The sequence below is a fragment of the Squalius cephalus genome (genome assembly GCF_949319135.1).
Source record: "Squalius cephalus genome assembly, chromosome: 11".
NCBI classification, from domain to species: Eukaryota; Metazoa; Chordata; class Actinopteri; order Cypriniformes; family Leuciscidae; genus Squalius; species Squalius cephalus.
In genome coordinates this window covers 8,989,084-9,061,172 of record NC_137132.1, presented here as the reverse complement: position 1 = coordinate 9,061,172, position 72,089 = coordinate 8,989,084, and the positions used below count along the sequence as shown (strand labels likewise).

General features: G+C 35.6%; 5 protein-coding genes across 5 annotated transcripts; 1 reads left to right on the top strand and 4 right to left on the bottom strand.

Moving 5' to 3' along the window:
- Positions 1 to 22,787: 22,787 nt before the first annotated feature.
- Positions 22,788 to 27,215, bottom strand: fam181b (family with sequence similarity 181 member B). The gene has a single exon (XM_079885521.1). The coding sequence runs from the start codon at positions 27,066 to 27,068 to the stop codon at positions 26,103 to 26,105; it is 966 nt and encodes a 321-aa protein (XP_079741647.1). The 5' UTR covers positions 27,069 to 27,215; the 3' UTR covers positions 22,788 to 26,102.
- Positions 27,216 to 33,663: 6,448 nt separating this feature from the next.
- Positions 33,664 to 53,306, bottom strand: prcp (prolylcarboxypeptidase (angiotensinase C)). The gene is made up of 9 exons (XM_079885068.1): positions 52,718 to 53,306; positions 45,333 to 45,473; positions 44,372 to 44,473; positions 44,099 to 44,280; positions 43,303 to 43,454; positions 41,590 to 41,762; positions 37,907 to 38,074; positions 36,160 to 36,347; positions 33,664 to 34,991 (listed from the first exon to the last, which is right to left on the bottom strand). Exons 1-9 carry the CDS (start codon positions 52,877 to 52,879, stop codon positions 34,790 to 34,792), a joined length of 1,470 nt encoding a protein of 489 aa, XP_079741194.1. The 5' UTR covers positions 52,880 to 53,306; the 3' UTR covers positions 33,664 to 34,789.
- A 496-nt stretch (positions 53,307 to 53,802) lies between these two features.
- rab30 (RAB30, member RAS oncogene family) lies at positions 53,803 to 63,755 on the bottom strand. Its single transcript, XM_079885069.1, has 5 exons — positions 63,580 to 63,755; positions 61,998 to 62,096; positions 61,788 to 61,871; positions 60,619 to 60,802; positions 53,803 to 57,360 (listed from the first exon to the last, which is right to left on the bottom strand). The coding sequence occupies exons 2-5, from the start codon at positions 62,082 to 62,084 to the stop codon at positions 57,110 to 57,112; spliced, it is 606 nt and encodes a 201-aa protein (XP_079741195.1). The 5' UTR covers positions 62,085 to 62,096; positions 63,580 to 63,755; the 3' UTR covers positions 53,803 to 57,109.
- Positions 63,756 to 64,883: 1,128 nt separating this feature from the next.
- On the top strand, positions 64,884 to 66,481 carry ndufc2 (NADH:ubiquinone oxidoreductase subunit C2). The gene is made up of 3 exons (XM_079887067.1): positions 64,884 to 65,132; positions 66,044 to 66,187; positions 66,298 to 66,481. Exons 1-3 carry the CDS (start codon positions 64,994 to 64,996, stop codon positions 66,345 to 66,347), a joined length of 333 nt encoding a protein of 110 aa, XP_079743193.1. The 5' UTR covers positions 64,884 to 64,993; the 3' UTR covers positions 66,348 to 66,481.
- Positions 66,482 to 68,668: 2,187 nt separating this feature from the next.
- On the bottom strand, positions 68,669 to 69,387 carry thrsp (thyroid hormone responsive). The gene has a single exon (XM_079887011.1). The coding sequence runs from the start codon at positions 69,204 to 69,206 to the stop codon at positions 68,787 to 68,789; it is 420 nt and encodes a 139-aa protein (XP_079743137.1). The 5' UTR covers positions 69,207 to 69,387; the 3' UTR covers positions 68,669 to 68,786.
- Between the last annotated feature and the right edge of the window lie 2,702 nt (positions 69,388 to 72,089).

Below are 72,089 nucleotides of genomic sequence, written 5' to 3'. Positions count from 1 at the left end.
TGTGGCAAGCGCGCTCATAATGTAAGAGACGCTGGCGCGACCACAACATTGTCCGACATCAAATGGCAAACGTAATGCAAGCGGATGAAACTGAGCTACTCGTTATTGTGTGGTTGATGGACCGTTGTTTATCAGTTTGGACCAAAGCAGCGCGAGCCGATCTTGATCAAGAGATCCAGTAAATAAATCATTTGAATTCGCTACTTAAGTAATAACATCGCTGCGAGATCTAGTGAGAAACATTCACATTTCTCCATTATTAACGGATCAAACAGTGCGTAAGCCAGGAAGAAACATTGTGCCATGAATGAACTATCCAGTGTCCACAGATCTGCAACATTTACCATGGATTTATTGTAGTAAAACTAACTGCAACCATGGAAGTTTGGCAGGAATAGTAGGCTATAATGCTTTCAAGTAACATTACGTTGGTTTTATTTTGACATTATGAATAAAATTGCTGCCCTCAAATGTTAATCTGAACTAAAAATAGACCTTTGTTTATAACTACTACAATATTAGGCTACATTTCATTTTTTCCAAGGAGCTGTTTTGTTTTATATGCTCATCAAAGTAAAAAAATAAATAAAATAAATCATACTTTATTATGTTAGTTTTAATAAAAAAATAAAAAAATCTCTGACATTTCTTCACAAGTTCTTTTAAATGTCACTTTGTATTTAAGAAACCTTACTTTTTACCCAACCGTCCAATCACAGTGGAGGAAGGGCGGGACAAATACCACACTGACCAACCGCTACATCATGCTTGTATAACAATAAGCAGCACAACAATGGAACAATCATTTGAGCAAGAGCAAGAGCAAATACTTTACATTATATTGACATTGTTATATATTCAGGAGCAAACTATCTGCGATATCAGATACTACATTGGACATTTCAGTTTGAAAGAGTCACAAAACATGCAAGAAGCAGTGTAATATCATTTTGCAAAAACATCACCATAGACATGTTTTTCCAATGAGCCTGGGTTGTTTTTTTGGGGCATAATTCAGCTTTCCTTGTTTTCCCCAAAATGTCCTTGGACCAATTAGATGAACATATTTTATCAGGTGTTATCAGATGTCTTTAACATTGTTGGAAAATCTGTTTAACCGTTGAGTTATAAATTAACACCACAATTAAAAAAATAGCACAAACTCATTTCATCACCACCTCCACCCAAACCCTCAGTAGTCAAAAAGCCCGAATGCACATCCCTAATTAACAGCCGACACAACATCCTGCTACATCAAAATATCCTCGCCTAATAACAGAGATTCTGTTGAGTGTTTTGACATTTATCTAAGACAGTCGTGTCATGAAATGCTTCGGAAGAAGCCTTCCCACTGCTTTGTTGACAACAGATCAGAATTTGCGTTCCTTAGTTAGAGGTAACCAGTCATACTTCATTTGTACAATGAATATTGATAGCCAAGGAGTGCACCGCAAATGTTAAATTAATGTCAATTAAACATTTCGTATTAGCCTCCCTGATAATTTTACAGAATATTCCAGTCCTGTCTGATTGCATGTTTCTTATTGAATAACATGCAGCTTGTTTTATGTAGAGGAGGCCAGGGACTGTAAGACTTTGTATTTTTATATTCATAACTCAATATATATTTTTTAGCACTGTCTCTCAAACTTTAATAACATTTTCTTACATGTATCTATCTACTACAAAGTCGTTTCGAAATATACTGCCTATCTCTAAAATAATGTAAATTAGTGTAATGTACAAAGAGTGCTGTTGTTACACCCTACCCCACTCCAGGAGTGTTCCATTCAAATTTTGTTTCAAATTTCAAACTATTTTACTGAAAGCTATAAATACGCCAAGTAGTAATTTGAAGTAATGATTATTTTATTACTCCAACACAAGTTTTGCAAAATAATAAATATAATACAAAATCTAGACACATATTTATAAACAGATATAAATAGAAAAATATAGACAGTTAAGTACTATCAAAATAATGCAACTATCAAAATGGATTTAATTTTGCCGAACACGCCCACAAAATGTCTGTTTAAAAAAAAAAAAAATTTTTCAAAAACATAAATACTGACACCAAAATTTAAATCTATTAACTACAGTACGGACTAAGTATATTTAATCTTTATGTAAAGTATTTGAATGAAAGTTTAATATTTATTTTAATATCCTCTTATTAAAATTATTTTAATTTTAGTTTAAGTGCTATTGTCTTTTTGTAGTTTTTTCTATTTAGCCAAGTTAACTTTAAAGAACACAATGTAACTTTTGGTCCTCTAGCAGTTAAAAACAAAACTTTGAGGAAGAACATGGTTTAGGTTGTGCTTAGGTTCTGCGTGACTGTGCGGATGAATATGGTTATCCTATATTACTTATATTTTAAAAAATACCTGCATACATTTCTGTAATTACATCTGTATTACACTGTTGACCCTTCTCTTACCACTTAACATTATCATTAAATCATTAAGCTACATTTATTTCTTTGAATTTAATTTATTTAAATTCCATTTCCTTACACTGTTGCAAACTGTAGAGCAAAAGCATTCAGGAATGCACTGAATCTGTGTAATAGAAGCCAGAGAGTTGCGCATTTATAACACGAGACTCATTTCAGAGGAGTTCAGATCAATCTGCATGCTATGAGCATCCACTTGCCCCCTTAAATTCTGTATTAGGATGCATGTCATCGCAGCCGTGCAGTTAGACTGCATTAATCGGATCGGAAGCCTCTCCTTTGGGTAATAGCACAGACTCCATGCATGCTGAAACATTAATGCCGATTGGCACTTTGTACATGAGGCATCTTCCAAATTAAATCATACGCACTTCTAAGAAAACACAAATATCCACAATTTAATATTTCTGAAAGCGTTCCTTCACAGTTTTTAAGCATTGAACAAAATGTTAAAAATGACATGCATTATGTTGCAGGCTTGCTAGATTGTTGCTTTCCTATCTAGTGATTATCTCTTCATATTAGATGCATAAAACATCCATGAAATTGTTCAGCCATGCACACATGGTTGCTGAGGATAAAAACCTGTAATTTACTCTTCTTATTAGCTTGATTTTTTGCAATGGTTTTTTTTGAGCATATATGTTAATGGATGAATAGATGGCAAATTGACTGAATAAATGTACTTTGAGCAAACACTCTAAAAAGTAGAAATTAGATTATATGCACTAATTCAGGTTCAGGTTTGTGCAGACAAGACCTGTATAGCATGGCAAGTATTGATTAACATGGACAAACATGTGAGCGGACTACTTTTACACACTGAAAAAAGTATTCTTTCACTTGTAAGGAAACATTGCATATTTGTTTTAAGGGAATGTACCTGTAAGTGCACCTTTAAACTTTAGATTTAAAGCGGAAATTAATGTCATTGCAGTAAGACAAAATACACTTATTATTATACACATATTTTGTGCAGCGTTGTTTCTCTAGCATTTAATCAAGTAACAAAATTTCTGGACATGGTATGATACTAGTACTATAGCACAACTAGAATCAGTGTTACTTTTTGTTAGTGTATATGACTAAATAAAACCCTGACTTTGTTGTGACCTTTTCTCTTTCTTGCTCAAAAGAGCGGTTAGCGGGTATTTTGTGAATCTGCAGCTGTGATAAAATCTATTCTCAGTTCTCCCCGAGGTGGCGGAGGCTGCACAGTTCAACTTGGGTAAGATTTCCTTTGATCCTTGTAGATGTGATAAGGTCAGGTAATAAAGGTTTAGGGCATTCCCCAGTTTTATTGAGCAAAATTCAAATGCATCTCGCTGGCCTTGAAATTTGTACCATCATACTAGTATCCTTCCTCCATCCTCTCACACACAGCTGTTGCAGTTTAGGTGTTTGAGGAATCTTGAGAACTCCCGCTGAAATCAATTAAAAGGGTCAGAAGGAGGTTCTTGTGGAGTTTGGTGTAGCCTGACTGGAATAAAGTGTCTGCAAAGGTAAGTAAGAGGTCAAACCTTCGGCTGCTCTGCAGTGGAGCTATTAGCATAAATTAATGTATTTTAGGCCAGCGTCTACTTCAGCTCCACTGTTCCCGCACCAGTAATGTCCTTGCTGCTGACTTATTAGGATGCAGACTGTGAAAACAAGTGAGGGTAACAGTGAGTTCAGCCAGGGGTTTTGTACAAACTTTGCCCCGTGTTTGTACAATAAGTGTCAGCAATTTGGTATCAAAAGGTTTTGAGGTAATAATAAACACTCCACATGCTTGCCCTTGCGCCGATGACCTGTGAGTGCCATGGCCGTTTTTCTGCATAAAATGTAATTCAAAACAAGTTTTAGAAGCCTTGTATTTTTACTTTGATAACTGAGTCACTGCTTCATCATTGTCTTGCAATACATCATGGACATGTTTCTTAAAGGAATTATTACACTTTTAAAAAGTGCACTTTGAAATAATGTTAAATTAAAAGTTTTACATTTTAAATCATTGTTTTAATCATATTTTGTCATGCTTTGAAGAAGTCCACTTATTTGGATGAGTTGATTAACATACTAAAGCACATGTATGTACTTTTTTCATTTAAAATCATAATCATTTGAAGTGTGTTATTCATGAAACTTAACTGTGTTATTCATTCGTATTCATTACATACATATTTAAATACATGACAAGTTTCAACAGAAATGACAAATGCTTGTCAGTACATTTTAACCATATTTCAAAGACATCATTACATATAAAGATGCATGTATTTAAGTCCTACTACACTAAAGTATACTTTTTAAATTATGTTATTTTCGTAATAAGTACTCATTTTATAAGTATATGCTGAAATGTACTTCTTATTTTAAAAAAAGAAAAAATATTTATTTCTTCTGTGGAACACAAATGGAGATATTTTGTGATATATTCAAGCTGCTCTTGTAACCATGGACATCGATCTCCAAAAAAGGCATGTGAATGATGAAAAAATAAGAGCCATCAAGTGGAAATACATAATGACTGTTTTCAAACAGGTTTCCCCAGACTCTTCCCTCATCTGCTATTGGTCAGAGTAATAGACAGCCCCACCCCAAATTCACACCATTGGATGAATGCAAAAAAAAATAAAAAAATCTTAATTATTAAGTTCCTTCTACTAAATTGACTTAAATATTACTGGCAAACAAACAAAAAATTAAAAAAGTCTACAGGCTAACTAAAGCCGGGTGCCTGTGCAATTTTGGCCGCGATTTGGCCGTCTGAGACAAATTTTGCAAATCCTAAAATAATTCTCTGATCCTAGGCTAAAATCTGAAGTCTTTGATCGTTAGTTTGACATGTTCACCGACAGCCTCAGACTAAATTCTGGCAGTGTCAGAAGATTTGACTCACAGTCCTGCAGTGTGACTTCTCCTACGTCGACCGTCAAATTGTCTTCGTTTTTCAAGACAAGCCGTGACCAAAATTAATGTTAGAGATTTCATTGTAGCCACCATTTCAATCCCGCGTGTAATGCAGCTCACATCACCAAACGTGTCATTTTAATAGGCGCGTTTCCATTACAGATTTACGCAAAACTTTTGCGTTTTTTTCTAAATGTTGACTAAAAACTATTGCGAAATGACGGCGTTTCCATTAACCGATGATATGCGATTAAAACTTCATTTTTTCCTCTCGCGATAAGTAAAATCATTCCAAAAACCATGGCAACGGACGTTGGTAGGTTTATGTACTATATCCCAGCCACTGCACTAGCCATTATTATTAATCGAAGGAGCTGTATGTGTGTTTTCCAAGCATTAATGGTAAGGAACGACCATTATTATACTTGTGAGAGGCACATATGAGGTGTTTCAGGGTGTTTTCCCCTCATATCTGCTACGAGGTCTTGATTGTGGCATTTATTTGAGGTTTAGAATCCATTATTCCTGTAATTCTTATATGAATTTAATAAAGAGCTCCGTCTCGTATTCTGTCCAAATACCGCGTCATCTACGTCAAGTGACCTGTAAATGCGCAAAAACTGTTTCCATTGCAGTTTTGCGAAATATTTCTTTTTCGAATTGCCTGAAAAACCACCTCATGCGAGCGTAAAAACTTTTTTGCGATAAATGGGAGTTTCTGCGAAATTGACGTTTCCATTGGCCGTATTTTCAATTCGCAATTTCAATTTGCGCAATTTGAAGGGTAATGGAAATGCAGCTATTGATTGATGATGTAAAACTCCGGACAAGTTTTCTGGTGTGCGTCCGTTTTTAGCGCATCTTGACTGTCGTACAGTCTGACATTAATGACAACTGAGATCTTACAGTGTGACATGGCTTACAGCGAGGATCATGTTCATACAGTCTGACAAGCAACAATCGCAAAAGGACTATTATAAATCGCACAGTGTGCACCCGGTTTAAGTTATTAAAAAGTTTTTTGCATCATGTGTGTGCTTACACTTGGCAAAATCATGGGGTACATAGCCTACAATTGCTTACATACTACTTACTTCCTATATTTTAAGGTTGAAAAAAAGCACTGTAAACCTTTTTAACACTGTAAACCTCTTCAGTGATAATAATCCATGTGTAGTGGCAGTGCACAAGCTGGCCAGTGCATTCTCACCAATTGGTATGCCTGCCCCATGCATATTATGGCACATAAATTGTCAGTAAATAACTATGGCATGACATTCAAGAAGGCTTCCTGCTCACTGGCAGCGAGTCTTGTGACTCTTGACACAAAAGACGCTTCGAAGCTTGACATCTCACAGCCCAGTGACTCCAAGACTAAATGACCTGTCAACTCTCCAATATGTGGCACTGCAACATCTCAATTCCACCTTACGTTCAATACAGCTCAGTTGGGGGATTCACTGAGAATGGATTGCACTCGCTGATAGCACCGTTTATCTGCATGCACTGTCTACATTGTTTTAGTACCCGTTTCACTATACAGGAATTATGCAAATCAAACATGAAAGTCTTTGCTGAACACAATTTGTATGCCATAGTTTCAGATTTTGTGGGTCGGTTCTGAGTGCTATGTTGTGGAGGATGCAGCAGACTACTACATATTAACATACTTGAGCAAAAATAGACTGTATTCACAATTTATACAAATGAGGTAACTGCAAACAGACAAACAAAATGAAATTCACATGATTCAATTCCTGATTTAGCAGATGAGTGCTGAGTTGTGGAATATACAGCAGACTTACAATCTAACATATTTTACTGGATATTATATTATATTATATTATATTATATTATATTATATTATATTATATTATATTATATTATATTATATTATATTATTTATGAACAACTGCTGCAATAGTATCTGTAAACAAACAAAATTCAGTTTACCACCTGATTTTTTTAGTTTTGCATTTTAGGTAAAATCAACAATTAATAAGCCTAATTTGTTTAGAAATTTGATGTTTGTGGTGAAAAGAATGACAGTGACTTAAAGTGCCCATATTATGCTATTTTAAATGTTCCTAACTTTGTTTTGGGGGTCTCCTACAATAGGTTTACATGCATCCAAGGTCAAAAAAACGCCTACATTTTGTCATAATATACATCGCAGCATGACCTCTTTTCTCACAGTGTTTGAAATGGTTCGATAAAAGATTCATTTTCTCTAAACCCCTCCTTTCCAAGAACATACTCTGCTCCAATTGGTCAGATGACCCAGTCTATTCTGTTGCGATTGGTCGCCCTCTTACAGCACGTGTCGGAAATGAAGTGCTCATTACCATATCTGAATTTCAGCTCCGGAGGCTTCCTCAGCACTGTTCTCAGTGTCTGTTCTACGTATATCAATTTGTGCCCGAGTCCTCATTCTTTGGAAGTGGATTTGCTTTCACAGCACAGAAAACATCTTCTTGACTTGTCGGAAACACAAACCAAACTCTTCCAGGCCTCAGCTACAAATACAGTGTTTGAGGGCGGGGCAAAGTAGATGTTGTTCGCGAGGAGCCAATGAAACCATAGTATTGAGAAAATTTGTTTCAATATGTAGATTCAATCAGGAAGAAATTTTGGAATTACTGGTGACTAATTTCAGGCATTTCAGAATCAGTTAATTCTTTGGGAGACAATAACTCCATTTATCGTGCACCTTGATCTTTTAAACTTTGCAGACATTTTAGATTCACAAACAACTATATTACACACTACATGAAAGGTAATATCCAAAAAAACAAAACAATGGGGCACTTTAACTTTAAAGGTGAAGTGCTATTTAAGCACATTTAGTGCCTGATTAAACTGGATTGCAAGCAGTTAGTGCATAAGAACCAGGATTGTGTGCTAAAATTCAGTACACAGTGAATTCACAGGCTTTTTTTGGATAATTCTCAAAGAGAGACACTATAAGTATTTTGGTTAATTTTGCTACTGTGTCAAAACAAGAAAACCTTGTTATCCACTAATTTAAGTCTATTTGTAAAGGGCTACTGTTATGGAAACAATGCATCACATTGATTGTGTATGAGCTGTCGATAAATTAAATATATGCACATCCACAACTATGTGCCAGATTGTAGAGACAAAGTACTTGTTTGTTTCAGCTAATGGCACATTTAGTACAAGATTATTGATTCTACAGTATTCACTTCATTATAAATGTAAATATATGGGCATACCAAACAAAGCCGCCTTTTAGCAAAAGAAAAAGCTATAATAGTGCCAATCAATAATTCATCACACCACACACAGATCAGTTATTATGAACTATACATTTCATCATGTTCTACTAATCCCAGTCACAAAAATAGGATGAGACTGATATTATCAAGGGACACTTTTCACTTCAATAAATATTTCCCAGGGTGTGATTATTTATTAAAGTGAAAATCTCTATAGATCCATACCTTAAAGTCTTGGATGCAAAAAGCGAATGATCTTTTCCAACATTATTTCCCAGGAACAAAATAAGGTTCATTGAACGCCTACTGTTGTCACAATGAGAACCTATAGATTTGAGAAGAAGAAAAAAAAATAAAAATAAGAAGATCTATCTAAAAAGACTATCTAAAGTTTAAAAAAAAATTCCACAACATAGATTTGAGACTATTTAATGACTTTTCAAAAATGCAAACAGTAAAAAAAAATATGAGAAAATTCATGAAACAGCAAAAATAGAAAATGACACGACGATTACCCATGATATATTTATAGTACATTACTGTGTGTGATGTATATGTTATTGTTATTTTAATATCGACATTATTATCAGTATAAGTGCTGCAGAATCTGAAGCTTCTCGGATGAGTAGCATTACCTTGTCCAGGGATTCATTGAGCGATGAACTTAAGAAACCAGGCTTCTTTTTTCCAAGGGGTGGGACTGCGGTGGAGGAAACCAGCTGTTCGCCATTTGTCTTCATATGGTCAATGAACCAGTATTCAACACACAGCTGCTCCTGAGGATCACACTTATTAAGCACATCTGTTGTGCTGCAGAACATGGCGGGCAGAATTTTCATCTAAAAATGAAAAATTAAAACGTTTTAAAGACGGTTTCTTTCAAATAACTTGTGCATAGAAAAAAACTAATGTAATTACAAAGTAATTAATGTAATTACACAGTTATAATATCGTCGCTGTCAGGCGGAAACCTTGTAGTCCAAACCCGCTACTTTTCAGGAAAAAGAAAAAACACTGTATTTATTTTAACATAATTAAACACTGTGTTGTCAAAGTTGATATTGGGGTTTTATGGTCAGATATTTGCATGTGTCATTTTATTATTAACATTTTACCAAAATCAAGCTCAGATATAGTTTTTGACCAGCGAATTTCAGACATGCGTGTTTTGTCCGTCATTAGAACGGCCGCATCTGAGACAGTAAGTGCATCGCATTATGTTTTCATCAACTTACAGGTTATAAAGTTTACTGTAGCTATGTGGGTGCTCAGTTTTTCTCTCATTTGGCCAACATCTTATTTTATTAAAGGATGAAGTGCTACGCACAGGCTGTTTATGACAGTATTGGCTATGACTCTACGACAAATGCTAGACTAATACATAACACACTAGCCTTTATATATAGTGTTCCTTGAGAAAAGAAAACGCTGTATTTATTCAAACAAGCAGTGTTTTACCCTTGCATTGCAAACAAGCAGAGACGGTCCAAACTATGTGCGGCACTTCATTCAAGATTAGGGATGGCGAAAACTAAACATTTTCTTGACCGACCACCGAGTCTCATTAGCCAGTTGAAACCGGTTAACCGATTAGTTTAAAATATGCTACGCTATTTGACATAACAGCCATTTCGAGCCGCGCCTGCAATTTCGCAACTCTGTCGCATCTCTCTGCCGCTCTGCCTCCCGCTCACGTCACTTTTTTAAAGGTCCCGTTCTTCGTGATCCCATGTTTCAAACTTTAGTTAGTGTGTAATGTTGTTGTTAGAGTATAAATAATATCTGTAAAATTATAAAGCTCAAAGTTCAATGCCAAGCGAGATATTTTATTTAACAGAAGTCGACTACATCGAACGGCTCGTTTGGACTACATCCCTCTACTTCCTTCTTTAATGACGTCATTAAAACCGTTTTTTGACTAACCTCCGCCCACAGGAATGCTCCCTCAACTCTACTTACTGTGTTTACTCAGCTCTTACGGTGATTTTCTTAAGTAAAACTGACGCTTCATCTTTTGTGTGATGTACAATAAACTTTATTAAACTCATCAGTATATGTTTGATCATCATTCAGACAGCAGACTTGTAGGCTATTAATAAATAATGGATACATACAAGCAGATGACAAATACGTTATAATAACCGTAATTAAACTACTAAACTATACCTGTTTCATCTCTATACAGCACTCTGACTCTGTAGGCATTATTGTCCGACTCGAAATGAACACCGTTACTGAGAGTTTCTGATTAAATTGTCCTGAGAGACTGAGCGCGAGCTCATGAAGCTCCGCCCCCTGTGCCGTCCAGCAGCAGCTCATTTGCATTTAAAGGGCACACACTAAAACAGCGCGTTTTTCTGAGCCCCCAAAAATGACAATTTAAACATGCTGTAAAAAATGATCTGTTGGGTATTTTGAGCTGAAACTTTACATACACACTCTGGGGACATCAGAGACTTATTTTACATCTTGTGAAAAGGGGCATAATACGGGACCTTTAAAATCCCCTACAGCGCGAAACATGAGTCCCGCAAACGCGGTGCCGAGGAGCTTGTATGTAATCGGAGGACAAATGGCTCCTTAGTTTCGAAATGGTTTGGGTACAAGGTGATCGCGTTGAAAATAAAGGCTTTTGTCTAGCGTAGAAGCTCATTTGAAACATTGTCGTGGCTCATTTAAGAAAATGACAGCTCCGAAGAGACGCCGCTTTAATCTCGAGTGTTTTAGCCTGTAGCCTTTACTTTTCGCAAACCTTGTGAGCGCGCGAACCTAAACGCTGTGACCTCGCGCCAAATGTTTTTATTGGTTTATTAAGTACAAACAGGCGAGTTATGAAAAATTGAGTGTGAGGGATTTGTTCACTTCACACAAAAAAATCTTGGAATGAGATGGCTAACTGTAGTAGTGTTTTGTCCACTGTCTGTAATAGCCTAATTTAGAGATCACTTTTTTTTTATTTTTAACCAACGACCGACAACTTTGATCGGTTAACGTTGATACGGTCAACCATCGGTCAAACGGTCATCGGTTAACATCCCTATTCAAGATAGAGGCGGGCGGAGTTATGAGGTATGACTGACAGCTTGAGGATCCAATGGAGTTACGTCACAAGCTCTTTTTAATACTTTTCATTGGTTAAATATTTGCGAAAACCACAGACAGATGTAAAAGGTGACCAATAATGATTTGTGAAAAAAAGTCAAAATGACGAAATAAATCTGGTTTCCGCCAGACTGCGACGATACGTAATTATACCACTTACTCTGGTCGCTATATTACTGTATGACACTTTTTAATGTTAATGTATTTTTTGCCTGTTTTTTGCAAAAATAGTAATAAAAAAATGTGATTATGATCATTTAGAAAAGTAAATAACACTAACTCTCATCAATAAGCCACATGATTTGAGGTATCATACATGTCCATAGCAAAGTACAGGAACAGTAACAGTGGAACAAAGGCAAGTATTGCTATGAACTGCAAAAGCACTCAACAGAGTTTTCAAAATTGAGGACTGGTGCTCAGAACTCTTTTCTCTCCAGATACACTGTGACATATACATAATGAAGTGAATGGCGCTCACCTTCCCTTTGTCCTTGCTCCACTCTCGGCCACACTATGGGGTCCACAGAGCTCGAGCACTCCACTTGCTGTCCGTCTCCCATTGTGCCGGCTCTGAACGGATGGATTTATCTCTATTTGATTAATACGCTACCCTCTGCATTGTCAATATTGTTTCTCTCTGCATGTTATCTCTGGTCCAGAATGTGCATATCGCAAGGCATGGTGAATATGATGAAATACATTCAGAGGATTTGCTGTGTACTGGTGCATATTGGTTTGAGATTCTTTTGAGGGCAAATAGATTCAGCCTTGATTGATTTTACAAGCAAAACCATTCAGATGGTATGGTTGCCTTTGCTTTATGGAAAGTAAAAAGTTTCTGTCTTTATGAGCATTGCGAGGGTGTATTGTTTTGTTACAATAAAGGATGAACTTTAGTACAGACCTGATGCCACAAATGCAGAAAATGTTTGTTTTTCTGCTTTAGATATATAATTTATCATTGACATAAAATGTACCATTATGTGCGCGGGCATATCCTCAGAGATGAAGATGCAAATGTAGGAGGAATTTCCATAAAATTTGCATCTTTGCAAGGACATGAAAAGGTATTGTGTGTGTTCACCAACGCAATGTATTACAGTTCAATAACGTTAAGAGCAAAAATTACCCTCAGTGTGAGGCCAAATGTCTTTGAAAGTCTTTGAAAGTCTCTGTCTTTGCAATTTAAAAGTATTTAAATAAAAATACATGATAAATATAAAAATATGTTTTCTTTCAAATAACTTGTATATAGAAAAAGACAATGTAATTACAAAGTAATTAATGTAATTACACAGTTATAACATCATCTTTTCAGGAAAAAGAAAAACACTATTTATTTAACATAATTAAACACTGTGTTGTCAAAGTTGATATTGGGGCTTCATGGTCAGATACTTGCATGTGTCATTTTATTATTAACATTTTACCAAAATCAAGCTCAGATAGAGTTTTTGACCAGCGGATTTCAGACATGCATGTTTTGCCCGTCATTGGAACGGCCGCATCTGAGACAGTAAGTGCATCGCATTATGTTTTCAGTAATGAGATTTTGGCCAAATGAGAGAAAAACTAAGCACCCACATAGCTACAGTAAACTTTATAAGTTCTAAACACTTTTTTTATTCAAACAAGCAGTTTTTTATTTACCCCATTGCAAACAAGCAGAGACGGTCCAAAATATGTAATACGGCACTTTATTAAAGATAGAGAAAATGTTTAAATAAAAATATATGATAAACAAGATCTATCTATCTATCTATAAGAGCTTCCCCATGTAACAACTATAGCACCGGTGTCCTCTGTGTATGTAACAAATGTAATGATATACAATTTAAAGACAGATACTGATCAAGTTGTCAATGTTAAACTAGTTCCCATGCATGGCTCTTTGCAGCTGTGTCTTGTAACTGTCCTAAATAATAGAGTTTACAAGATGAGGTCACTTTGTTATAAAGTTTCACCACCGTCATTTACTCGCGGCTTTCGTTTACAAGCCTCTGTGGTGTCTAACCTGATTAGAATGAAATCTAAATGCCAATCTGAGATCATTTTCCACTTCAGTGTAGCTCTTCCCATGAGAATAAATCTCCCTTTAATGTCACTGCTTATTAAAATGGACTATTTATAATTTCCAATTTATTAAGAAATTGAGCACCTACAGTCAAGTGGATATACGCATCTTATATTTCTCAAGTTTGTTGCAGAGTACATATTCACAGAAAGCTTAACATTTTATTACAAGTCTTTATATGTTCAGATTTAGTACACAGAGCTTTGTAATTACTGTGTGTTATTTTGCATAATGAAATGTATTAATGCCTCTGTTCCCTAAGAAACAAGCAGCAAGTTCACAAGACTCTAGACTGATTATGCACATGAAGAGTCGAGCGTTTACTCATGCCGTCTAACTCACCTTCAGAGTAAAAAAAAAGTGGGCTTTTTCTTTTAAAAATTGGAAGTTTTGGTCTCAGAGGATATCTACTTCAGTCATGAAGTTCTAGAGGGTGCAGGCTAATAGGTCATTTACATGCAATCTGCAAGCAATCACATCATTACCATATAACACAAGCTGATTGGCCTCTGCAAATCCTGTAGCCAATGAGAATACTTGCTCAACATTTAAAAAGTCTGGTTCATTGTTTGCTGTAAGCTAGTTCCTCGGAAACCCTGCACCTATATGCAGCTTATCTTACATGCTCACATTTTCTACTAAATTTGATGAATAAAGTAATTTTATTGGTAACACTTTATTTTGATGGTCCCTTTTGAATATTCTGTTGACTATAAATATCTTTGCAACTACATGCCAACTAACTCTCATTAGAGTTTTTGTAGACTGTCTGCTTAATATCTGCTAACTCTTTATTGTGATGATCCTCCAACAGTCATTCTACTGACTATAAGTAACTTTGTAACTACGTGTCAACTTATTCTAAGCCTAGCAGTCTACTAATACTCTTAATACTCCACTGAGAGTTAGTAGACATGAAGATGCAACGTTACTTATAGCCAACCGAGTGTTAAATGGACCATCAAAATAAAGTGAAACCAATATTAGGTTTTAATATATTAAAAGTAGTTATATTTCGTATCTGTCCATACAATCACAAACATATTTCCAGTATGTTATATTTTGTAACATGTCTGATATTCGGCTACTAAATTAGCTTACTTTTCACCCAATCAGTCAAATCCTTGGTTCAGTTCATTCCAAAACATTTTACATTTTGCTCAGTTATCGATTCTGATTCAATAAGTCAGTAAGTTGCTGACTTGAGAACCACAGTGTAAAAAAAAAAAAGAAAGATTTTTCAAAGCTGTGAATAGAACAAAGATTATTGCAGCAAATTTGACAAGAAAATACTTTCATTTCATGTTATAATTCAACATGTTACTTGCTGTTTCTTTATAATTATTTGTAAAAATGTACTAGTAATTTCGGAGTAAAAAATGTTTCTACACCAATTATTTTTTCAGTGCAGATTCCAATTAATTGAAAATAGACAAATTAGACATCACTACTTTCTATTATTGTCAATGCCAGTAATCCGTTTCTGGCCAACTCACCCACCTAGTGACTAATCATTTGCAATGTCATGGTATAAAACCTTGTTATTCATAGGCATCTTTCCATATTTCATTAGAAAAAAGGCAAAGAAATGCATGTGCTAATGAGGACGGATTACACTATTCAGTATCAACGTCTTGGAAGAATTACCTTGAGCAGACAAAACGACATCCAGAGGTTGCACCCGGGGAAATTAATCTGTTTCAGACGATTGCACACATAAAGTGCCAGCGTATTATCAAAAAAATGAACTGGGAGCGAATTAAATGCCTCCCACTTTTTTGAATGTCATATTAGTTAGGCTACAAGGCAAATCCATTGCAGTCTGTAACATTCTTCCCTTCAAAATGAATACTGGCTAAATATCTGAGGTAGCTGATGACAGCCATATGATATGTGTCAGCCGTCGGGATGAGAGCCGAGAATCTGTGTCTTTGAATTAAGGAAGGCTCATACAGGTTTGGTTGAAAGGGATAGTTCACCCAAGAATAGAAAGTCTGTCATCTTTTTTCAACCTCATATCATTCCAAACATGTACGCAGTTTTTTTTCTTTTTTTTTTTCTCTCTCTCCCATAGAACACAAAAGTAGAATTCTGGAAGAATCTTCACACAGCCATATTTCACACAATAACAAGTTTATACTGACCAAGTCAGCTCCAAATTGGACAAAAAACATAAAAAAAACTGTAATAAATAAATAAATAAATAAAAATGCTGCCTTAAATTTTCAAGTACAATCAACTTGGACGTTTAAGTCATTTCACCTTAAATTACATTAAACTGACTTAAAAGTTGAATCTTGTATAACTTATAAGAAAAAAAGTTGAAAAATTGCTTAACTTGTTTTGATGAATTAACTATTTTACATTTTTTCATAACTTATTGATCATTTAATTTTTTTACAGTGTACGTCTTTATGTATTATACAATAAAATATCATCAAATGATTTAATTATAAAGCTAAATGAATAACACATTATTGAGATGCTAAGTCTACTTAAAGTCTTTATATCATGCATTATAAAGGTATTCAGTTTGATTTTTTATTTTATTATCCTGACAATTAGTTCTTATGTCAGGTTTTACAGGGTTAAAGTTAGGGGACCATAATGCCACTGTAGATTTTCTACTTCATAAAACAATCAGGAAATGGCTCCACAATATATCATAAACACAGGTGTCATTACCTGATCCAAACATTTAGTGAGGGAAAGCTGGCAACATCTCCAAGGGTTTTAAATATTTAGTTTAAAAAGTCATCAAAGATATCTGATTCATCCCACATATTTCATCTTGGTTTCAAGAGTCTCACTGTTTCTGTTTTATGTTCACGATTACAAGAAACCTGGAATGAAACAAAACAGGCAGCTTTCAGATTTCTCTGTCAGCTTTCGGCAAACATCAAAAGCAGTGTGCAACAAGGCGCACTAGGTAAACAATTCATTAAAAGTGGAGGCTGCCCCCAATCCACAAACATGGGCTGGTTCAATGCCTCCGACAGGAAATGCAGAAGTAGTGCCACAAACAGGCATCTAATAGCTACTATTCTTTTGAACATCAGTCAGATCAAGCTGAGTGACGTGAAAAATGCAGCAAATTTATGTTTTAAAGCTTGATATTCACAGAGTTTGCTCATAAACAATTAAAGCACAGCTATTACAGATGTATGGTGCAACAATAGAGAATAGAGAGAAATACACACTATAGCCATCTAGTGGTTAAAAAAAAAAGACTGTATTCATTTTGAGGAAGAACATGGTTTAGGTTGTGCGTGACTATGCGGATGAATATGGTTATCCTACTGCTCATAAAACAACCAGTTTAGATGGAAAAGATTTTAAGCTGACTAGCTGAAGACGTTACTGTAGCTATACCCATTAATAGACACGGTACTTCCTTAAAAATAAATTCCAGCACAACTACAACAACCATAATGAAATGATCTTCACAACAGATAATGCAATACAATCAACTCTGAGAGCTACATATGATACTTCACTGTATGTTCAATAAAATACCTTATACTCACCTGTTGAGTAATAAAAACGCATTGAAAAGTAATTTCAAATCCCTAAGTCCGCCATCTCTGAAAAGCCAAGCCAATGTTGATTCTTGTTTTATTACGAGCTCTGTCGCGTTCTCTTTTTGCCAGCAGACTCTCCTCTGTTTAGCTTTTTTTTTAAAACGGGTGATTCACCAGAAGATGGAGATTTAGATGCTCCATGTCAACCTTTCTCACTTGTTGTGAGAACTAACCTCTGCTACTCCCAAGTGACACAGACAAGTGACCAATCCTGAGTTGCCACATCACTAAACAGATTCTTCCAGCACGATTAGCCAACCATGCAGAGAATTCCGGGCTGAGAACGGTTTGTAATCGTGCCGTGCCAAACCAGGCTCAAGTGGAAATAAAACTGGAACTGGTCCTTACCGTTCTCAGAACTGTTCGATCCGACTCTGGAAAAGGGGCTATTTAAATTTGGTTCATTTTGGAAAAAAAAGTTACATAGTGCACCTTTAAAATAATAGATATTAAATCATACAACCTATTGATGCAATTACTTTTCTATGTGAAATTATGATTTTCACCTGATGCACAGTAAAACGGTTTTACAAAAATCCCATAGGATTGGATTGTAGAAGGACCTGCCTCGTTCAGTCCAAATGCGATTTTTGAGCATATCCGATTGAAATCCGATCCGATTTAGCATGTGTGAACGATCCACTTTGAGCTACATTCATATGGGATTTCACATTTATATTCAGATATCACATTTCTGGAAATCCCTTTCAGTCCCTTTCCCGCTCTGATTGGATTTCGTGTGATTTATGTTACTTTCTCACACCGAGTAAAACGAAACATGCTGAAAGTCGCTGCAGAAACAAGGTTGTGTTGTTGCAAAGTGCCGGACAGCAGAAAACGACAATATAACGGAGACATGTTTTGAAAGCAGCATGGTTGTGGACAGATTTGCATTCATAAAAACACTGAAAAACACTGATAAAAAAAAAAAATTCAATTAATAGTTAAATTTATTAATGGTAAAAAATCCAACTATTTCATAGACAATATTTCTTTCACACAAGTGTGTATCAGCATTTTACAACAGTTTTAATCAATTAGAATTACATATAAAGTTTTATGAAGCAACAGCGATAAGGATAAAAGAAACTATTTATGATAATAAACACAATAGACTATACTATACTTCCTCAAAGAAGGAATATATAAGAAATATATTTCATAGGCTACAGTCACACAATATCAGAATTCTAAATGGAAGCTGTTCTGACTCTGACTGAAATGATTAGTTTCTATTACAAGGCTCATACCAACAAAATAAATCCATTATTTGCTCACAAAATACTGAAGAATAAAGAATAAGTGCATTATAAAATGTGTTGAGTTCGTTATCCAATTGCCTTTAACCGTGGCGTTTGCTGCTGCCATTTTGGTTATTTTTACATGATGTCACAGCAGTCAAGTTTAGCGTATATTGATTATTTTACAATGATTTATGCAATTATGTTTTAGAGCTAGAAGCATATCTTTTTTTATAATTAATTATTAACTATGACCGTGAGAAGTAAGGGGTGAAGCAACTTACAAGTGCTTGACCACTGCTACTTTGCAAATTAGTCTACATCTTTTTATCAAGTTCACCTTTTAACCCTCTTCTTCAGTTCAGTCTTATGCAGTGGATACAGTTTGCTAAGATGGTCTGAATTAATCCAATTAGTCATTAAAGATTGTTAATACACACAGAATGACCATAAAACGTTTTTGTCCTTGGACTTCAAGCTGGACGTTAACTGGCCCACATCGAGGAGTGTTCAGAAGAGAGCGTCCTTCACCTTAGAGAAGGGGCAGATCTGGTAATTACGAAGGAGAGGTCTATGATGGGGAATGGGATTTTCTGCACTTTTATAAGATCTTATTCCTCTCTAAGGACTCTTCAGGGTTATTAAAGCCCCTTTTCCAGAGGAGATCAGGACATCGTTTGCAATTTTAGATTGGATCTCGCTTTCAGCGTGCACTGCTAGGAGGAGGTGGACAATTTGCGTCACAGAATCAAAGAAAAAAAAAAAACAACTACAAGTTATTTTAATTCTGTAATGTGACATTTTCAAGTGATACAGGACATTTATAGCTTTATTTTATCTATTGGGAATTGATTGGATGGTAAAAATTGATTCATTACCATAAAGTGAATGAACACTTTGTTAAAATGAGCATAATATTTATTACCATAAAAATTACAGTGAGGGGCTCTAGAAGTGAGAACAGAACAATCTGTAAACGTTAAAATACTCACTGTATGAATAGTATATCCACACAGTGTAAACAATATATGTGTTAACATGGTTTCAGTGTTGAAAAAATAGTTTATTAACCATTTCTTGGTGGTTTTATCCAATTTTACAACTTCATTGACATTACAACACAATGGCTTAAATGATTGTAAGACTGACAAGGACTTAACTGTTTAACTAATACACAAATTTCATAGAAGAATTAATGCGTGTTATATAAAATACAAAATTTCATAAAATAAGCTTCACATTTCTGCTTTTATATAATCCATAAATTAGCCTCTTCACTTCCGTTGTGAATGCCTCACTGTTTGTATTTATTTGTTGTAGATTTGTTTTGGGTAATCAATGATGATATACGATATAATGATATACGATCGTCTAACTTAACTAGCACTAAAATACTTCCTAACATTATTCCTACAGTGTTTCTATGGCAATGTGTCATGCAGTATATGATGATTTGAAGCACAAACTCTCTAATTAATAAACACACTGGAGAAACATGTTTCTCGTTTCTGCTGCTCTCAAATAATAATATCCTTGACATTTATCTTACACCATGACCTTCCAGCATCGGGGCAGAAATTCGGCATTCATTAAAGGTGTCATCTGAACCCACTGCCAGTCGTTAACAGCAAACAGGCAGCTTGTTACAATTACTTTCACTCCTCCGCAAATTAGACAGAAAGACAGATGCAGTGGATTGTTTATTTATCACTGTGCAACACTGCGGACAACTCAAAATACTATTGGGAGGCAATGCATTTAGGCATGGGTTTTTTACAGTCTTAACCTGATCCAAACACCATATTTTTATGTGAAATCTTACCTGTCCAGTGATGAATTAGAGGGCTCCAAATGGTGTGCATGCAGAAAACTATTTGACTACTGTAAGAGCAAATCGCTCACAGCGTTACGCATGGGTAAGAATGAAACCGAGTTTCCACTATCTATCTTCTCTTCAATTTTTATGCTTTAGGGTAAGAAAAGAAATCTGGCAGCTAGACAGGAAGAAGTATTTAGAGCAAGATTTATTAGCGTGATTTAGCCTGGAGGGTTGTGCCTGGCAGTTTAAAGGGGATTTGCCATTTCGCGTGTTTAGCAACATTTTCTTTTGATTGAGAAAAAATTGTGACAGCAATAAAGACTAAGATTGTTGCAAAATGTAAAAATGTCGATCAACACCATTTATACATGCAAATCACACCGGATAAGCCTGATTTGTGGTGGTCATCACTACTACTGTTGCTTGTTCTTAAATCATTTTAATTAAAAAGTATTAGTATTAAACTTTGGTGTGAACAGTGCTATTTGTCCACACATGAATGACCTCAAGCCATGTGGCTTTATGAAGAGATGTTACACATGACTTAAAACGGGCCAAAACAATATCACTGACATGGGATTAGACTTTCAAAACAGGCTTCATGAAGCTTCAAAATCTTTTTTTTTTCTCAAACCAGTGATCCAGAGTGCATATCAAACTGGCACAATCATGTGATTTCAGTAAACGAGGATTTGTTACATCATCGTTTTGAAACTATTCGAAATTTTAGTGGTTCACATGAACTAGTGTCTATATTTAATTTTTGCCTGCTCTAAGATCAATTTGATCAATTTGTAGACGTTTAATGGCACATTTGTATAGTCTCTTATTGGTCTGATTAATCAAGCGCTCCATAAAACAAACAAAACAAGCCTTACACATATTATAAAAACACTTCATAATGGTATTAGATGATTTGTTAATTGCATTTAATAGCCTAGATCACACCTTCCTATAAATAAAACATTTGTAATTGGTTTTTGTATGTTTGGGCTGAGTTTACATCGTTGTGACCAGCGTGTGGCCTTTCAAGCACTTTAAAACAGGGAATCATTTTGTGAAGCAAATGATTCAAAGTTTCTAAAAGCTTCATTTCTTCCATCAATGAGCAATTTTCAAGCAACCACACAGAACACTATAACAACTGCTAGCAACTAGCCTTTACTTTAAACCAACCACAAAACCCAAACAACCACTTAGTATCACTATCACCCATTGAAACCCAAAACACCGAGGCCTGGTTTCACAGATTTCACAGGATTAAGCCAAGATTAGGCCTAGTTCAATTAGGACATTAATGTAGCTTTTATAAACATGCCTTAAAAAGCATTACTGGTGTGCATCTTGAGACAAAACTATGGAACTGGCATATTTTAAGATATGTCAGTGCAAGTTTCTTTCAGTTAAAACAGCTCAAACATGCATTTTAGTCTGGGACTAGACAAGCCTTGTCTGTGAAACTGGAGTATAACAACCACAACAACAACATCCCAGCATTCAGCTAGAAAATCTTATTAATCATCCAAAATACCCTATAGCAACTGAACTGCAATATATAGATATCATCCAGACCAACCTAGCAAGAATTGTCTAGAAAAACTCTAGCAACAACAAAACAATATGCATTAGTAACCACTTAACAATGTTCTAGCAACTAGCTACAACACTTACAAACAGTACAGAACCCCTAAAGGGACATGATGGGGAAAATTGAGATGGAAGGAAAAAAAATATTTCAATGCTTTTGTATTACCCCGAGAAACTTTGCAAGTGTTCTCAAAACTGTTGTGATGTAAATAATATATGAATCAAAAATATTCAACAGCAGATTAATCATTAAAACATCCAAACAAACTTAATTAACATGTTTTGCTGTGTGTTCCAATATGCTAAAACATCACATTTATCGGAATAGAGAACTATGGGTAATCACATGAGAGCTGTTGACAAGAAGTGAATGAGGTTTGTGGAAGAAAAAACAGTGAATGTCATGCTGTAAGACATTGCAAACTACAAAATACAAGCAATGCGGGTCAACAGGAGGTGAAGTGTGAAAACTGTCACTACAATTATGTCACAAATGAATAGAGAGGCACTGATATCAGAATAGATCTTGGTGTTAAACAGCTCACCTGTGGATGTTTATGTGATTTTCTTTTCTCTCCAGGGAAATAAGTGAGGAGCAGAATCAAGTTTCTGTCAGATAAACATCTCCATGTGATGCAGACAGAAATGAATACTTGAGTGGATATCCATGAAAACTTGTAGAGGTTCTTCTTGTTAGATTTTTTAGTCAGTTATTTATTTATTTTTTTGTTGTTCTTGTTGTTGCTGAAACTTCCTCCACTGTAGCCCAAATTGTACATACTCAGAAAAGTACTGTTTATACCTATAACCTACCCTAAACGTTAGAATGCGATTCAATTCAAACTTCGTTTACACGTCACGTGCATTTCATTTATTACAGCGCATGCGCACTGCGTCAGTCTACAAAAAAATACATATCGTAAATAAATTTTAAAAAACGCGAGAAAATCACCGGAACTTACCTCGAGCAAAATTGGTGTTTTCTATTAAAACGTGAAATATCTGATTCCGTTTGTATTTCCTAGGTGAAACATTAAAAACAATGTCAAGAAATGCTTGAACGCATTTGATGAGAACTCCCTAATGATGCCTCGACATCTTATTAAACATGGGAAGACACGACAGGTGGGCCTCTGCCAATAAAACAGTTTATTACACTGTTTATTAAAATAAATTTGTTAAAGCTGCCATTTTGTATGACCAATAAAACGATCCCACGTGTTATGTGTAGAACTAGCCTACAAGTTACCCAGTAGGGTAGCAGTTCATTTTTCATAACAATCAGAATTATAAAAACTAATTGAGTTATTATCTTCATATTCTTTGAATTTAGTCCTATTCTTAATATAAGTCTACTCTTCATTTCCTCTGACATGAAATAAAGATATGAAACATCAGTGGGGTGAAGCAAACTACAAAGAAATATCTCATTTTAATTATAGGCTACTGTAGATATCAAAAGCCCTGATGTAGAGGAAGGATTTGCTTGAAGCACCACTGCCATCTTGTGTATCATTCTGCAACATTGTCAGGTAAAGATTATGCGAGGTGTGTATAATGTAAAGCATTGCACACATTTAAGTTATGGAGGTGTTGAAGCATGTTAATTACCTTAAACAGGAGGTGAGAGATATCAGCTTGTAACACATAAAACATTCCTGTTTAATGAACCTAAAAGTGGCTATAGCACTTGAATAAGTAAAAATCATTTGGACTTTAATATGCTGAGACTATTCTTGCACGATCCATTTAGGATTTTATCAAATAAGATGTTGCACAATAAAAATGAAACATTTGCTAAAGAAAATCTAGCTGAAGTTTTCATTTAATCTTTTTCATGAATTGCAAAGCTAGGGTTTTAACCTGATATTTGGAAAAAACGCAACAGGTTGTATTTATTCCTTAAATATATTATAGCCGTGTATGTATGTATCATTCACAATAATGTGAATATGAAAGATCTAGAGCAAAGTTTCTCAATCAGGGGCTCATAAACAAACTACTAAGCATTTGTGATGCGATAGAAACACTAACAAGCACAGCAAATTTGGTTAATTAAGACTACTGTTAACTAAACTAGTGTACTAAATAAAAAGTCAGGATTGCAGTTCATTTCTAATGAAACAAAAGACTCTGAACTCGTCAAATGAGGATGGAGACGTTTTTGGCCAACAGATGGTGCCATAACTTGAGAAGTGTTACACCCTTTTGTTTGCCATATAGTTCGAATGGAATGGTCATACATGCACTTATCCCTTGTGATAAACAGATGGGTTCTCTGTCTTTTTTATGTTTTGAGTTTTCTTAACACATGCTGCACATCGAAATCTACTGATTAAAACAATAAACATGCAAAGAAGTATTTTTTCTTTAATAGACATAAAGACCAGCTTTATTTTGTCCCATGACTTTATGACCAAACAAAACGTCCATCCAGTGCCCCTGTAGTCCATAGATTTAGATGTGTGATTCATTAGTAAACAGACAAGTATCTTGAATAGCAAATGTCAGACAAACTAAATGTTGCTCTCACTTCTTTGTTTTTTTTTGTTTTGTTTTTTTCTGCACTGCAAACAATGTGAAGAAAAGTAAGCATATAAATTACAAAACACAGTTTTTTTTTTTACTCTTGGCTGATGTTTCCCACATAAAATTCATTTAAGACTACAACTAAATATAAAATATTTCATTAGCTTAATTTATTTTAACTATTTGTTGTTTCCCAATGCAATTGGAAATGTCTGATTCCTAATTTAATTCTCTATCCTAAACCAATGTAAGGCAATGGTGTTACAAAATAACATTGTATATAGTTCCTGTTTTCATGTTGTGCTCCTTTTTTGATGAACATGATTATTTGTGTACTGCAACTATAACCCATTAATACCAATACATCATATAGCTTATTTTTGCACAATTTTACCACCTCCTTCTCCTTTTTATCACTGTTTTACATACTCATAGTTTTCCATTTCTTCCAGAATACACCAAAAAGTTGTTTTAGATACAAATGTTCTAACATTGCATGTTAAGCAGTCGACAAACAATAGATGAACAAACAGTGATTAAAAAAATATGTAGACAGATTGTCTTGGTTGCCACTGTTGCAGAATGTTTCATGTTTAAAATTGGTCTTGACCCTAAAAAGTATTTTTCCACTTAAAACACACACACATATATATATATATTATGCCATTATATACAAAATATCAATCCAAGTGGCATTTTATTTTTAAGAAAAATAGCACAAGCACAGAAAACATGACAAAATTTTTTTTTTAAATTAGAAAACAACCCAAAATTATGTTTAAAATAAAGACTTGGTTGTTAAATGTTAGTGGATCATGTCCGTAGTTTATGTGATGAACTACACCTGTTGTCTAAAGTATGTGAACTTGAGGGGAATGGACTTCATACAGCCACTGTGACAGCATTTGATTAAAAATAACTGCAAAATCACCGAGTGAAATTAGTTCTAACATCATTTGTTTGCAGATGCCACTAGATTTGATATTTTGGTGTCTCATGAAAAAAAAAAAAGCATTTTAAGTGGGGATAAAGCATTCAAATACTTAATGGGATCAATGTATGCATGTAACTATTTAGTCTGTGACATAATTAAACAAATTAGCAGAACCCCCTGAGATCAGCTCTGTAACATATTGTTTCAAATTGTTAATATTGTCAATCAAACAATGCCCATGTTACAAGAGTAAGAGGTCCAAAGTGTATCCATATATTAAGAATACTTTTTTTTTTTTTTTGTCGTTGTTTTATTTACAGGGAACAAAGTAACATAAAACTCTGAGGCATAGTTTTGTTAATATATGATTAGAAATGCATTCTGTTTTCAATAAATTTTGTAAACTGTAAGGATATATGTAAACTAAGGCCATCTTTAGATTGTAAGCCTTAACAGTTTGCAACTGTATACATGTTATCCCATCAAGCGATGTTTTAAAAGGGTCCATTAGCTGGTTTTGAGGCAAATATTTCAGGATTAAAATGGACATTTCATGTTGATAGCGTCCTTTGTCAATGCCATACTGAAAATGCAAAAGTGATTTTGTCCCAATGTAATGTCTGAGAAAAAGAAAATCTCTGGCTTAAAGAGAAGAAAAGCTCCCTCTGTTGTATCCGTTTGCCAGATCGTAGGAGACCGGCGGTGTGGAGCAGTCTGTGAAGAAGTTTGAAAAGGTAAGTGCGCATGGCGAGCTCTGTTCCACAGGCACGCTGCCAGAAAGGTCCGTGTGAGTATAAAGATTTGGCTGTACTGGTACTGTCCGCATGTCTCCCGACTTTTTGGGGGTGTCGCTACAAGTGCCCCAAGGCTCGGTGTACAAAAACCCACCAGTTACAAAATGGTGGGAGTCATATGGCTCGGGGCCCATGGTCACCTCCTGTTGAATCCTGATAGGTGCGGTGTGGAATAGATCCTGCTCAGAGACCATGTTGCTGTAGTCGGGTCCAAGAAGCTCCAAGAACTCTGCCGCTTCCGGAGTCCCTCGCTCCAGGTCTTTGAGCGACATGCCAGACGTGGATGTAACTCTGGAGCTGTTGGCTGGCTCCGTGAAAAAGGATGGAGGAAGGTTTCGATGCCGCAGCGGGGGCTTCTTGGCCCTCTCTCCTCGTACATCCTTTGCTGGGTTAAAGAGGGCAGCCAGGCTCTTGCTTTGCAGGTTGGCCTGTATCCCTTCCTTCTTGGGTGGTGTTTTGCTGGAGAAGTTGCTTGTCGGGTTTTGAGGCGAGCCTTGCTTTTTACATGGCTCCTGAACCGGTGTGGTCCCTGGCGAGATGATACCCGTGCACCTCTTAATCTGCTTCTGCAGGTACTTTCGGTGGTTGACCTTCCTCTTGGACTTCACAGGTTTGTCCAGCGCAAGTTTGATGTTGCTGGAAGCCGAGTCGATGAAGCTAAGCAGGTCCCTAGTGGTCTCCCTAAAGTCACCCTCGCAGTCCACCTCGCCCAGGAGACCCCCTTCCAGACCCTTTTCCACCTCATAATCCATGACCGAGCCAGGAAAACAGAAGTTTAAGAACTGAGAGTTCATGATGGCAGCCTGAACAGCCATCTCCTCTCTCTCTGCCTCAAGCACAACACCTTCACTCAGGATGTATGCAATTGTCTTTTAGAGACCCTAAAGCATATTTATTATCTGCATTTCCAGGGTGGTTTGCTAACCCTTGGTCCTGTGCAGGACACCCTTACAGTTCGTCTGCACTCTGTCGAAAGCTGGAATTTGGGGGAAGGGAGGATTATTTTAGGGGGCAGGGCCAATGATGTCAGGACATCAAAGGGGAGGGGCCGAGGGACCCTGGGACTTAACTCTTTGCTCACGCCTGACCACCTGCAACTAAGAGGGATTTGTTTGAGGGATCCCACAGAGTAAAAAGACAATAGCCTTGGGTTCATCTGTCCTGGTCAAGTCTTCTTGTATATGTCTGCGTGAATATACACATTGTATGATATGAATTCTCTGAGAGCAACTACATTGGGCTGCCCACAAGGAATCTGAATTACTTTTATCTTATTAAAGACAGAGTTTTATTTGTTAAATTTGATTTGATCTTTTGAAATAGACAGAGCTTAATAGGTTGTAAATTAAACACCTGACTCAAAATGTTAGCACATGAATGTTCAAATAGCAAATGTTTCCAGGTTCAACAATGTAGTTTATACTTTGTTCAAGTTAGCTTAAACTGATTCTTAGTGTGAAATGAACTCTGAAACATCTTCTTTAAGTGATTATTAAAACAATGCGGCGTTGTAGTATTTTATTCCTCTAAAGAATTCAAAAGTTTCATGCCGTGTGATCTACATTTTTTATTCTTTTCCTCATGTCTCACAAAATACACCTCTTGAATTTGAATGCATATGTTGTATAAACTTGACCAAACCTTCCGGACATGTGCATTTGGTCCTGTGCGTTAAGGTGAACGCTTAGTTAGAGATGCATGCTTTGGGACAGGTACTGTTTGTTTTTCTACATGTTCTTCTAACTTCCTACAACTATCTTAATCTGTTCGTGGTGGAAGTTGATTTCTCGTGCATTCCCGCGCCAGTGGGAATTTTAGCCTCTGCCTGACAACTATTATAGGCTGCCTTTGACATACAGCCCTACATGGTCTAAATAGCTTCTATTCTTCCTCGGCCAGTGAAAGGGATCTTTGTGCCAGAGATTCATTAAACTGCACCTCACAGCCCCTTCGTAAAATGAGGCTCAATAATGAACAGTCGATTTAACTAGAAAAGCTGCCGGAGCTGTTAAATTAAAGGGGAATAAAGTGCAGTTCAAGCCCAGTGTGCCAGAAGAAATGTTGACCTTAAGAAATCCTGGGTATGAGTGAAATAGCCGCTGTAAACAATTCAGCATTTGCAGGAAGTTTCTTGGCCAGCAGTGAATAATGAAGAGGGATCCAACACTGGGACTTTCGTAGGGGTCCGAACGGATCCTGATCTCAGTGAAAGCACTCAAAGGACGTCGCTCTGGTTTGGAATATGGTGGGCTTAGAAAGAAAACACTTGAGGATGTTGGGAGTGTTTGAATCAGGAGAGTATTGATATTTAATACTTGTTTCTCTCAATCAAATAGCTCAGAAACAAGGATTTTTGCTTATTGATACAGAATGTTTTTGGCCCAAAGCGTTGAAATTTCAGGACATGATGACTTTTCAAAAATATTTGGTCAAAATCCCATATACAGTTTTGTCCCATCTTTCTTTTGAGAGCCCGTAGACTTGTGTAAAGTCAGTTCAGATGCACTTAATCTGATCCAATTCCAGTTCAGTCCACTAAACTTTACTTTCCCAGGCATTAAACACGTTTATAGCAGCCCTGACAAAGTTTCTTTTTTTATCGCATCCATTTCACTTAGCCTGTTGTGAAATCACGTGCCAATGGACTGTTTCTGCCATGCCCTTTTTCTCTCTCACTTTGAGAGGTTTTCCCAGGGATTTTTTTTTAATTCCCACCCCATAAGTGCATTTTAAGGTGAGGCAGTGAATCATTTGGATGTTGGAAAGGGGGAAAAAAAGGAGAAAGTCTAAGCGCTTTTGAGAGAGGGGGACCATCGAGAGTGTTATTATCATGTAAATTGTGATGTAGAAAAGAGACAGTGAAACTGATAGCAGTGATCTAATTATCTGTAGCCCAGCTCTAGACCCGGTCCTGAATGGGGGTCCCAAAGAAGCTGCCATGGCCTCACAATAAAACTGTGTACCACAATAGAAAAATAGCAACAGTGTAAAAACAAGCTTTTTTTTTTTTTTTTACAGGATTCGCCTCCACGTTTCTAAAGTTACGGCTATTTTAAACCACACCAAAGTCCGTTTTCCTCTCACAGAATAGAAGTGACCACTATGATATTTTTAATTAAAGGGATAGTTCACCCAAAAATGAAAATTCTGTCATTAATTACTCACCCTCATGTCGTTCCAAACCCGTAAGACTTTCGTTCATCTTCAGAACACAAATTAAGCTATTTTTGATTAAATCTGAGAGCTTTCTGACCTCATCATAAACTGCAACGTATACCACTTTCAAGGCCTCGAAATATAGTAAAAACATTGTTAAAATAGTCCAAGTGACTACAGAGTTTCAACCTTAATGTTATGAAGCGACGAGAATACTTTTTGTGTGAAAAAAGCCTTATAAATAACGACTTTATTCAACAATTTCTATTTTTGTATAAATTTTAATAGAACAAGGGAATAGACAATTTAAGTTTGTGTTTTGTATTCATAATTTAAACAAATTTAAATATTTAAGTTTAAGATTCATACAAAATGTTTTAAGTTGTAGGTTTGTTTCTACTCATTTAAAATTCTTAATTCACAATGTGAACAATATGTAAGGATTATTCAATTCAATTTGTTAGAATTTTACTATTATTGGAAATGCGTAAATGTTCTTTTTTTGAGTGCATCAAGTCCCTTTAATAAATATGTATTTGTCCCTTTAATTTTCCTTTTTCAACAAGCCCCCCTCGTTCTTCTGGAGCCTAATTTTGGCACTGTGACATCACCATCCTAATGGCTGATATTTTCTTCTCTTCCCGCACAGAGCTTTTGTACATGCTAGTCATTCACGTTTAAGGGCTTGACGCACTAATTCCGGAAACAAGTTTCTATGGCCACATAAAGGCCAAAGGGATCAAAGAGGGTGAGGAGTAGAATACTGACACCAAAAAAAGGAGAAAGAATTGTGTGACATTAAAGAAAAGAGACCAAGGAGATTCCTAAGCACTTTGTAAAAGTTGCAAAAACTGGAAAGTCTATTTTATACTGTCAGTCCAACACATGAAGTTGAAAATAGTTCAATGACATGATCTGTTTTGGCTGAACTGTTAATTAACTCATTTATTTATCTATTTAAAAAATATATGTTTTGTAAATCAAATCATTTTGACCTTATGTGGACCTTAGTTCGACAGCCTGTGGCCACTGGAATGACACTAGAGTGAGAAATAATGACAGAATTTTACATTTCTGGGTGAACTACCCCTTTAAGATGTACGCAAAATATAATTTTTCTTGATTGTTACAACACTTGACATATTTAACGTCATTAAATGAAAAAAAAATTTTTTTTTTTAAATGGTGATAAATATTGCACTGACACATACTTAACAAGATTTAAATGAGAGTTTTTCTTTTCATTACCTTGGACATTCTTGCCATTGACCCAAATGCATATTAGTCTCTAGAGCATCAGATGATGTGGTCCTTGCATGACAATAAATGATTTTTTTTTTTTTTAGGGGAAAGCACTAGTGGAAAACAAATTATAAAGAAGCAAAAGAAATCAACAAGGTCAAACTAAGTTGAACAAACTCAGCAGGGGGAAGAACAAATGAGACGGCCGAGGGAACAACATTCATCTTTCCGCTTTCGATTCACGTCCATGGAAAGCTGCTTAAGCAAACGGACCATTGAAAGTGAGTATTGTTTGGTTATCGTTACACACCGCGCACCCCGCCCTCCACCCAGGGAATTTACAAACTCAGCACCCACTCTTTTTTTTAAACCCCGTTTTCCCTGGACTCCCTGCCCCCCCCCAGACACCCTTTCCATGCTCTCCAGTACGACAGTGGGTTACACACTCACATATCTTCCCATTGGTGTGTGTGGTCTCAGTGTAACCACAACACATCCGGAACTAAAGACTCTCGGTCAGCAAAATGCCAGCAACATATTTGATTGATGAAACTGTCAGGTGAGAAGAAAGGATGTTTAATGGCAACAACAGGGACCTTAGAAAAGTGCAATAGTGTTTAAACCCCCCCACTTACCCTTGATGTTTGTCTACATTTGTATGTTGTAAGTAACCATACGTTATTCAGAATGGAAACTAAAGATTTTGTTCACTCTACATTTTTTTGTAAACATGTTGTTTACGCTTGAACGTCCAAGTGAACATCCAATGCATTTGGTAACCATAAAAATATAGTAACTGTCATCTATATAAACATTTACTGAGACTGAGTTGTTATTCCAGAAACATACACTAAGATCTAAACAAACAGATCTAGACAAAGTCATAAGTGGGAAGATTTTGTTCAAATATCCCACTTCCAACAAAATGTCCAGTTGTCTTGGGATACTTCTCACTTTACAAATAGGATTTCCAACCCTAAATATACCTTGGGCCTCATTTATAAAATGTTATGTAGAAACCATCCTACATTTGATCTAAGATTATTAGATCATCAAATGTGTGTCTCTGTGATTCAGAGAAATAAAAGTACGCACAAAAAAAAACTTGCTTACTCCTCTTCTCCCAGCTGTGAAATCTATAAAACACAAATGATCTTAAAATTGTGCAGCTGAATGCTTTCAGATCTCTACCTTGTAAACGCCTCCTAATTAATGTCATTAATATATAAAAGAGCACCAGTCAATGTCCAAATCCTTTACTTAAGAATGGCGAGTGGAAAGAATTGCTTAGATTTCCAAAAACATTGCGTATGCCTGCTTAAAACCTGACATGGCATTTTTATAAATATGAACGTTGGCGTGAATTTTAGCATATGCATATGTAATTATTTTTTAATTACAAGCACAAAAAAAAAAAAAAAAAAAAAAAAAACACATGGTGCATTCTTGTCTTACTGTAGCAGTAACAAACCCCAGTACTCAAGAGGGCGATAGAGTTTCCACGTGCACATTAAAAATGGATGTGTTATTATTCAGGAAGCTAGCAATAAATATATTTAATCAAGTCAACCTGGAAGTTTGTTTATCATGATAATCTTCACAAATTAACACAACTTTTGGGAATTTTGAAGCCTAAATACAATTGGAAGAAGTAAAAAGCTAAACATAGACATGGCGTAGTTATTTTATAGCCTAACATCCCCAACATTAAGCTGCCGACAACTCTTTCAGTCTTTATTTTTTTTTAAAATTCCCTGAAAGTGTGAGTTAGAATAGTTTGTAAGAAAGTACTTAATATTTAGTGTTTCGATTATTAAAACAATAAGGCTGTTAAAGTGAATAGATGAGTTTACCTGTCTGTATAGTCACATGTAGGCACTTGTTAGCAACCGCCTTTTCCAAGTGAAGTAAAAGCTTTAAGAAAATCACAACGTCTGAAGTTGAAATTGCTGATGCGTTTTATGGTGAAGACTAAAATGTGAAAACATCTTGAGCTTGTGTTCACCACATACCCTATTTCAGGCATTAAACTAAAAAAAACCATTGACTTCAGGACAATGGAACCAGAAGTTCTAAAATGCGATCTCATTTATGGGTTTTGGCCTACAAAAAATGTCATCCCCGCAGCTCTTTATTAGCAAATGACAATGATGTACAAAATCATGTCCCTACCAATATTTTTTTCTTATTTGAGAAGCCGTTTCACTCGGATATATGGGGATGGGGAAGAAAAGTATGTTTCTTTTTATTCCTCAGACTATTAACAAAAACTCTTCCTTTATATTATACAAATGTGTCATTAAAAATGTCTACAAATTTATTCAACTTAAAAAAAAATAAAAAAAAATAAAGATATTGGTTTTGGACACTGGTTTATGGGTTCACAGAGACCATCGCCCCCTAGGGACAAATCATTGATACTTTGAAACATTTTGAAACGATTATGTTGTAACAGAGTCTCGTAAACTGAAATCACGTGACTTTGGCAGTTCAATATGTGCTCCGAATCACTGGTTCGAAACAAATGATTCGTCAATGTTTACGAAACCTGTTTCGAAAGCACCCATCTCTGAACTTACCTTTGAAGTTACTTTCAGACTACGTAGCAAATAACAAAAAAACAACAACAACAACAAACGAACGCAAAACACTGAACTGTTCATATTTCAGGGAGCAACAAAGTGAAAATCATCATCCATCACCTCACACTCATCTATTCCTCCTCATGACCTTCCCTAACCCCACAAAACAACCTGCTCTGCACTCTGGCTGTGATATTAATAATAATATTAGCAGGAGGCAGCTCAGCAAAGAGCAGATGATGTCTGCGCACCACAATTTGGAGAAGCAGGAGCTGCCAGCGAGTGAATACAGGTCTGGTGGAGTCCTGCAGGTCCCGGCATGGGGCACAATCTCTGTGTTTTACACCACATGCCTCCCGCTAGCTACTTTATTGCTCGTTTTCTGTCTTTAGGCTTTCATTAAATCACACTGGAGCAGCGTTTGTGGTGGAACAGGAAATGGGACGGGTACGGTTACTTCCGTTCATATGCATTTATTCTGTGGATCAAGTTCATGCATCATTTCCATTAAAAAACAGTGCCAATTTAAGACAGTAACATGAGTACAACCCAAGAGTGTAAACAGTTTGTTCAGAAAACAAAAGACTTGTGGTGATTTTGTATGGACAATGAAAATAACACTAATCACTGGTATTAGGTCCAGCTAATTTCAGTGACTATTTGATTTCTGAATAGTATAAATTAGCCCTATAATTTAATGTTGCAAATGAATAAAAGGAATAGTTTACCCATAAAATAGAAAATTCTGTTATTGTTTACTCACAATCTCGTTGCAAACCAAACCATGATGGGTTTTATTTCTGTGGCTCACCAAATGAGTTTGAAGAATGTTCACGCTGCTGTCTTTCATACAACAGAAAGCTCCAAAAAGAACAAAAAATAACCATAAAACCAGCATAAATGTTGCCAACATGACTATATTTAAAATCTTTGTGAGAAAAACATATCAAACAGTATATCGGGTTTCACTCAAATTTCAAGTTTGGTTTTTGCAAATCTCATAAACAATCACAGCACGTCACATTTGGGAAATGTAGACATAATACAAGAGTCATGTGGAATATTTGTATGTTTTGGGGGGGTTTTGTCCTTTTTTATGCTGTCCTTTTGTTTGTTCCTAGAGAAATTTTCATTTTGAGTCCCATTGAAGAAAGAAAGTAATACAAGTTCAAAACAACACAAGGGTGAATAAATGAGAGAATTTTAATTTCTTGAAATGTAGAATACTTCAGTTAAAAACCCAAGCTGACAACAAATATGAATGATTATCATTGCTACAATTTAACTTTGAGGCTTTGGCAAAAGACACCCTGAGTGGTTTTGTATTTGGTATTTTCTGAAACTTTAAGTTCCTCAATTTTGTCCAAGAGAATCAAAACAGCAACAAATGTAAAATTGTAATCACAAAATTCTTGGCTTGCACACACTCAAAAAAAGAAGAACTTCCCATCCACTCCCCAATAAAACAACTTTAAGTACCAAGGAAGAGACCACTAACTTTGGCACACAGCAAACAAAAATGGTTCATTTCGTCGTTCTTAAAGTCCTCTTCATTTTCAATCAAAAGCTGCCGATTTGATCCACTGCTTGAAGTAGTTTACTTCCAACTCCCGTGTTTTGATAACAGACTCTGGGTCAAACTCATTGTTGTAGCGCAGATCGAGGTGGTGAGCACCTCCATTAATCATAATGGCGACTAGAGATTTGGAAAGACTCTTAGTCACTCCACCGCTCATCCATGGATCAAGATTTCCATTACTGAAAAATAATACATTTAGTACGTTATACCTTTAGGCCTCATAGGATCACCAAATATAGTGTATGTACCCAAACAAGAACAAACATTAAATGTTTCAATTATAGAATATAAAACACAAGCTCTATTTCAAAACCTAGTGAGCTGCCTACTTAGGGTGGCATATACCGTTGTAATAAAAATGATTTAACTCCCATTGCAAATCAGGTTTATTGCCAAAATTTACAGACTTTCAGCTGTTTGCAATGAACAAATCCAACAAAAGTAATTGAAATATCTCAACACAACAAATGTTTCAAGTGGTTTCCCCAAATTCAACTGAAAATGCAACTTTTAATGACTTCTTCAGTCTCAAAGTTATTCAACCCCCTGAATAGAATCCTGAATAGAACAGCACAAATCTGCAAAACAGGTGTTGTCTCAAGCACACCTGATGCAACTAATCAAGGGCTTCATTAGTTGCACCAGGTGTGCTTGAGCTAGAACACATGAAATATCTGATCTGGCTAGGCTTGTTGAGTGTCACGTTTGACTGCATGTTAGAAATATGGCTAAGTCAAAAGAATGGTCCAAAAAGTTAAAAGATATCGTCGCCCGTCTGAGAAAAAATGTCAGCTCTCAATTCTGACATTGTTCTTGCTATCTTACAATTCTGAGAAATAAAGTTCATACCTCACACTTCTAAGAAAAAAAAAAAAAGATATAAACTCGCAATATTGGGTTTATTTCATGCAATTGCGAGTTTATATCCTGCAATTCTGACTCTTTTCTTCTCCGAATTGTGATATAAAATCGCAATTGTGGGTTATAACGTCCGAATTGTGAGACATAAACATACAAATCTGAGAGAAAAAAAAAAATATCAGATTTGTGAGATAAAGTTAAATAGTTTTTTTGTTGTTGTTGTTGTTGTGGAAACAAGCTTCTATACATTGCAACAAGATCAGCGTAAAAAAATGTCCAAAAGACTGATCCAAAACTGAAAAGTATCAATAAAAAAAAAGTTCAGTTCAATAAAATTTACTATTTTTATTAGTCTAAGTTGTGTATTTTTGCACCATTAGCTTAGCAACATGCTAACATAAAACTCTATTTAATCATGGTATGGAGTAAACATTCAGCTGAAAGTGAAGGCAATGCTCAATACTATACAAACACAAGATGTCCTACCTGAAGATGATGTTGCTGTGAGCACTGATGTTTCTCCCACCATATACAGTTTCTGCCCAGTCTTCCCGTGGTCGCACTCCAAACTGGTTGTAGCACATGTCAGAGAAGGCTTGGAAGTTCCATGGCTCTGGCTCAAACATGTCAACGATGCCATCTGTACACATTGGCATCACCATCTCTGTACAGCTCTGCACAAAATGACAACCAGTGTTGGGGAAATCTACTTTTAAAAGTATTGTATTACAATATTGTCTTTCTCTCTAAAAAGGTAACTAATTGTGTTAGTTGCTTTTTATGTAAAGTAATGTGTTACTTTACTTTTGCTTTACTTTTTTTTCATCTGGGCTGGGCTGTTCGTTTGTTTTTCAATAACAAAAAAAATATATATATATATATATATATATATATATATATATATATTTGGCAAATGTAAAGGCCCATTCACATCATGGGCCCTATTTTAACGATTTGAAACGCAAGTATCAAACGCGAAACACAAGTAACTTTGTGGGCGGTTCTCGCAAATCTAAAATGGGTTGGTCTGAAGTAGCTTCATTATTCATTGATGTGGTTTGGGCGTAACGTGAAATAAACCAATCAGAGCGTCATCTCACATTCCCTTTAAAAGCAGGCGTGCTTGTTCCATGGCGGATTGCTATTATAACGGCGGATTTGCCAGGCGCACGCCAGGAGCGGTTCACAGCCGAGGAGACTGATGTTCTCCTCAGGGCCGTAAAAGACAGAGAAGTTACATTGTATGGGGATGGGAGAAACCCACCCAAATTAGCTTCGGTTAAACAGGCATATAATAATTTGGGTAAATGTGTAAGCTAGATTTATGCCTATTTTTTCACATCTTCATGGACACCACAATGATTTCCCTTGTGTGGTAATATTTTTCCTTGTAATTATGTATGGTTTGCAGAAATGGGAACTGCTGCCTGCATCTGTGTAGATGAGAGAAGCAAAGTGTATGCATGTTGTGCACACGCTACATTATGGCCAAGCATGCACCCTTAAAATAGCATCTGAATAATGTGCCATGGACTTTAGACTAGGTTTTTCTTGGTCTGTGGCGGAATTGTTTTCTGAAACTGCAAAATAGCACCAGGGAACGTTTGCACTATGCACTCACCCAAATTCCAAGTGTATAAAATTTATAAGGTTATTTTGTCATTTGACATCAGAGTCTAATAGCTCCGCCCCCTCTACTATGCAAGGAAAGCTGCCACAGTCGAGTGCATGAAGTGTCTGACATTTTTATTCCGATTATTTAATTGCATCATCCACATATTTAAAGTGTACTTTCTCTTCTTGGAATTTTCAGTGTGAAAATTGTGAATAGTGCATAAGTGCATGAATTGGGATGCACCTATCACAGAATTAGTGCGGCTCATGTGTTATATTTTAAAGTCCTACGATAGTTTTGTGAGAAGAACAGACCAAGTGTGTCCAAACACACCAACATCTTCTAAGCAATTGCAGAGACAAATATTTTCTGTGAATAACAAATTTGGTCTGTTCCTCACACAAAATGTCATATGACTTTACACGACCTGGAATACAGCTCAAAAACTAATTTTATGGTGTGTGGTTTTTTTCAACAGCTTCTTCCCATAATTAATTTCTATGCATGATAAAATAACTGCATCGAAATCCGTCAACATTGTGAAACAAATGAGAATAAAACAGAATGGAATTACTTATATTAGTAAATGTGACCATCTTAAACATCTTAATATTTTACCTGGTAGAACCAACCCATGATGCCCAGATCCCCAGTAGCAGTTTGTGAGGTGTTGAGACAGACTGCATCTCCCGTGTAATTGTAGTAAACTCTTACAGCTTGAGAGATACCACTCAACAGCTGCTTGTCTGATACGCCAGTATCAAACTGAAGATTCCTGCAGACCACCTGAGGATTAGAAAAACACATGTAAATTATCACAGAACAAACAGCTGGCTTTATGTTCAAAGAGATGACAACGGTTCTGCTTTACAAAGGGGCAGATTACAATTTCGATCTGCAAACAAGAAAAGCTTTATCCGTACAAAGATGTTCCATTTGTTCTAGTTCTTTTAAAACAATCTTGCTGTGAAAATCCCCAATGCAGCGTTTTCTGTGGGATCATCTGATTTGCATGTGAAATTGAGTGAAATTGAATTGACTGGTGTGGAATTTATCAACATCAAGCTGGAACAAAGTAGTAAGAACGTTTTCAAAGACGAAAAAACCTTGACAAACAGATCAAGCTATGAAGTGATCCAAATATTGATGCAAATATTTGTTGAATTGTTAGTGTTGCCACAAGGGGCGCTACAGAGAGAATTTTGTAAAGGCATGTTATAGATCTTATTGTGAACAATACATCCATGTATATGTTTAATGTAAAATGCCATTACACCATCATCAAACTTCTCTCAACTGACGCATCTCAGACAATCATTGAGTCCACTTAAACCCTGTCCCTACAAAATTGACTGCAAGTTCACAAACATTTTTAAGTGTAATGCCAGCATCTAAAAATCTTTCGATAATCCGTTACACTCGAATGTTCCTCACAATGCAGAAGAGAAAAGATCTGTCGCTACTTCCGTTTCATCACGACCTTGATGTAAACAGTCTCCTATGGCCTTTTTCACGTTGAGTTCAACATCTGTGATGGTGAGGCAACAATTTGTATGTTTGCTAAATGTTATAACAAAGCTAGTTTCCTGAATAAAAACAAATTTGGTTTATTGGAATTATTATCGTGACACAATTCTGGAAAAATAGAGAAGCATGTTTTTTTGTTGTTGTTTCAAATAGAGATCACGATTCTGTACAGACATGAGACAACTAAACAAAATAACATATCGACATAAAATGTTAATTGCTGCAGTCTCTTTAAAATGTTTAATTAATTTGAATTAAATTAGTTTTTAATCGGTTTGAATGAATGATTCAATGACTCACTTATAAATACTTATTTAATAACTGGGTGAATCAGCGTTTTTGAACAAATCTCTTGAATGAATGATTCAATGGCATACATTTTTAAGTCACTTGTCGCCATCTACTGGCATAATAATAAATTTGAAGCACCAAGTTACTTTCAGATGGATTTGCTCTATTTTGATTGCTTCCGTAGACATCAGTGTTTATATCCAAGCTATAAACTTTTATCCTAGTGCTTCGGTGATAAATTGAATATTTGTAAAACAGAAATATTGATACTGTATAGTTGAAAGGACTGTTTGTGAAGCTGTTTCGTACCTATATTCATGATAACCGCTCTTTCTGGCTCAATGGCAGCGTCACTGCCCTCGTTTGAAACTCCCACAGATTCCAATTGATTTGACTGGATATCAAATGTGAAACTTTGCAGAGAAATAGTAAATGTGACCGCAACTTTACTCATAGTTCTCTCTACATATTAAACTGTGATAGTTGCGGCACATGTCACACACATTAACACACATCACATTTAACGTGCTGATATCTGTCATGTCTGACTTAGAGTGGGTTTGAGAAGGTTGTTGCTAACCTTTTCTTCAGAGGTGGTGGTCTGTGCGCGAGATAAGCTACACGCATGTCCGAGCAAAGATTTATACTATGACAAAAACAGCAGAGGCTGTCCAAAGCACCTTCTCTCTGCTTTTCAGATGGGATTAGGCTTACACATTCATCTCCAGCAACAGATTTCCCACTCCTAAGCCTTCAATACCCCCTTCTCTCAGTCACTCACATAATCACATTAGCTTTGTCATTAAAAAGCCTCCTCTTTGCACCCGCTGCCTAAACTGCTTTAACCACCCATAGGGGTTGCATACATTATCAGATTTAAAGGGAGAGAAAGAAAAATACTCAAAAGTAAACCAAGTCTACGCACTCTGCATATTCATATATGCTAGAAATAAGCTACAGTTACCAACAAAAAAGCACAGAAGATAATGTACCTAAAAACTTCTATAAAATAATTAAACGACTAAACTATTTAATCAAAAATAAAAACTTTTGTGATTCAAATTCCCACTGCTATGTGTATCTCTGTTTCCAAACCTACTGAGCTCCCTGAACTCAACTGTCTACCGCGTCGGGAAGCCAGACACAATGCAAAACAATGTCTATACCAGACATGACGAGTATAGACAGACAGCTTTGTTGTGGTCTGCTTTAGTCTTTGTGACTCAAGTTCGGCGTATTTATTTAAATATGAAATGAATACAATTCAAAGGTAAAAAACTATTATTTCAGCATGATAACCATACTACACACAAAAGCACACAAGAGACGATTAAATTTTGGCATGAGCTTGTTGCGATATGCATTATTCCAATAAGCATAAAAAATACACACCACACAAATATTAGGTAATAAATAGGTCAGTTTTAAATGGTTGAAACGGGGAACTATTTGATACAAAACTGTTCAGTACTAAATGAAATCCAAGTATATTTTGAGACTTTTTTCTCATCTTGGTCTGCCATGATTGTTTAATTCAATCTGGCCCACACAATTCACCTCTACTTGCCTTTCCACTGTCATTGAATATCGTTAACCAGCAAATAGATATTTAGGCATTGCTCTAGCGAGCTACTGTAGCATTAAGTCTGGCTTCATCTTGTATGTAATGCCAACTCTTTTTTTCTCATTGACTATCCCTCTTTTATTCTGAAATACGTCAAATATGGAAGTAAAATGCGTAGCAGATGGCAATTCAGGTTGTTTTTTAAATCCTCGTAGGCCGTTCACTAGCTTTAGTAGCAGAGTGTAAATTATTGTCTGTTTGCTTTGTAAGATAGATTTAATGAATGGAAACACAGATGCGTCAGGAGTCTTGAAAATAAACATGTTTTCTGTCCACGCCACCCTCTAACCAAAACCAAACAAAAACCTGAACAAAAGCTCAATTCTGAGGATGAAAGAAAACAGAAGCATTATGAATATGAATGAAGCTATTTGCATAATGATGTAGATGGGTACAACAACTGACTTGTTATGAGAGGTGAGTCAGCATTAATGAGGAATTCATAGAGTGAGAGTGATTCAAACGGAATAGCCGGGAAATCCAGCTACAACTTTATTGTTCATGACTTTTGTGTGTGTGCAATACTTTATTTTAGACCATGTAAGTCACATTTTACTGAATCATGAATCAAAGAATCATGCCATTTATGTAAAGCAAAGGGTCAGTTCTAGTGTTCTAAAAATACTGAAATTATATTAAAAAAATGTTTTACCATGGTAAAAACTATTTTCTTTGGACATGTATCACCATGGTACGGTATATATGGTAATGATTCTGTAATGGTATATTTTACATTTATGCACTTGCCACACGCTTCCATCCACATCGACTTACAGTGCATTCAAAATATCCATTTTATCAGAAGGTGTGTGCCATAGCATGTTCTGTAAGCGAAACCTTGAAAGGGAATTTATCGCACCTTAACAGGCCAGGCTGGGAGTGGCTGAAGGAAGTTGGCTTCATATGGATAATCCACCATGGCTAAGTTCACCCAGGTTTCCTGCAGCCAACCCTTGAAGCCGAACACATCATCTTGAGACTTTAAAGGACCACACAGTCCAAACTCTTGAGACAGCCACTGCAGACCCTCGCCTACAAAAGAAAAACTAATCAAATGAGTCCAGGGAAACACAGAAGCTTCAAAAAGAGAGTCTGTACAAAACCACAGAGTCACAAATGAACATGGGATTACAAAAAATGTATCTTTAAAAAATGTATAAAATCAAAATCAGGAAAACAAAAATGAAGCACTAAATTGACCTTTTTTTTTTTTTTTTCATGGAAAATTGCAGTATTTATTATAAATGATTTAATCAGAACACATCATGATTTTTTTTTTCATTCATGTGCCTCGTAATCTTTAAATAAAAATAACTTCTCCCTCTTGCAGTGACATCTCTTCTCTGATGATGTGTTTACTGGCGTGAGGGCGGGGCAACCTGTTACTCACATGAAATCGACCAATAGCAAACCACAACCATCCAATCAATTCCCCATGGACAAAATCAAGCCCCGCCCTACTTTTTTTCTTGTTCAAGATGCCATTTCACTATGTCACAACAGTGAGGAAAAGACTATCATAACTTCCATTTCATGCCGACTTTAATTACACATAATAACATTACAGGTACTTTTTCATTATTACTTATTGATTACCTATCAGGAAATTAGGATACATTTACACGATAATGATGTACTAAAACGGAAAAGTTTTCCTTTGGTTTTTTTGTGTACAGATGACAACATTTTCAAAAAAATCCCTGTTCACACAGATCTGCAAAAACAACAAAAAATGCTGTATTATGCATGCCAGGCCAGTAGTTGGCAATGTCAATGGACTGAACACGTAACACATGACGTCAACGTTTTCACAAATTCGTGCTTTTGTAGTTTACGCAGAGACGATAACGATATCGGTTTCAAAACACGTTTACAAAGGTATTGATTTCAGGCCCCGAAAACGCCATAGTTGTGTAAATGAACAGCCAAAACGCATAAAACGTTTTCCATTTTTAGTTGAAAACGGTGTCGTGTAAATGCTCCCTGAAATAGCATTTTCACAATTCATACTTTATAACTCGCAATTGTGAGTTTATGTCTCCCAATTGCAAGAAAAAAACTAATTATGGGATATAAACTCACAATTGCAAGACAATAAAACTGAATTGTGAGTTTGCGAACATGAATTGAAAGATATAATCTCTCTAAACTCTTTAAACTCTCAATTCTAACTTTTCTCACAATTGAAGGTTTATACCCAGCAATTCAGACTTTTTTTCCTCAGAAATGTGCAATTGTGAGGAAAAAAAGTCAGATTTGCAAAGGTAAAAAGTCAGATTTACCTTTTGTATTTATTTTTATTCCATAGTGGAAACAAGCTTCCAGAAAGCACTTTGTGTTGCGAATGAATTAGTATTTTAAGAAATATCTTCCTTTTTGCTCCTTTCTGTATAGGTATACTTATATACACCATATTTGGTGTCCTAAAAAGAGTAATCTAAAAGATCATGTTATTGATTATCACTGCAAATGTGTGTTTTGTAACCAGAGTACCAGGATCTGCCAAACATCATCATCATCTCTCATAACATGATCATGATAATTACACAGCATGGCAATCCCATTCACCAACCTGTGAGTGAGACCCTGTCAATAGCGGCCCATGACCTCCTGATGTTGCTGCTGCAGTTGGTGCCACTGATGGTGAAGTCATGGGTGACCACTCTGTAAAACTCTTCACACGGCACAATGAACTGCCAGATGGGAGCGGACGCGGCAAGAGCGCTGAAACATCAGAAGGTCACAATCACTGATCCCATCCCATTTCACAGTAGAAAAATCACTTTCTTAATTAAACACATGGCTACACACCACACTTAAGCCTTTCTAAATGTAAGATATTATTAAGTTTCTAGGCATGATACTCCATTAAGTATGCACATACTGTACTTATGCGGTTTCAATAGACTGATATTTCACATTTAGATATAAACTACACTAGCTGTGACCGTTGAACGCTTATTAAACATTTGAAATGTCATCTTCATACCTTCATATATTAATACATAAAGGGTTGGAAATTAATGGTGGGTGAAAATTCAGCTTTGCCATCACAGGAATAAATTACATTTAAAAATACATTACAATAGAAAACAGTTATTTTAAACTGTAATAATATTCTGTTTTTAAGCCTTGGTGAGCAGAAGAAACTTCTTTCAAAAACATTAAAAAATTCTTACCGACCCTAAAATAGTACATATTTACATATCATTTTTTTATTATTATTTGTTATCAAAATTCTGGTATGTACTGTATGCGTAGAATATATCTATATAATAATATGTATAGAATACTATTCTACATGAAAATTTATTTAATATCAGTATATTACAATATCATATTTAAATATGAAGAAGGCTAACTCTCACCCTACAACTGCGCTGGGATACTTCATCCTGAGCCAGGCCGCCAGCATCCCGCCGTAGGATCCGCCGATGGCGATGACGGCACTCTCCTGAGCTCCAGGCACATTTTGCTTCAGTGCTTTGATGAGCACTGCAAAGTCAGCTAAAGCCTGTTCTGAGGTCAGGTAGTTCAGATACTTTGCATTCTGGAGGAAAGGAAAGACATGTCCAGAAGGTCAAGGACGGTGTTTGCTAAATGACCCGTATTGCTTCACATGAGCAACGGTCTTGACTCACGCTGTAAGACTTGTCTCCGAACGGCATGGACTCTCCGTAGTAGCGATGTTCAGCAAAAACCAGCATGGCTCCCAACTCTTCTGCAACATCCCACATGAAACCCTTGGGAAGAAGCAGAGGTATAGATACTGAGCTTCAAGTGTTAGCATTTTAAACTTTTACAAGGTTTCCTCTGAATGGTAATATTTCAATTTTCTGCTTCACAGACTTGCCTATACTAGTATTTTTCGCAATGCTGCAAATATGAAGCTGATACTGATAATCTAATACTGCGTTTATTATTATCACCAACCGTTAATGTTAAAGTTCATAATATCTGCCACATAGAATACAGTGCGACGCCATTTTTTCAGCATCCTTGTTCGAATACTCAATGACTTTAATAAAGGAAAGAACTACACTCCCATGAAGCACTGTGAATGACAAGATCAAGAGAGAGAGAGAGAGAGAGAGAGAGAGAGAAGCAATATACTTTACATATAAATATTTGTATGCAAAATATGCATTGTTTGCCATATATATAACATACAAATATTTAAGTAGTTTAAGAGGGTAAGGAATCTGAGTGCTTCATCATGGAATGGGAAAGGAAAGTTTTTTGCAGAATCATGGGTAATGTAGTTTTTCCACCAGGAACTGTGTTGTTGAACACAATTATTTAAAAAAATGTGTGTAAATAATGTGGGTTGATGGTTTCAACAAAAACATATGCCATCGCTTATCAACCTCATAGCTCACAGTAGGTCTTTCTTTAAATGTTTATGAAAAAATAAATCCCCTATAGAGAAAATAAATGAGATTTTTACTTCGAGAACCTGGCTGTTGCACTCTATGCATGAATGATGACGGTTTCCTTAGAAAATAGCTCCCTGTTTTGTCAGCTGCACAACCCATACATCACAGAGAATGTTTTTCTGCCATCTCTTCATATCTAAGAGCTATTCAAAAAGTGCATATTTACAGTGTTGTTGCAGAACCATGTGATGTCTCCTTCATTGCCCGTGTAAAACAGGATCGGGCCTCCTTCCTTGTGCCAGTGCTGGTCATTGAGAAGATACCTCTGCTTGAACGTGCCATTCTCCAAAAAGCCAAAATGGTCAATCTGTAATAAAATAACTCTGATTAATAACTGCTATTAACAGAAATAACTGCTTTTAGTTTTTTTATTAAATCACAAGGGAAAAAGAGAATCTGTATGAAATATTAATTTAATGAAATTTGTCATGCAAATTATTTCACCATGCGACTTTGCCACTGGAAAAATGGGCTCAATAAAACTTGGCTGCCTATACAGTAAACAGGCGAAAGCGTTTATGAAATCGATGCAACCTGAATAGAAACAGAGGAAAAAAGGCTGTTGTCTTCCCTTTTGCCAAAAACGTCAATGCCCATAATGCACTGGACATAATCCACTCCCACCAGTCTGCTATGGATACTCAAATACTGCCTTGCTTTAGTAGGAAATACTACTTTGCAAACTTTTAGTCATAATGATGTTGACTTGTATTGTTTCTGGGTGTAAGAATTCAAAGAGTAAACGTTTAGCGGGAGTGAGTTACTCTTGGTTTCCAGTGAAGGATCCAGCAGCGTGTTGTAGGCAGATGCTAAAGGCTGCAAAGACTCGTGAATATGGAGAGACGCCGCAACGGAAAATCTGAAAAACCTCTGTGTTTGTAGTCAACAACAAACTAGATGACCACGAATACAGTGTTTAGACCAAATGCAGGGGGAAAACCGAAAGAAACTGCTGTTGTCATTTCCACCCAACCTTCCGAGGCAAAAAGCTGTTGCATTTTTTTTTAAGGAATGTCGGTAATTAAACAGTTGATGGACCCAATTGACTTCCATAGCATTTTTTTTTCCTACTATGGAAGTCAATGGGGTCCATCAACTGTTTGGCCACCAACATTCTTCAAAATATCAGCAGCAGAAAGAAACTTGAGTAAATGATGACAGAATTAAACTTTTTGGTTGAACTATCTCTTTAATAACCCTCTGTCATTCCGAAGGATGCAGGAAGTATAATGAAGTATAAGTATATATGCAGAAGTATAATCTTTTGTGTCATCCGGAGGACTTTCGCCGGCAAATAAATGTGAAATTCTCGGTCCAGGTAACATGGAGAACGAGTAAACATTGTTCATTTACATATACTACTTGCACTGTAACAATATAAAGCAGATTGAAAATTGGTAAATATGTAAAAAGTAATTTCATATTTGGTGCTAAATCAGGGTATTAAATGTTTGGTCCCACTCTGTATTGAGTGTCTTCATGAACTAACAATTAATCCAATAATACAATGCGCCAACTGTGTACATACATGTTTTATAAAACTACATCTGTAATTATTTTCTGTAACTACACTGTATCTGTATATTACACTGTTGACCTTTCCCTTACTCCTTAACCCATTTCCCTTAATCCTTAAGAACGGCATTTCTTAAGTGACTTGCCTGGTTAAAAAAAGGTTAACCTTAACCCACCGTTAAACCTAACAATACCACCAAACATGTCAATAACCTTGCCCATATCCCACCTCAAGCAGCACGAGTGTTTCGCAAGACAACATGATCACATTAAATACTCTGTACCTAACCATTTTCTTTTTTTGATATAAAACCTGATAAAGTGGGACCAAATGCTTAATAATGTTTGCTGCTTTTTTAACCACAACCAGTTTTAACGGATGCCTGTGCTTAACGTACAGTAGCGATACAACACTGTCTTTATTCCTGGGTGTTCCCCTCAATCTTCTGGCCTTCAGCCATCTCATATTTATGAGCGTGAAACCTCAGAGCAGGATGGAGGGATAATTAGCCTCAATTTGTATTAAAATCTAGTGCCAGCGTCAGGGATGCCACATTAGTTCCGGTTTCAGCAGAATTGTGATATCCATTCATCCGGTTCAGAGCTCGTCCACTACATTTCCATAAATTCTCCAAGTTTGAGGGAAGGAGAAAAAAAGAATGTTAAATGTTGTTCCCAGAGCTGCAATTCTGCAGTTCTTTACAGTTCTCGCTCTTCTTGAATCCCACCCAACACTTAATAAAGAATGTTCTCTCTAGTGTTTTGTTTTTTTGTAAATACCCTCTTTCTCCTCCCGTTGGCAACAAAAGAGGCAGAAATTTTATGAGCCAGTGACAGCAAAAGGACTCACAGTTACATTCATTCAACAGCAGTCAGAGCCTGGCTGCAGGTCAAGCGAGTGTCAGCTATATTCACACACTGCAGTGACTTATTTTCTGTGTAAGATGTTACATCTGAAGCCTCCAGCTCCAGAAAATGGACTTTTTACATCATTTATAAGTCTATTCATTTAATTTTCACTCATTTCAACAGTATTTTATCATGACAGTACATACTTATTAGATCAAATAAATATAATACTATTAATAATACATAAATGATAAGGTTATTTGCACGTTTTGTAATATTTAACATTCAATTTACAAGTATTTCCTTATAAAATGTTACTATAATTAATTATAAAATATCAGCATTTTTACATTTTGTGTTAAAATTACTAACATTAATATACACATCTGTTAAAAAGTTTGGTGTCTGCAAATTTTTTTATGTTTTTGAAAGGCCCTTATGATCACCATTTATTTGATTAAAAATACAGTAAAAGCAGTAATGTTGTACAATATTATTACAATTTAGAAATAACTGTTTTCTATTTTAATATATTTTAAAATGTAATTTATTCCTGTGATCAAAGCTGAATTTTCAGCATCATTACTCCAGTCTTCAGTGTCACATGGTCCTTCAGAAATCATTGTTGATTTGATGCTCAATTAACATTTCTGATTATTGTTGAAAACGGACGTGCATGCTTAATATTTTTGTAGAAACGTGATATTTTTCCAGGACTCAGAAATTTAAAAAGAACAGCATTTATTTTACATGGAAATATTTTGTAACATTATAAATGTCTTTACTGTCAATTTAATGCATCCTAGCTAAATAAATGTGTTAATTTCTTTAAAAAAAAAAAAAAAAGTATTTTTTGAAAGGTAGTGTAGCTTAATTTATTATAAAATATACTTATTCTGTTGTGAAATTACTTGTACAGTGATATCACCTTTCTCATAATCTTTAAATGGCAGATTTGAGAACTGAACACAGACTCATAAGTTGAAAACAGCCTGTGATTTTCTCTGCAGTGGTTATATTGGTCACATGATGGGCTGTGTGTTCACAGTGGTTCAGAAATGCAGCGCCCCCTTCTGGTTATTAGAAACGTCAAAAGCAACTGCACAACACTGGAATGAGGAATGAGTCATTCAATCTGCTATTTAAAAATGTGGAAGTGTCACACAGCTTGTTTTGTAACTTACTTTATCATGTCTACATCTTTTAATAAGAACCTGATCTGGAGAAAAGCTGTGGATACAGCTTAAAACAGCTTTTAAAGAGAAAGCTCACCCAAAATGAACATTCTTGCACTATTTATTCAATCTCAACAGAAGTTTTAATAATATATTAATAAAGCTAATAATCAAATCTGAGGTTCTGGGGTTCAACCTCCCACGAAAGAAAATTTTATCGCACTTTAGATTAGGGTCTAACTATTAACAATGACTTTTGCGTCAATAAACTCCTAATTACTGCTTATTAATAGTTAGTGAGGTAGTTGTTAAATTTAGGTATTGGGACGGATTAAGGGATGTAGAATAAGGTCATGCAGAATTAGGCATTAATATGTGATTTATAAGTACTTATAAACAGCCAATCTCCTAGTAATATGCATGCTAATAAGAAACTAGTGAGATCGGACCCAAAAATAAAGTGTTACTGAAAATGTTTGTGATCTTAACATGTAAATGAAGCATTCTGGTGCACTCTGACAAGGAAATAAAGGGAAAAGACAATATTTGCTTCAAGTAAAAAAACAAAAACGCTTTTTGACACAACAGGACCCAGAAACGCGTCTAACTGCAAAATCAGGATGTGCGTAAACGATACAGGGAACCTCATTTGGTACATCATTATAATTTTAAAAGTTCCAGTGAACCGTAAGTTGCGACCGACTTTACTTCAGAATTGTGATGTATTTTCTGTACACTGAATGAGCCGAATAGAGGGCGTCTTGTTTTTTCCCACTGGGAAATGTGCACTAACAAACAGTATATGGGTTAATTTTAATTTCATGCCAACTTTAAAGGTTAAAATTAACTAATTTAAGTTAAGTTTTAAATTACACATAAGGAAGTTTTTATAATAACGTTATAATAATACATTTTAATGACAATTATAATATAAACATTTAAATGGTGGCTGTCATAAAATGGATTTATTCAAATATACATTGAATATTGAATAACATGTTAAGTAATATACAATGAATATGCAATATAGTGCATACATTTAGCAAAACTTTCTTCTCCAAGCCGTCAATGGTCTCACTACAGGATATGAGAAATTAGCCCATTTTCAATTCTTGTGCGGTTTACTGCTTGCAATTTCACCCCGACCAATTAGCAGTGGGCGGGATCACACAGATGTGAATGGATGTGGCATTGTTTTCAGACAAACAAGTATTTGAGGGAATTAAGGGATGTAGAATATGGTCATGCAGAATAAGGCATTAATATGTGCTTTAAACAGACAATATCCTAGTAATATGTTAGTATAATATATATGTGACCCTGGATCACAAAACCAGTCATAAGTCGCATGGGTATATTTGTGGCAAAAGCCAACAATACAAAGACAATTATCGAAAAATCATTAGGATATTAAGTAAAGATCATGTTCCATGAAGATATTTTATAAAGTTCCTACCGTAAATATATAAAAAAATATTTTAGTAAGTGGATGCAGCACAATCGTGAACATCAATGAACAACTTTAAAGCAGATTTTCTCAATGTTTAGATTTTTTTGCACCCTCAGATTCCAGATTTTCAATAGTTGTATCTCAGCCAAATACTGTCCTATCCTAACAAACCATACATCAATAGAAAACTTATTTAATCAGTGTTATATGATGTATAAATCTAAAAAAAACTGACCCTTGTGACTGGTTTTGTGATCTAGAATCACATATATGTAGTTAATAGTGAGAATTGGACAATAAAGTATTATCCTTTTTTTTTTTTGTCAATATTGTGCACATTAATGCTTTTTGTACTGTAATGAATTTGAACACAGCTTTGCTGAGTGTTCTCTGTTTCATCATCCACAGCCAGCAACAGATGCTGAAATGATATCCCACGACAACTGTCCAACCGCTCAACAAAGAAAATTACTACAGCTCAACTCGAGCGGGAACGTGAAACGAACCACAGAGAGAACGTAAGATCTTGAGACCCGTGTTTCATTTCCTCTACAGTCTTCTTTGTAGATCCTCATTTTAACAGTCTCGTATGCGCTGCTACATCTGAAGGCTACCGTTTAAGGCATGCTAAGTGCTGACAAGGACAAAACCAAAGACAATGAGGAGCAAGAAAGCCAGGAAATGGGCCTAATCTTCCTGACGGCTCAGAGGATGAGTTGAACAGACACCGAGAAACAATTGCCTTGGCTGTGGTGTGTCCAGGTCAAGAAGTAATTAGGCTCAGAGTACAGCATAACAGGATTGTTTTTGTCTAAAACTAGACGCAAGGCTTTTCCTGTGTCAGCTTTTCACACGGACAGCATGTAAAAGATTAACTGCTAAGCCACTCTTCAGGTGAAAATGAGATTAAATGTCTCTGAGACGTAAATTATTAAATAACAGGCAGCATCATACAACCCGTATAACCCTTAAGCAATATACTACTATATATTATATACTATATTATATAACTAAAAATAATCACTCAGTGTTTTTTAGTCAAAGCATGTTAGAACACCATCAGGAACTGACACATATAAAATAAAGGGACTTTCAAGATTTCTCTTTCAGTTGAATCGAGTGAAAACGGGCAGATTGCCAGCATATGAGCGATCCCAGAAGGGCAAAGGATCCGCTATTATGCTGTGGGGGCCACAAGGGAAAGGGAATTTCCTGCAGACACAATACAGAGCAGAACGGCACAGATTATGCACACATTAAATAAAGGAAATCCTTAAAGGAAGCCCAGTTGTAAGTTAATGAGCAGCCACCGCCACCAGAGAAAACTGCTGTGGGCTGCAAAATCAGGCCTGGAGAGGTGATCTGTCAAGAGTTTCTGACTGACACAAGCTGACTGCAATGACAGAGGTTTACAACTCTGATAAATGAGCAACAAACAAAACCGTCACATGAGATTCTGATACAGGACCCGAGTTAGAGAAAGACGGTATTCAGCGTAACCACTACAGATTTTTACTTTTTTGTACTTCATTGGTTGTTGAGTGCATTGATAAATTGCACAATTTGGTTGGTTTTATATAGGCCGACTTATTTAATGTTTTAATATTAATAACAAGACATATTTATAATTATTATTGAAAGCATTGTGCATCTCTGAGCAACACAGAAGTGTTTCGTTACTGAATAAATCCGTGTTTTTGAATGAATCGGGGGAGTCGCTGATTCAATTCATAAAGACGCCCACTTCATTCCTGAATGAATCAGCTGTTTAAACAAATGCTGAATTAATGACTCATTTAGACTGACTTTCATAGGTATCATTTAAAATAATTTCATATTTTAATATTTACATTAAAAAGAAACCAATCTCATACCATTATAAATGTATTTGCAGTGTAAATAATACAGTCATGCATTCACAATGTTTTTTTATATATAGATATTTACTATTTTGTACTTCATTGGTTATTGAATGCACTGATAAAATGCACTATATTTGGTTGAGTCTCACTATATTTATTACTGTACCTGCATACAGTCATTTATTTTCAAGAAATGAAAATCAAACATTTTAAGCGCAACAGGTAGACATAACACAAAATAGATGAAAATAATTGTTAGGCCTAAATAAAGTGGTATAAATAATAATAATAATAATAATAATAATAATAATAATAATAATAATAATACAAATAATTGATAATGACTGATTGTTATAATTATTTAGTATTGTTGTTTTTACCATTTTATTTACTAAAATGAAAACAGAAGGTTGTTTGCAAAATAATATATGAAAATGCATATTACGTTTTTTATAGTAGGCCTAGTCTTAAAATTATTATATTAGTTTTTTTTTTTTTTTTTGACTTTTTTTAAATTAGTTTTTACCGGGGAAAATCATATTTAGCGTACAATTAAAATATAGGCTAAATAAAACACGAATCTGCCCAAAAAAATAAATCAGTTATCTCAAACAAAGTTATTTCTTGACATGCATTTAAGTCCTATTAAATTCAGTTTCTTATGCCCATGAATAAACAGTCAGATAAGACACTTACTTACCTGTTGATCAAAATAGAAAGTTGTGTATGAGAGAGGTCTGTGATGAGAGAAGGTTTGGACGATGTGTCTGCCTAGGAGCTGCGGTGTGAAAGCCAGTGCATTACAGCTGATGAAGACGAGGAGGAAGAGGAGGAAGAGCAGAGCAGTGCTGGTCAGACTCATGGCTGAATGAATGAGTGAGTCCAGTCACAGGTCATATGAAAATATCAAGCGATGGATCATTTGCATACGCGGAACGAGGAAGGATGTCAAATGACTCGTTGTTGTTATTCCATGACGCAAACTTTTCAACTACAGTAATGCAAATAAAAAACACCGGTATACAACCGAATGTAATGCCTTAAAAGATAGCTATATAATACCGTAGATTTTAAGTTTTAATTGATCAAATTTCAGAGCATTTTAGAAAATGGTCATGCAGGTAGTAAGCTTGCTGCTCGCCATGTGTGTATAGTGATTAAGGGTGTCTTTATGTCTCAGCGCTCACTCAAAGCGGATTATGTTTGTCTATTGTTTCTGTCGATAAACGGCATGTTTTGTTAACTTCATAACGATACAACGTGCTTCCGTATGTAAACATGTGATCCGCGCGATGCCTCATGGTTATTGTAGTTTCTTGTTGTTCCTCACCCCTTACGAAACCGTAGCTTAAAGTTAAAATCATAGCATAAATCATAATATATATATACCTAATTTTCCAATCTATATATGATGTCCAAATGTCTAGCTTTTACATCTACTAAACAAACGTAAAACCTTCAAACTTAAAGCTGTTAAAACTTCTTCAAACTTTCTGGCTAGGCTTTCTCAAGCAAACAATAAAGTTTGTCTACAAACTGTTTAATCTACCTGTATTATAATATTCACTGAATATCAATAAAATTGTATTAGTGATTTCTATTAGTACGTATTTAACAAAAAAAAAAAAAAAAAAAAAAAAAAAAAAAAATTAATAATAATAATATATATATATATATATTAGTATTATTTTATTATAATACTTACCTTATATTTACCAAATATTTTGTAAAAGAAATGTAATCCACAAATTTTAACTCATTTCCCACAACGACAATAATACAGATAGTGTCATAACCATGTTTATTTGGAGAAATGTATTAACTTGCAGTCTATTATGCTGAGAATTAAAACACAAAGTTACACACACAGAATTGCTCAAGAAAACATATTCGCAATACTGAATTGCTGCAGTCGTGGGGTTTGTCTCTTTATGATAAATGAATCACAGATGACGCGTCACAACTTATATACCAAAAGCACATAAATGTACAGCGAAAGAATTGAGTTTCATCTTCACTAGACAAAAGACTGTTACTCCTTGATGAATATTGTCTTTACATAATGAGACATAATAACATTGTCCACAGAAAATGTAAGCGCTTAGTAACAACTTATACTGGAAATTAGAGCCTTTAACATAGAAAAGAAATTATTATAGAGTCCCATTGGTACACAATGCAACACATTACAATATGGCGATTATCTGTAAAACAAAGCTAGACAAAAATACCTGACAGAGAAAATACTGTGCATGGCACGTCAAGTAACATAGAAAGAAAACAGTTTACAAAACTAGAAAAGGTTATCACTTTAAAATTAAATGTTAATAGAAAAGCTTAATATCATATAAGCAGCAATGCGTAAATATGAGGAAAATGCATTATATTGAAAAGTAATTGGCATGGACAAAAAAAAAAAAAAAAAGGGAAAACAATTGGTCCTCAAGTAGGTGTTGGATTTTGTTGAGTGTTAAAAAAAAAATCACTCTAAACAAAATCATTGAATTATTATCATCTTCATCATCACAAATATAACCAAGCACAAGGCATCTAAAACCTCAGATGTAATTCCGTCAATTTTGTTAATTAACAAGAAGAAAAGAAAAAGGAAAAAGCTCTGTAGCAGCAAGTAAAATACTGACAGTCTATAAAAGAGGAGATTCACAGTTCCATTGTAATGACACCGGTGCAAACAACCCTACAGCACAGCCAAGGTTGGAGGTACAAGTTCCAACGGTTTAAAAAGTCATTAAAATGCACAACACAGTTCCAGAACAGAAATCAGAATCACTGCATCACACCGCTAAACAACTCCATCATCTCTTCCTCAATATAATGCGTTGAAACACAAAGACCATTTGTGCAAGAACTCACTGAAACATCTATGAAATACATGATATCTCTCATTCACACAAAAACTACACACACACACACACACACACTGTTCTCTTGGCCTCTCGAGTGCCAAAAGCTTTAAACATCGCTACGGTTATTACAATACTAAAGCTGGACTAAATGAACTACAAAGCATCCTGGTATATTTCAGTTCTTGTAATATGTAATAATGTGTAGAAGGACAGAATATCTCCAAAAGTGAATCAGGAGTATTCCTATAGGGAAAACAAACTATTAATATGGAATGAAATATGCATTTTAGAGAGTGCATTATTACATTGAGTTCATTGGGTTTACTTTTTAGCATATAATGTGCAAAGCCACTAAAAACCTCTGGACTGGTAGATCTCATAAAACCAGTCAAGAACACACCGTTCAGTCTCTTATGTTCACCAAATATTGTGAAATGCTATTACGGTTTAAAATGAATGTTTGAATATATTTTAAAATGTAATTTATTCCTATGACGTAAAGCTGAATTTTCAGCATCATTACTCCAGTCTTCAGAGTCACATGATCCTTCAGAAATCAGTATAATCTGACGTTTTGATGCTGAAGAACCATTTCTTGTTATTATTATCAATGTTGAAATCAATTGTGCTGCTTAATATTTTTGTGGAAACTGATACATCAAAAGTGCATTTATTTGAAATAGAAATCTAAATGTCTTTATGGTCACTTTTTAGCAATTTAATGCATCTTTGCTGAATAAAAGAATTAATTTCCCAAACTTTTGAACGGTTGTGTATTTCACTTCAAAATCATAATTTTGCAAAGAAAATGGAGCTTATTTTGTGAACAATAACATTTCTACAGTGTGCTTAATTTCCATAAAGATTATGCACATTTTCTATTCATGACTTTAATGCAAAAACAAAACAAAAAACACACTTTAAAGTATGAACATGTTATGGTAGAATTAATATGTTGTACTGAGAAAAAAATAATAAAAAAAAAAAATATATAAAGTAACTGTCTGGACAGGATTATTCCAATTACTGTACTGATAATCTAATGAGAATTATTCTTAAAATAATGAGAACAAACAAAATCTAATGCAAGAGAAAACACAAACTCGCATCCAGACCAATATATTGACACGATTTGAGTCACATTTTTGTGTGAAACATGACCCAAACATGTACCCCAAGAGACTCCCCGGGGTGCTATGTAACGCATTACGACAGGATGGAAATGGCAGAGGCACATTGGGTTTTTGCTGTGACTTGTCAAAATGGCATGGCCTTCGTTGGGTATTAACAGCCAGGCTTCCATTCAAGCAGTGGATGTTTAGTGGGTAGTTTATATTCTCCACTTAATAAACGAGGGGGTTTTACTTCACATCTTCCTGTCACAGATTATTGACGGTAGCTGGCTGTCTGTTTGCATTGTTGACTTTCACTTAAAAAAAGGAAAGCATGCATTAGCAACCTCAAACGATTTCCCAAGGAATCATCAAGAAGTGCATTTTGTGCGAGTAATAAATGTGCACATCAACACACCAATTTTGTGGCAATGGTTCTTAAAGGAGCAGTTCACCCTAAAATGAAAATTCTCATGTCGTTCCAAACCGCAAGCATCATATGGCTTCACAAGACTTGAAATATAGCGCACAAGTCTTGTGGACTGCTCTGGTCACTGTAGGCTTTAATTCGGGAAAAGACCAGCGTGAACATTCTTCAAAACATCTTCTTTTGTGGAAGAAAGTGAGTAATATGGGTTTGGAATGACATGAGGGTGAATAAATGATGACAGAATGTCAATTTCTGGATGAATTAGTCCTTCAAGTGGGTGAGATTGCGAAGAAAACAAATCTCTAATATGACAAATACATTGGCTCTCAAGTCAGCAGGGAAATCCCAACTGTTGCATTGTACAGAAGTGTAGAAAATCTCATTGTCTGACCTACTAGCAAGCATTATTGTGTAACAAGGCCCTTTTTACGGTCCAAATGCATCTACTGTAAGAGCTTTGGACCAACCCCCCCACCACCCCCCTTTAAAAGCAGCAGCATCTTGTTATGTTTTTCCCGAATGTATGTTTTAAAATACTCAGGGATTTGAGAAGGGTAAAAGAAGTAGACAAGAAGTGGCAAAGAGTAACCAACCACTGCAACTACGTAGTGGTCACCAACAATACAACCACTTTGTATGCAATCCATGTTGCGTCCTCAGCCAGACAGGGAGGCCAAGTCTACTTAGTTCATGCTGCAGCAACTCAAGTAATTGATGTTTTTCCCTTCTCCAGGCATGGGGGTGGAGTCGTTGTTGTCTAACGTGTTTTGTTTGGCCTCGCGGATCAGTTCGCAGGCCAGATCCAGAAAGAGCTTCTCCACGTTGTCCGATTCTTTGGCAGAGGTCTCCAGATACAGCATGCTCTGCGCCTCCGCAAACTCCTCCGCTCGCTGCCGGTGGACCTCTCGCTTATCGGCCAAGTCTATCTTATTCCCTGTGAACAACAACAGTATTGAACAGGGCTCAAATGCTCTGGTGACAAGGACATCCAACATATGTTGACAGCTAGAAGGTCTAATGTAAGCGAGGCAGTTTGTTCTGTGTTAACAAGTAAGCTGTTTGCATATTCAACAGCCCCAAAAACGTATTAAAGGGGTCATCAGGTGCAAAATTCATTTTTATATGGTGTTTGCATATAAATGTGTCTTTGCAGTGTGTGGACACAACCACCATACAATGAAAAAAATCTTCTTTTTTTTTAAAATCCTCAAAAAGTCTAAACACTCTCAATTAAAATTTTCTGAGCAATATGATGCATATCCACAACCGCTGACGGACTGTCCCGTATTAGCATATTTCCGCTCAGCCATTTGTATATTGGTGCCATGGCAGCACTTTATGTGTCTTGTGTCGACACCCCCCATGGAAGAGAGGGGTGGGGTGAGCAGTTGCTCATTATCATTTAAAGAGACATGCACCGAAACGGGTCGCTGTGAACTGAGCTGTTTTACACAACCATTGAGGAATTTTAACCAAAGTATGTTACAAACTTTACACGAAGACCCTAAAGAATCATACCAACTTGTGGAAAATGGACATCCGATGACCCCTTTAAAGTAATGTTGACTTTAATGTTGACTACCAATATATGCATGAGCGCCTTAATCAGCAAGTATATGAAACTTTACTGATAAACTTTTTTGGAAAACACAGATGTCATGAGACTCTCAGCATTAAAATCGCAGTGAAACGGAAGTAGCAACAGATGAAAACGGAGACTTGGTTCTATGCTGTTGTTGATTGGATTTTGAGATGAGATGAAATGGAGGAAAATGAGTGTGAGTTCATGACAAACAAATTAGATTTATGCAGAGGTTTATGCATTAAATTATGCAGAGGATAAATTATGGGTTTTTTTACCATTTGCGACGCCTGGCAAAAGTTAAAAGGACCACTATGTAACTATTTTATGTTCAAAAGTAAGAAAATTTAAATAATTGGTCAATACATCATTAATCCTTCTTCCAAAATGTGTTTTGTCTTACTCTGATTCACAATAGCAAGCCTATTTTAAGTGTTTATATTTAAGACCTGTCAGGGTTGTTTTTGCTGAAAATTGCATACATACGTCACTAGCCTGCGCGTCTCGTCATATCCGTAAATAGAGAGAAGTTGCTCCGGCTGCTTTGACGCGTGTATAGTGTGTGAGTGGCAGAGGTTAGTTGACACAACGAGTGAGAAAGGTTGACATGGAGCAGCGAAATCTCCAACCTCCGGGAATCACCCGTTTTAAACAAACGCCGAACAAAAGAGAGTCTTCTGGCAAAAAGAGAACGCGACAGAGCTCGTAATAAAACAAGAATCAACATTGGCTTGGCTTTTCAGAGATGGCAAGAAATGAGGGATTTGAAATGTTGTAAAAGCGACGCGGAGATGGTGTTTTATTACTCAACAGGTGAGTAAGGTATTTTATTGAACAGATTAATTGCCATATGTAGCTCTCTAACAGAGTTCATTCAAAGCATTATTTATTGTGAAGGGTCATATTTATCCACGCAGTTACACAGTATCTATCAGAACAGTGTCATCTCTTCCTGTTTTTAAATCAAAGCTCAAACTCACTTAAGGCCCCAATATACTTCAAGCTAAATCAAAGAACGAACTGATATGATGTAAAACGAACAAAATCAGGCCAAAACGAAGTTCATTTTGGGAGTTCGCAACAGCTTGCCAAAGCGAACTTTCCGGAAAAGTTTGCTCCGGCTGCTAAACACCTTCGTACTTCCATCGATCCGTGACAATTACGTAATAGGTAGGTGTGGCTCTAAGGCTCCGCTTTCTTTTACGTGAAAATCTTTTCTGGTTCATCTCTCCTGTTCAGTCCCTCGAGGTCAGACGCCCGCGAGTGAAAACATGAAAGTTGTACTTCTGATTAAACGAGACACTGACACTGTATCTCATGTTTAATACTGTTAAGCTGCTGGATTTTAAGCAATCTATTGTATGAAGTGATTTATAAATAAAAGTGACGAGACTTTACCGGAGAGCCGTAGAGCTCGTCCAAACATATCCACGATGCAATGACCAGATGCTTTTCTTATGTTTTATTAAATGCTTGCGGTTTTCTCAATTTTGTTGTGTTTATTTCGTTACCGAGAGGAAAGTGCACAGTACATATTTACATATTCATCTCAACGTCGCTCTCGCAGTGTGGATGGCGTCAGATGTTTGATTACAGTATATTACTGCTCACGTATTACGCATTTACTCCTAAATGAAGAACAGAAAGAAATCTGCCTTGAGTATATCAGGGCCTTTGCTGTGGCATAAATCTTTAGTCTGTGTCTGTTATTTTTTTATATGGATTGTTAATATGCGTTAAGTTTGTTTTACCTTATTTATTGATATGTACCATTTGGTCAACCTTGGGTTGTTTTTAAATGTGTTTTATAAATAAACAATGAATGAATAAATAAATGCATTGATGAGTTTGCTGGGGTTTAAGTGGACTAAATGATTGGAGATGTCCTGCGTATGTCACCAGAGAGAAGTCACCAGAAGATTGAGTAAGGACATTTTGATTAAATATTAGGAGATCAATTTAAAATATATATATTAATTGGTTAGTTCACCAAAAAATTACTCATCCTCATGTCATTCTAAACCGATAAGTTTTGTTCATCTTCGAAACACAACTTAAATATTTTTAATGAAATCTGAGATATTTCTGTCTCTTCTTTGAAAGTCTATTCACTCAAATCACTTGACGATTCAAAATGTTCACAAAGACTGTATATTAAATCTATATGAATCGAGTGGTTTAATTCAAGTCTTCTGAAGAAAACGATCGCTTTATATGATGATTTAATTTAGGCTTTTATTCACATATAAACACTGATTTGCGAACATAAATAGAGCACTCAAATATGGTAAACGGGACATGATTGCTTGACACATGAGAACCAACAGGGTTCACTCTCACACACATTTGAACTTCCTCAAGAAACAACAAGGTTTCTCCTCGCATGTCAAGCAAATTTGGTTGAGCTTCCAATGTATGACCTCTCAGATTTCATTAAAAATGTGTTCATTTGTGTTTCAAAGATTAACAAAAGTACACTAGTCAACATTTGAAGTGGATCAAAACCTTTCATCAAAGTTAGACATGAATTTTGAACAATACCCGTTCTAGATAGATAGATAGATAGATAGATATTTAAATTAGAAAAAAAAATGAAGCTTGAATACTCACCTACTAAGATTGTCACCACTTGGTTGTTGGCATACTGCTCGATCTCCCTCAGCCACTCAGGAAGGCACCGGAAGGAATCTTCACAGGTGATGTCGTAGGTGAGAATGAGGGCGTTGGCACTGCGGTAGTAACTCTGGGTAATTGAGCGGAACCTCTCCTGCCCGGCCGTGTCCCAGATCTGGAGCTGTGGGCATGAGCAGATCGAATAAACAGTCAAGTCACTTAACACGTTTAGCAGAACCCAACACAAACTAGAGCTTTCAGTCCATTACATTAGCAGGAAGTGCAGTGAAATGCAGGAAAAGGCTCAGAGGTGCCTATAGATGCAAAAACACATGCTAAATCTGTCAGTGTTCCAGTGGTCTAAACTGATGCTTTCTAAAATTATATAATAAAAAAGTGTGTTATAAATGACACTATACTTTATAGTTTTATATAACTCATATTTGTAATTCCTGTTCTGTTCTGAATACCGTTAAATTTAAGGATTTGTAGTGGAGTAAGGGAAGCTAGAAGACATGTTTATAGTGTTTAGAATGTATGTAAACGTTTTGTTTTACTTATTATTTATTTTGACACTTATTATTTATTTTGACATTTTTTGTTAATTTAATATTAAAATGTGACATACACTGATGCAAACTTTATTTTAATTTTTTTGCCCGGTGCGACTATATATACACAGTATATTTAAAGCAAATTCCTAGTCTTTTTTTTTTTACATTTATTTTTTTATTTTTGGCTGTGTTAAGAATCCTCCATGTGTCATTTCCTAAATGAAAAACAGCCTTGTCAATGGATAATAATAATAATAAAAAATAAAAAAAATGTATTATTATAATATTATTATTATATTGTGAAGTGTCCTTGGGTTTGGGGCAATGCAAATAAAAAAGAAGTAATAATAATAATAATTATTATTATTATTATGTGAGGTACCCTTGTGTTTGGAGCTTTGTAAATAAAAAAAGAAATCATAATAATAATTATTATTATTTACATAGCCCCTTTAACAAAGGACAATGTACAATTCATGACAAAAATAAATCAAGTGCACATCAAAAGACTCAAAAGCAATAGAATATAAAAAAAGATAACAGAAATAACTTAATACAAAATAAAGACTGAAAACTTTTCACATTTCTTTATGCATAATGAGTCACACCCACCTTCACCTTCACTCCTTTTATTTCCACAGTTTTGATCATAAAATCGACTCCAATGGTGGCGCCTTGTCCAGGAGGGAACAGCCCCTAGACAATGACAACGTTTGAATGCAATGATTATTATGCAATTATTATTACCAGGGACCATCAATCCTGTAGAAACACTGCACATTGCAAACCTCTAGTGCTGGAAATGATTCCACACACACACACCTGAGTGAAGCGTCGGACGAGGCAGGTTTTGCCCACTCCAGCATTTCCAATCAGCACAATTTTGAATAAGTAGTCATAATCCTCCATGCTCACGCTCAGCTGAGGGAACATGAATGAAGACAGAGAGAGAGAGAGAGGCAGATAATACGTGGGTGTTAAAAACTGCAATGCAAAACACACATGGCTGAGCAACATCCCTCTGATAAAACACTGTTTGAAGTAACAGAGCCTCAGCAGCCCTTACAGAACAAACATTTCAATGTCACCAGTGATGCATTACTGAGAACAAACGGGGGAATAAACTACGCCTGATGTCTCTGGGGACCCTTTTTTTGGCTTTTCATTCTTTAATTGATTCGATCAACAGTGCCTCTGTATTTCACCACACACATTAGCTGTGTTTGTTTCTGAAGTGTTGCTATAGGAGAAGCTGCTATGCATGCGCTCAAACACTGCTGTTGCCAAGGCCTATGGCAGGATGCTGAGAGGAGCGCAATAAAGACACCAGGAATAAAGAGCAACTCCCAGAGGGCTGTCAACACACATGCACACAGGCAAACACTTGTTCAACAGCTAGGCTAATTAAGAATGGTGTAGTAGGACGTTAGCATATGCAGCTTACAAGAAATATAGCTGAAAATGTGCATAAACCATAAACATTAAAAACAGTTTTGATTCAATAAACTTAACTTCATTCACTGTATGCATTAACACTCCACCATGTCATCACCACTGCAAACAAACCTCACATTCATTTTGAATGTGATTAATTTATCAAATAAAAAATATTAGTTGAGCTTGTGATCAGCCACATTTATATTTTAGATCTTTTGGCACACAATTTATGGCATATTCATATGTATATACATTTTTGATGTTTTATAGTTATTTTAAAAATGTACAAATTTTTTGCTATTTATCACTCGCATTGCCACATAATGCAACAGCATGAGCACAACTTTTTACACTCATAGAATAACAAAATACACATTTAATTTTGATCCAGAAATAAATACTGAAAATAGAGTAAATATAACTTTACTATTCCTTTACATATTAAACATTATGACTCTAATATGTGGATTATGTAGAAAACACACACATACATGCATGAATGCATACATGTACATGCATGCATGCATGCATAAACATACATACACACACACACATACATATGCATATGCATACATACATACATGCATACATAAAATACATAACGTTACATACATACATGCATGCATGCATGCATGCATACATACATACATGTATACAATAAAGCATACTAAATCATAGAACAGAAAATAAATACTTTATTGATCCCCACTCGGTATGAAAAAAGATCTGCAAAATCTCCAAGCAGAAAACTGAAATTTGATATGCAATATACCTCTGAGCAGAGGAGAAGGAGAAAAGACACAGCCATGGCCTAAATCCGTTTCTTTCTATTTGGACCCTTTATAAATTGTGAAAACTGCATATTTTATTTTATGATGAAATAAAACCAGCAGTCACAGTGCTCTCCATTAGCTATAGCAGGATGCTCTGCACATTAAAGGTCACATTAAATCATCTTTTCACTTACCAAGTAACAGGGGATTCACCCCACTGCTTCTATTATTCCGAATGCATTCAGTCTTTTCTTCAGGCTCTTAATCTAAACGATAATAGCAGTCGCGCAGCGCCCAACAGAAACCTCGGCAGATTTTCGGCTCCAGTGTTGCTGCACAATAATCGCAGTAGTTTCCTCGGTTTTTTGATAATGACGTCATGCTGCTTCCCCAGTGGAAGACCGAGTCCGGAAAAATCGCCGCTGCATTCTGGGATTTGAAGTTCTGCTTCCACCCGCAGCGACTTTACATGATTGAACTGTGAAAATGGCAAAACAGAATTGCAGAAAAGCTAATAAGTCGGGGTTTTTTAGATCTATTGAAGCTTGTTTCGCCAGGGGAAACAGTAGTCGGAAATTCCGGACTTTTTCCTCACAAGAATTGCAAGGTATAAAGTTTATAAGTCATGCAGGTTTGCGAGATGTAAACTTTACGAGTTTATACTATAAACTCGTAAAGTTTACATCTCGCAAACCTGCATGACTTTTCCCATTAGATTTCTGGATTTACTTCTGGAATTTCTCGCAATTTTGACTTTTTATTAGAATTTTGAGTTTAGGCCTATGACTCGCAATTCAGTTTTTTCCCCCCCTCTAAATTCTGAGTTTACATCTCGCAATTGTTTTTAACATCAAATATTAGAATAAACTTTTTTTCTCACAATTGTGAATTTATGTCTAGAAATTCTGACATTTTTCTCATCAGAATTGCGATAAAACAAAAGTCAAAATTGTGAGATAAAAATCCTCCATTGCCTTTTTATTATTTTACCAATGTCGGAAACAAGCGGCCATAGGCTGCGTCCGAAATCGCATAGGTACTCTCTTGAGTAGGTACTTATTTTGAATAAGTAGCCTACTTCACAACCAATATATAAAATAAAATAAAATATATATATATATATATATATATATATATATATATATATATATATATCATAGACTGTAATATATCATATATATCCTCTCCCGTGGCCTCATTGGATAGTAAAGTGTCCATCGTATGCAAACTTCAGAATCTCACCGGAAGTATTTTTTTTCCAATACTGTGAATTCTGACATAGCAGGCCTACTTCTTTTATCACAGATTCTGCAGAACCACATACTGTCAAATTACTCTCACTAATTTTACAATATCTTTCTGTGGCAGAAGTAGTAAGAGTAGTATGCTAGTATGCGGTTCCGAATTCAGCCATGCTGTTTTTCGACTAGAGAAGTATGCGATATCGGTATTCATCAATTGAAGCCCTCCCCGGAACCCTTGTAATTCGTCGTGTGTTTCTCCCCGGACGGGTTACCATTTCCGCCTAAACATTGTCCTTGGTTTCCTCTAGGAGGTGATATGGAAAGTTAAGTGTTCTGACTTCAGAAAAGCCTGTTATCTGGGAACATGGGGCTTCTGCCTGATGAGGCGAAACGTCTTCCTCCTCCGGGGATCGTCAACAGAAATTCGGTGTGGTTCGGGCTGTGCGGCTGGGCGTGCGCGATGCTGCACAACAGCTTGAACCGCAGGCCTGCACTCAAAGCCGGTGAGAACAAATCTGCACCAATGCAGTTCTAATAAATCATACCTGTAACAAACACATTGTCATTTGATGGCATAATAATGTCAAATGAATGGGTTCCTGGCTAATTTGACTTTGCAGTCTTTACACAAATGAATTGTGGTGGTTCAGACATGGTGTTAGTTTGACATTTACATGGTACTGAATGAACACATTAATATGCCTTATTTACGTGGTTCCATGTAAAAAAAAAAAAAAGAAAACCTATGGTTACTAACATTGGGATATTTTTATTACCAAGACCAATAGAATTACTATCACACTCGTTCTTATCACCTCAGCCAATAATATTGCTTGTGACTGTATATAATTTGCATATCAGCACTATATTGATTTCATTTAGTAGCTTAATATCAGAATGTGATGTAAAATTTATACAGTCATACCAGCTTTAAAGTCAGCATGAAACATAAGCCTTTTCTATTCTATTGTTATGTATTTGAGTGGAACTGTTTCTCAAACAAGAAAAAAAAAAAAAAGTAGGGCGGGACTTGATTTTGTCCATGGGGAATTGATTGTATGGTTGTGGTTTGCTATTGGTGGATCTCATGTGAGTGACAGGTTGCCCCGCCCTCACACCAGTAAACGTCATTAGAGAAGAGATCGATATAAGAAATAAATCATGTGTAGTAAATAGTGCAATATTATTTTAAAAAACAGGAATTGTCTATTTTGATTTCATGTGACTTTAATATGCACATAAAAAAATAAATAAAAAAAAAGGTGCTTCTTACCAGTAAAGTTAACAGACTATGAAGATTAAAAAATCAACTGGACTCGAAACCGCAAGCATGCAAAACAGTCATTGGATTATGCGAACATATCTTGTGTAGTGCTTTGACTTTCCACCTGTTTTTTTTTATATATATATACAGGTGTTCATCGCCAAACGCTGTTCGTAACCATTGGATGGTTCATTGGCTATCATCTCACAAAATATGAGAATTACAAATATGCCACATTGGACAGGGACATGAATGAGTACATCCGGCTGCATCCTGATGAGTTTCAACAGAAAGGTAACAACAGCACATGGAAATCCAGTCACATTAGTGTGTTTTAAATTACTGTGCATGTTGCCACAATACTTTCATTCCTTTAACTTTTTCATTTCTCTTTCTCAAACCAGAACGGAGGACATTTGCCGAAATCGTGGAGCCGTTTCATCCAATCCGTTGAGAGGATGTAGTTGTCACGAGGAACATGAAGACTATAGTTGAAAATCTGGTTTAACAGGCTTTTCTGTTATAAATACTCTTATATTGATTTATTAAGTTGTGTACTCAATGTCATTAAACTATTTAAAAGAACAATCTGATTTCTTTATTTGCGCTTTCATTTGTTTTCCAATGCACATCCAGATTAGTTTATTTTTAGGGACATTCAACACAAAACAAAACCATTATCTACCCACCCTCAAAAAACAAGATTAGCTGCTAGAAAACACTTCAAAATGTATAATAATCTGTGAAATTACACAAGGGTAATTAAATGATGGCAGAACTGTTCCTTTCACAGTCTGAATTGCTATGCACGTGTAGGATACTGATTATGTCATTATGAATGGCATAATGTCAAAAAGCATGTTGCATAATTCAAGGGCATGCATACATGAGGCCCTCAGAATCCCTGAAATGACCTTACAAATGATTGTGACAGGACTGTCAATAGACCGTTTGGGAGCAGTTGTGTCACTAGCTGTGCACACATTGTGTTGGCAGAAAACTGGTGGTAACAAGTGGAGGAAAACTCATTTTCTGCCACCAGGTAAGCTCTGCCCACAAAACACATCATCATTGTTTGCAAACACCCAAATAGACTGACATTTGAGTGTTCTTTCTTGTTGTACACAATGTATTTATTTTCTGATCATTTATCAACTGATCTGCTTTTAAAGGGACATGAGTTGTCTAAGAAAATGTACACACTGCCCATAAATTAGAATCATAGTATTTTAATCTGTTGTTCATTTGTCCCTAACAAGTTGGACATTTTTGATCCACCATTTCATTGATTTGGTTTAATAAAAGATTACGTTTATTTACCCAGAGCTTGACCAAAATAATGTTTCAAATGTTTTACATCACCGTATCATGATTCAACAAAAATCTCTTTTAAAACTGAGTTTGATTTTCTAAACCTTTTGTCCAAAAGGAATGACCCAACTGATTTCAGCTAGACTTTGGCACGGATATTGTACCGATAGCGCGCCTCATGCAATCCCAGGAGCTTTGCAACTGATTCAGTTACCCTTGGTTTATTTTTGAAGCTCATCGATTTTGTCATAAATTCACAGTTAAAAACCAGATTATTCCAGTAAACTGAAATTATTACAGGACTTTCTAGAAAGTGTGTACTTTAGAGTTATTCTCATTAACCAAACCTAAAACTATATTGTTAAATTATAAAATATACAATACAATAAAATATAAATATTAGAAAGGGGAAACTTAAACTAAATGAAATATTGAAATGTAGCCTTGGCAGCTAAAATTAGTTGAAGAAGCACTAAAGTTTTTCCCTGGGGGAAAATAAATCAAACCTAAATTCTAGTATTTAAAATGACACAATATGGGTTGTCCATATTTGACCCAAACATAGGTTGAAACAACCCAGCCTTTTTTTAGTGTAATAATTATAATAAAATTGGCAAAATCGCATAACAAATTTACTAAAAATAAAAGCTATAAATAAAACTATAATATGATATGGTAACAGTTTACAATAAGGTTCATTAGTTAACATTAATGTATTTACTAACATGAACTAACCATGAGCAATACATTTGTTACAGTATTTGTTAATCTTTGTTAATGATAGTTAATAAAAAATACAGCTGTACATTGTTCATGTTAGTTCACTGTGCATTAACAAATGTTAAAAAAATACAACCTTTGATTTTAATAACGTATTAGTAAATGTTGAAATTAATATTAACTATGATTAATAAATGCTGAAGAAGTATTGTTCATTCTCAGTTCATATTAACTAAGGTAGTTAACTAATGTTAACTAATGAACCTGATTGTAAAATGTTAGCATATAAATAACACTAAAAAGCACTGGTGTACATACAGTAATTTTGCAAAATTGACATGAATTGTCTTTTATTGCCTTATATTTGTTGCATCTCTGAAGATTTCACAATGTACTGGTTATTTTGACTGAAAGTACACATGATGACATATATATATATATATATGTAATATATGACATACAAATGATGTACAATTATGTCTTGAATAATGAAGTTCTTTTATAGGTGTTTCAATGATCTTGTGTATGTACTTTACCAAATGAGTATTCTGCAATCTCATATGAGGAAGCAGTTATTTATTTAGATATCAAATTAAAAAAAAGAATCCTCACAATAGTTCACTGACAATAATTACAAAGAATGCTAAATAATATTGCAAGCCAAATGTAAAGGATGAAAAACTAATAATTATTAGGAGACATTTAAATATTAAAGTTCTTTTAAATAAGATTCTAAAACAAAAATAATTTTTCAGATTTTTTATTGCATGTCACATAGATAGTGACAAGGATGTAAACAGCTTTCCGGATAACTTAATTGCTTCCACCTCAAGACGGATTCTTCCTCAAGATGTGCTGAATCCTAATGGCCGACCCCAATGATGTCCAAGTATTTCTCAGTCAAGTTCTGGGACTTGTTTGAGAGCGTAGCCATGACTGTGAACAGGCCCCGCAGATGGAAGTGGAAAAGCGCCTCAGGTTCGGCCTCCAGCAGCGGCTCCAGGCCTGTGTGCAGGGCGGCGTGACTCTTGGTATTGCCGCCGTCGTCGTGAGGGAAGAGCCCGCTCTCCACTGTGTTCTTGATGGCTTTCAGCATAAGGTAGGACTCGTACAGGTCCATGCTGTTGTCGGCGGCCTCGCAGTCCTGAGCCTCGTCGTACGGCACATCTCTCAGGAGGCTGGGAAGAAGGACGGTCTGCTCCATATTGCGCACCACTGTGCTGTAGCGCCTCAGGGCCAGCAGGAGGGAGTTTCGGTTCAGCCTATTGTCGGGGGACTGCATGATGTCTCGTGGGTTTCAGGCTGAGGGCGTCTCTTGATAAGATGGTGAAGTGGCTGAGGCCTGGATGCAGTGCAAGATCTAGAGAAAGAGGCTCTTTTTATAGTGTGTCTATGGGGCAGTTATGCAACACAGTGGCCTGATCTGGCTACAGCTAAAGCGTTCATTTGAGCTAACACACCCCTCCCTAAAGTGTATTTCTTCACAGCTTGATATTTTGGCTTCCATGCAGTTTACAGAAGGACACTGACCCCAAAATGGCATGGTTTACATCAGACCCTCTCTAGGGAACTAGGGACTTGTAGTGCAATCTTAGAAGTTTATTTTAAATAAACTGTACTCGCAGCACTATTATTTTTAAAATGAAAAGCCATTTCTGTGTACTTAAAGAGAGTACACTTTCTTAACATACTTGAGTATGATTTTAAAAAGTGTACTTTTTAAAATTGTCAAATTAAAAGCATTAATTTGCACTTTAAATCATTATGTTTTAATAATCTTTTGTAGTGCTTAACTTTCCCCGAAATTGATACTAATATATTGGTAACTGTACAAATAAGTCTCCATTTGTAAACATTATGTTAATTAACATGAACCAACAATGAAAAATACTTTGAAAACATTTATTAATCAGAGTTAATATTAATTTCAACATTTACTAAGACATTATTCAAATCAAAAGATGTTAGATAAAAATATATAAAATATTATTTAATGGACCTGAACTAACAGAACTAACAATGTAATTGTATTAACTAATGTTAACAATTATTATTAAATACAAATGCATTGGTCAGTGTTTGTTCATTTTAGTAAATGCATCAACAAACGTTAACTACTGGGAACTTATTGTAAAGTGTTACCAATATATTATTGCAACTTCATCATTACAAATGTGTAATTACAAATATATCTGGTATATATGTAACCCCTCACCCGGGTCCTCCGTTACATTTACATGGTTCTTATAAGAAGTTTTGAGAAATAACATTAAAGTATATTTTAGTTCAGTTTAATTAGTTTACTAGGCCTATAAATGTTTGTCCATATCAATATTTCAAAGGCTATAGAAGTAATTCTGAATTTAAATATAAAGATGTACTTAGGTGTGTAAAAAAAGTCATCTTAAATGAATTGTGGTTTAACATGCAATTAAGTGTCTGAAAACACTGCATTATGTTCATACTTAAATATATTTTTTTGAAGTATATCTTTACGTATATTTGTACGTACGTACAAACATCACTTTTTTTAATTCAAAATTAACTAAATTTAAATGTCAATACATCATCAGTCCTACTTCCCAAACATGTTTTTGACTTAACCTGATTCACTATGGTAAACCTACTATAAGCATTTATATTTTAGACCTGTTGGGAATGGTTTAGTGGGAAATTGCATACATACGTCACTCGTCACTCGTGTCTCGTGATATCTGAAAATAGAGAAAAGGCTGCTTTGACGTGTGTATGGTGCGGGATGGGAGTGGGAGAGGTTAGTTGACACACGAGTGAGAAAGGTTGACATTGAGCATCTAAATCTCCAACCTCCGGGAAATCACACGTTTAAAACAAATGCTGCAAGGAGAGTCTGCTGGCAAAAAGAGAACGCGACAGAGCTTGTAATAAAACAAGAATCAACATTAGCTTGACTTTTCAGAGATGTTGTAAAAGCGTTTTACTAAGCGCTTTAGTTAATCAAATCAAAATTTAGTTAATCATATCTAAAAGTTTAGATATGTCCGTAGCTGCATGTCAAAAAGGGCCGCTATGATGTTCATGCATTCAATGATTTTATCTCATATCACCTACTGTTTGACAACCTGGTCACAAGCTAGCAACACTTCTCTCAAACCACTACTCTCCCTATATAAAAAAAACTCTTAAAGTACTTGATAGGAAATCCATACATTATCATCATTGTCATATTTTAATAAATATATAATTATTAAATTTCGAAAACTTGATTATACAGATCTCTGTCTTATGTACAAAATTTTACATGGACTGGCTCCTCCTATTGTGCCAGTTTGTAAACACAGCACCAAATGCTTACAGATCTACAAGGACTGCAGGAAGAGGTGACTGCATTGTCCCGTTTAGGAAGAGTGCACTGACAGCTTTCTCAGTCAGGGCTGCTCGTGAATGGAACCTCATTCCAATTCACATTAGGAATTTTAAAACGTACGCTTCTTTTAAACTTAACTTAAAGAAGTGGCTAACAGTCAGGACTGTCAACATTACATTTGACATGAAATCTTGCTGCTACCCTGTCTTCTCTGTCCTGCCTGTTTGTTTGTTTGTGCTTCTTGTGCTATGCCGATGAGGTTGTCTGGCTCATTTGTGGTGAAACCTCTGTTGGTTATTGTCCCAGCTATATTGTTTTTTGTGCATGTCCAAAAAATGTTTGTTAAATGGACTGACAGTTTGGCTTGTGTGTGTATGTGTTGTTGTTGATATTGACCAATTGTTCTATTTTATATGTTGGTTTAGTAATTTTTTTTATTATTCATATTAACCTGTATGTAATATTTCAATCCTTTTTGTATAATTTTTTTTTAAATTTTTTTTTTTAGGTGTGACATATTAAGATCTGTCCAGGGATAGCAGATGTAAAATAGCCTTCTGGCTAATTTTGGCACACTGTACATTTAATTATGTATTATTAGTGTGCATTGTCCCTGTTAAATAAACCTGAAATAAATAAATGAATAAAATAAATCAACAGGTGATTATAAGGTATTTTATTGAACAGATTGTCATATGTAGCTCTTTAACAGAATTGATTGTAAAGCATTATCTATTGAGAAGTGTCATTTCATTATGGTTGTTGTAGCGCTGTTCTGGAATTTATTTTCAAGGGAGTACTGTGTCTATATAGCTACAG

Coding starts and splice junctions, on each gene's coding strand:
- fam181b (XM_079885521.1), bottom strand. CDS start 27,068: ATGGCTGTTCAGGCTGCCATCATGAACTCTCAGTTCTTAAACTTCTGT.
- prcp (XM_079885068.1), bottom strand. CDS start 52,879: ATGAGTCTGACCAGCACTGCTCTGCTCTTCCTCCTCTTCCTCCTCGTC. Junction 43,455..44,098: donor TATCCCAGCGCAGTTGTAGG/GTGAGAGTTAGC, acceptor CTGATGTTTCAG/CGCTCTTGCCGCGTCCGCTC. Junction 36,348..37,906: donor TCATGGGTTGGTTCTACCAG/GTAAAATATTAA, acceptor CATTTTGTGCAG/AGCTGTACAGAGATGGTGAT.
- rab30 (XM_079885069.1), bottom strand. CDS start 62,084: ATGGAGGATTATGACTACTTATTCAAAATTGTGCTGATTGGAAATGCT. Junction 61,872..61,997: donor TCGTCCGACGCTTCACTCAG/GTGTGTGTGTGT, acceptor GTCATTGTCTAG/GGGCTGTTCCCTCCTGGACA. Junction 60,803..61,787: donor TAAAAGGAGTGAAGGTGAAG/GTGGGTGTGACT, acceptor TCATGCCCACAG/CTCCAGATCTGGGACACGGC.
- ndufc2 (XM_079887067.1), top strand. CDS start 64,994: ATGGGGCTTCTGCCTGATGAGGCGAAACGTCTTCCTCCTCCGGGGATC. Junction 65,133..66,043: donor CAGGCCTGCACTCAAAGCCG/GTGAGAACAAAT, acceptor ATATATATACAG/GTGTTCATCGCCAAACGCTG. Junction 66,188..66,297: donor TGATGAGTTTCAACAGAAAG/GTAACAACAGCA, acceptor TTCTCAAACCAG/AACGGAGGACATTTGCCGAA.
- thrsp (XM_079887011.1), bottom strand. CDS start 69,206: ATGCAGTCCCCCGACAATAGGCTGAACCGAAACTCCCTCCTGCTGGCC.